This window comes from Mustela erminea, chromosome 5 (assembly GCF_009829155.1).
Source record: "Mustela erminea isolate mMusErm1 chromosome 5, mMusErm1.Pri, whole genome shotgun sequence".
Lineage (NCBI taxonomy): Eukaryota > Metazoa > Chordata > Mammalia > Carnivora > Mustelidae > Mustela > Mustela erminea.
Window position 1 is genome coordinate 105,147,225 of NC_045618.1, and position 64,429 is coordinate 105,211,653.

At 40.8% G+C, this 64,429-nt stretch overlaps 2 long non-coding RNA genes across 2 annotated transcripts; one reads left to right on the forward strand and one right to left on the reverse strand.

Annotated features, from left to right (window-relative positions):
- Positions 1-4,492: 4,492 nt before the first annotated feature.
- Positions 4,493-49,537, reverse strand: LOC116590014. The gene is made up of 3 exons (XR_004285484.1): positions 49,466-49,537; positions 9,496-9,589; positions 4,493-4,764 (listed from the first exon to the last, which is right to left on the reverse strand). It is a non-coding gene; the product is annotated as an uncharacterized LOC116590014 (long non-coding RNA).
- A 6,179-nt stretch (positions 49,538-55,716) lies between these two features.
- On the forward strand, positions 55,717-57,068 carry LOC116590015. The gene is made up of 3 exons (XR_004285485.1): positions 55,717-55,816; positions 56,574-56,668; positions 56,804-57,068. It is a non-coding gene; the product is annotated as an uncharacterized LOC116590015 (long non-coding RNA).
- The last annotated feature ends 7,361 nt before the right edge of the window (positions 57,069-64,429 follow it).

Consider the following 64,429-nt stretch of genomic DNA (forward strand, 5'->3'; position numbering starts at 1 on the left):
GAGAACTTTCCAAGTGAAATTATATTCTCAAGGATATTGTTGTGGGCCAGAGAGGATAACGTAGGGGCCGAGGATAGGAAAGCCCACAGGCAGTGACTCTGACGATAAGGAAGCTGAGTTTAACCATTTTCCATAGCAATGACATAGCCGGGGAAGCCCAACTTTGAAGAGGAGTCTTCGTCCTCCCCAAACACCCTGCCATCCGATCTGCCCCTTATTCTGCAGTCCGTACTCTAAATTCCCCTGACTTTGACCATATCCTTCCCTGGCCAAGCTCCCCCCACTGCCCCGCCCATTATGGCTTCTCACAATGACTCAAAAAACCCAAAAACCAACCAACAAACAAAAAGAATATTGGGGTGCATGGCTTAAGTGTCTGAGCTGTGTGCTTCATTTTGTTCCTGGCAGCGGGATCTCTCAGACCCACACCGTTTGAGGTTTTCAATATGTGATTCTTTCCAGAACTTGTGATTGTATTTTTAAAAAATTAATAAAACAAAATATTGATTTTTATCAATAAAGTGTTGACAAAAAGTAAGCAGCACATCAATAAGGAACTGTCTTTTAAGATCCAAATAAAGAAAAGGAATCTTCTGTGAATGAGATCTCTGCCCCCCAAAAGCAAGTCTTGTTTGCTTTAGGTTTGATGGGTTCATTTCTGGAAACTGTATTAGGAATCTTTTTATTTGTTTTATTTTACTTTTTTATTTTTTATTAACGTATACTGTATTATTTGTTTCAGGGGTACAGGTCTGTGAATGATCAGTCTTATACAATTCGCAGCACTTGCCACTGCCCATACTCTCTCTAATGTCCATCACCCAGCCACCCCATCCCTCCTACCCCCCTCTTTTCCAGTCTATTAGGAATCTTTATCAAAAAAAGAAAGGTCTGTGTTCTTTCTGGAAATGTCATCATGAGAAGGTGAGGAGACAACAAGGGAGACTCCCCTCTCGGCCTCCAAACTCTGACCCACAGTTTATCTAGTCCAGTAGGCAGCTCTGGCACTGGACTCAGCTGATGAAGGAACGCCACCGAAGTAATCCAAACAGGGTGGCAGAAGAGACAGGAAGGTTTGAAATCTCTCCAGTGTTGGTCCCAGTGAAGTTCTGGGATGTTGGCAGGATTAGGTGTCCCAAGAGAAGAGCAGTGCAAAGTTCCACCATTTTGTGAATATATTTGGGTCTGCTGAAATCAGGAGGTTTCATACATTATTGTGAAATTTTTTAATCTTCTTGATAGTTTAGCCATTTCTTACTTATTGGATGGCAGAAGTAATTAGACTATAGACCCTGAATTATATGGGATACATATATATGGGTTATAAGGATAAAGATACTACTCAAGGAAAGAGTAGGAGTCAGAAGCCAGTTTTCTAGTCTCTACTCTAAAAAACAGTTAGCTGTGACCTTGAGCAAGTCACTTAAACCTGGGAACTTCTAGGAGAGAAGGGCTTTGGGCCTCTTACGTTTCTTCCAGTGTAAAGCTTCTGTGTTACGTAACAGCTCACTCCAAAAGATATATCTACAGCTATCTATTTATATCCATCCATCCATCCATCTACACACATATCCATACCCACCCCTGCAAAGTGGCCCAATGTAGTCTCAGTTTCACTATGTTTCCCACTTCAGCCATCAGAGGTTTTTAAAGCAAGCAGTGTTGGAGGAAAAGCAGAAATGTATGAATGGCCAAACGAATGGTAACTGATGGTAGACTTCAAAATAACAGAAGAGGCAGGAAGAGGGAATTAAATTGTGGTATTAGGAACAATTTAAATAGGGTAGAGCTACATTTAATTAGGGCGGTGCCCAGCACTGTACTTGTGGGTGCTCACTTAACATCACCAAATGAACACTCATAAACAAAGACTCCCAGGTAACAAAAAGAACATGTTCCATGTAGGATTAAGTGGCAAGGGGGGCACTATCATAGTTCAAATCTTATCCAGTGACTCCAGAAGTACAGAATCAGACGACCCCAAGGCACATTTTTGTATTCGTACTGGGGGAGTCTAGAGGTGCTCCAACCTGACTTACTTAAGTCAGAAAAGCCAAAGTGTGGCCAGCCAATTGCAGAACCAGCTCTGGGTCTGCTTTATGGAGAACTTTCGCACGGGGTCATGTGGCCAGAATGAAGGGTGGTCAGGCGCAGAGGTGAGCTCTGGAAGAGTGAGCCATCTTGCTCCTTTCTTAGCACAGCAATTGCTCTCTAGGTGTCATCCGCAGGACCCAACGTGGGCACAATGACAGAGAATGGTCAAAGTGTGCTTTTGCAGTCCAGCGACCTCTTTCCGCCATTTCCCCCTGCATTAGACTTGTTGCTGGCAGCTCCTTGATTCAGAGTTCTGGCAGCAGGAGCCCTGGGGAGGAACTCTTTAGAGCTATTTTTAAAGACGGTCATCAGGATAACGGCACATTCAACCAGTCAGGTTTGTCTATATGTCACGCTGTTGGATACACAGTGATGCCACTGCACACCCACAGTGGGTGAAAACATATTGGAAACCAGTGATTTGGCTTCCAAGTCTCGATGCCTCGGATTCTGCAAAATGGGAGGGCTTCTATGACCCTTTTGGCATACAACGTGGTTAATTCCATTTTGAATAGAGACACCAAATCTGCCCCCAAAATTTGGTTCAATTATCACCTGGGTTACAAGGCCCCTGCCTCCATGCTTCTCCATCCGAATGGCATTTTTCCGCTTTATAACCAAGCTTCTTAAGCCAGTCATTGGCCATTTTGTAAGGCAACTGTGGAACAGCAAGCAGTTAAGATGCTCCTCTCCAAATGCATTTCAGCAACCCAAGAACATCATGTCCCCCCAACTTGCTTAGAAGCAAAAGAAAAACTCCCCCAAATATTTGAATCTCCCAAATAAAGGAGCAAGATTGAGGAGGAGGACCAGACTGGAAAACAAAAGAGAGGAGGAACCTCCAGGGAGAAGTGGCAGATGGTCCAGCAGGTGGACCGTGACAGTCCACAGAACTGGCCAAACCGACTGGTGGACCAGGCAATTTTTAGCAATGATTGCAGTGTGAGCCAGAGTGCACCAGCCATGCGGCACGTTGCCAGTCATCGCTCCTAGTGACATTCCAACCAGATAAGCAATACGTTCATTGCTGGAAGGGGGTTGAGGGACACCGGGGAGGAAGTTAAGGAGAAGAGGGAGGCAAGATAGAAGAAGGATGGGATCGAGTGCGCTCCCCACCCACATCTAACAGGTTCCAACATGTCTGAACAGGTAACTAGCAAGGTGGCTTAACCTTTGGTCTTTGCACACCGAGGAACATTGCTCCGTAAGAAAAATTTGATTTACTCAAAGAAGTAATTAAATCTGGTGGCACAGACCTAATCAGAACACCATTCATCAGCACTCAGAGTTGGAAAATTCTTTCTCTCCCCTTTGTAAATGTCCAACCCTGGGCACTTTATTATTCAAGTTTTTAATTAAAAAGGAACATGAACAGTTCAATAACCTGAAGCCATCCATCATGTCCACAGCCTAATAAAAGAACGCAGGGCTGCGAAGACACTCGCCTCTCTACAGGGTAGGGCAAGCTCCGCGGCAAGGAAGGAAGGAGTCACTTGGGTCTCTACCTCTCTGCTGACTGGACTGTCATATTGCATAGTTGCTGCTAAACTGCACGGAAGGTATTTCTAATCTCATGACGGTGACTGGAAGAGGTTGAAGGACACAAATTAAGTCTCAGAGCAGTACAGCTGAGTAAGAATGGAAGGTCAGTCAGTTGACTCTTCCCACAATTCCCCGAACAAGGCAATTATTCATGAAGGAAATTTCAAATTATTTTCATTAGACTTGTGTTTTACCAATCTAACCAAAGTGATTAATTAGGGATTAAAATATTTACTCTGCACATGCTGCCTTGGCTCAGCACTAGCATATTTAAGCATCGTGCTAAAAGGGTCAGCTGTTTCCAGTATTGTTTGGAATTCATTTCCTATTTTCTATGTAAAAGGGCACTGACATGCATGTCTATACCATACTTCGGGTCTCTCCAGGCACAGAACTGGAGAAGAAGAAAGAGGCTTTGTGGGTCGTACCCTTTACCCCCAGATTTCTTCTTCGTTAGAACCACTCTGGGGTGGTGACCATAGTTTTGCTGTATTCATGTCTTTGTAACAAAGTGTCCAGAACACCTGGGTGGCAACAACAACATCCTCATCGTTGTCACCCTAGTCAATGACACATGCTGGAGCAGTGACAATTGCATAGCAGGATACATCATGGCACATGGGCGTGAAGGAGACTACCAGAATGGGGGGACAGGACTCTAGAGGGGTTTCTATATGATGGACCATATGATGACATAAAGCAGATGAGAGTAACTGTTTCCTGTGTGTTGAGAGAGTGGCAGCAGACACAGGATGTCAGAGTCTCGCTTCTACCAGGGGCCCCCAACGGGGCCAGAGCATTTATGAGCTTAAACTGTCACCTTACTGAGGCTCCTGGTGGGACACCAGTGTTGGGAAGTATGCCTTATTTATTCAGAAATCCCTAACAATTTAAGACGTTGCTAAGACATTGCACGGACAGAAGGCTGTGGGAGAGCCATTCACTCATATGGCTACGGGGCACCTGCCCCGAAGGAATGAGACTCATGGGGGTTCCACGATTGCTCCTCTGAAGGTTTGTAAAAAGTAGTTCAGAAGATCCAGATGATGTTTAGGCATCTCCCCTTTTGCTTCCTGCTCGCACAATTCATCCCGTTCCTCTAAGTGTTCTCACCAAGCCTTGAGAGATCTGGAAAAAAAATTATTATAGACATAATTATATATATGTGATGTGGGAATCAATCAATTAATTATTCTAGTTGTGGAGATGGTGAGCACAAGGTGATAAATATGGAGACATAAGTAAAACCATGATCGTTGTAGGGTGCAGACGAAGAAGAGAATGGTAGGTCCAAGCCTTTGCCTGCAGGGAGAGGCAGTGCTCAGATGAGTGGGATGAGGTAAGTGGTGCCATGAGAAGAGGAGGGAGCCACGTCTGAGGAAAATCACCAGGGTGGGGGGGCACTGATGCCAAGACTGCAATGCATCCAGTGGCGAGGGATGAGTCCGCGGTGCCCCAAGCCGGAGAGAGACGCTGGATTGGCCAGAAGAAGGTATTTATTGACAAGGAGAGCCGTAGTTTCAGTGGAATAGCGAGGCCATGAGCCAGGTTGGCTGGAGCCCAAGGAGACAGCTGGTGTGGGGACGTGGCTGTGACAGCAGGTACAGCAGTGTAGCTCTGGAGTTCATCTAGCCATCGTAAGAATAACGAGAATTTGGAGAGTGATTTCCATGCACCAGGTACTACGTAGGCAGTATCTTATGTTCTTTAATCCTCCCAACGAATCTATGCTCACTTCCTACACAGCTACTAAGAGGCAGAACCAGGATTCAAACTCAGGTCTGTGAGGAAGCAACGCTTATGCTCTTCATGAGGGCAGAACGCTGTCTTAATAAAAGATTGATAGGAGGGCACTAAAGGAGCCAAGAGGAGCACAGCTGGGAATGTTAGTGACTGTTATGACACCCTAAGAGAGAAGATATGGTGAATTGGGGTCCGTCTCTCAGCCCAGATCCATGATGTACTCTAGAAAACTCCAGGGAAAACAAGTGTGAGGTTGGAAACCAGTAGGTCTGGATTCTAATTTTGACTCAGGGTCCTAAAAATCTCTTGAATTTAGGAAAGCTACTCAACATTTGCATCTCAGAGTCAAAGGCACCCATGACCCCAAAATAAAGCTGCTTATTTTATCTACTTGGGGGGGCTATCGTGCGGATGCAATATAGTAAATGAGTTCATTAAAATGGTTTACCATTCTTTGGCAAATGTGGTGGGCCAGCACTGTGCTAATCGCCTCACATGCACTCTTTCCTCTGGCTCTCATGATAACCCTGTGTGTGGGTACTATTATTCCCATGAGATAAAAGAGAAAAAAAGAAGAAACATTTCATAAAGTTCAAAGAACCACAAGGATGTAAGGTTTTATGATTACGATTTTGTAGGAAGTAGTATTATCCAGCTTAAAGTGGAGATGTTAAAAAAAAAAATCTCTTCTTCTGAACCTCCTAGAAAGAAAAAAAAAAAGAGAGAGAGAGAGAGAGAGGCTGAGGTAAGGCACGCATAGATATGTAACTGGGAATCACGTAGTGTAACCGAAGGCCCGGCTACAGGGGCCCCTTTACAGAGAAGCCTTGCTGGTTACCTGAAATTCTGAATCACTGAATGTGGGAATCATCTTGGCTGTATTTTGGAGAAAGAATGTATCCGATAGAAAGCAAATTGATCTTGGCCAACAGCTCTGCAACATTATCTGCCCCTCGAAGTTGGACACGTTTCAGGGTATTTTCAGTCTCAAGGGAAGGTATACTTTTCCTTTACCTTCTATCTAACTTTTAGAGCCACCGCAACCTCCCCAAGATGAAAAAAGATGCATAACAGGATTTGCATTCCTTCTCAGAATATGACTGCTGCAAGCAAACAGTCCAGAACTTTCTTGTTAGCAATATTATTAGAAGTCTCTCTCGTTTCCTCACAGGGCACAATGCCCTGAGGGGAAAGAAGTCACCTGCCACTTTCTAATGTTATTTAATCTTTTTAGTCTGAGCTGTAAACTGTCAATCACGGGGAATGTTTAGTCACCTTGAATGCTGTTTAATCAGTAGAATGCTTTGTATATCTATAAATACCTGATGACACAGGAATTAAGTCTTCACAATAATTACCCCACTCCATCATTGGACATCATTACTCACAGGCAAGGCCAAAACCGTTTTTAATCTCTCCTGCTTTCTCACTAAAAAATGTTTCATGACTGCTACAGAAATGGAATTGCTCTTTCCCATGGAGAAAAACGGGTGACTGAAATCCGCACACGGGGCCGGGGTCGTGGATGAGGTCTGAATGGTCCCGTCTGCCATTAAGTGCTGCTGATGACAGGATAATTATGATCACGTGAGCTGATTGTCAAGTGTGTGCCGCGAGGAACGGGAGCAGCCCCGCTTCAGCGTGTGAGAAGTGATTCATGTTATGTGTACTGAGGTTCATGCTCATGGATTCCGTTTACTAAGGTCATTCAAAGATGACTTTTTTTTTTTTTTTTTTTTTTTAATGTTAAGAGAAAAAGGAGCACCTGGCTGGCTCAGTCGGTAGAGCATGTGACTCTTGATCTTGGGGTTGTGAGTTCAAGCCCCACATTGAACAGACAGATAAAATATATATACATATATATTTAAAGATTTTATTTATTTGACAGAGAGGGAAGGAGCACAGCAAGGGGAGTGGCAGGCAGAGACAGGGGGGAAGCCTGATGTGGGGCTCGATCCCAGGACCCTGGGATCATGACCTGGAGCAGAAGGCAGATGCTTAACCAACTGAGCCACCCAGGCACCCCCAGGCAGATCACTTAAAAAAGAAGCACAGAAAAAAGATAGGAGGCCATGCATTAATACATTAACTATATAAGTCTTTGTGACTATGGCTGTTCCTCCCTTTCCAACTTCTTTCTCTGTCACTCTTTTTTCCTTTATTCTTTTCTACATTTTCCAAATTATGCATACCAGATATTTTCACAAAGAGAAATCTAAATGCATTTTAAAATGTGTTAAAATTAGGGGCACCTGGGTGGCTCCATGGGTTAAAATGTGTTAAAATTATAATCACTTGGTCATACTCTGTAAAATAAAAACACACTTGGTTTAGCACATTGTTACGTCAAACCTAACAGTACTAGCCTGGAATGCCTGCCGGCCATGGGTTCTTGGAATGCTGGTCATAAGATCCCAATCTCCTACGGACGGCTCTGTCAGCATGATTATTGGGACGGGTTCAATTTTGACGGCTGAAAAAATGCTGGTTGGTAACGGTGCAGCGTATTTTCTGTTACAGTGTGAAGCCATCCCTATCTTTCTCTTTCCGGCTTTCTTTGTCCTTTCTTTCTTTCATTTATGGTCTGTTTTATAAGAAGCACTTTAAAACTTGGAATTCCTGTGTGGTTTGAAAGGAGTGCAGAAAATTCATTCATTCCCTATTCATTCATTCCACCAGTATTTCTCAAACACTCTTCTGTGTGTCAGGCCCGTTCTAGGTGCTGAAATACAGCCCGAAGCAAAACAAACAAAAATCCCTGCCTGCATTGAGCTAAATCCTGGGGAGGGAAACCCCAAGAAATAGAAACTTTAATCAAATGAATTGGAACATGATGGTGTGCTCACTGTTAATGACAAAGACTGAACCGGAAAGGAGGGAAGTGAGCCTGAGGGGATGGGGTGATTTAGATGGGTGGTCATGGAAACCTCACTGACAAGGGGGCGTCTGAGTCAAGAAGGCAATGGGTGGAGGCCCTGGGACCACCTGGGGAAGGAAACAGGAAGAAAAGAGACTTTGAGGTGGGATTGTGCAAGGGGGCAGTCAGGAGGCCGGCATGGGGGCAATGTGGAGATGGAGACCTATAGGATCTGAAGTCCAAGAAGGAACAGATAGCTCATGCGAGAACTTGCAAGCTGTTGTAAGACTCCTGTGGCTGTGGAGAGGGTGATGGAAAGCCAAAAGATTTTCAGCAGAGGAGTGACATGATCTGACTTTCATTCTAACAGAGTCATTTTTTAAAAAAAGATTTTATTTATTTATTTGCCAGAAAGAGAGAGAGATAGAAAGAGAGAGAGAGCACACACAAGCAGGCAGAGTGGCAGGCAGAGGCAGAGAGAGAAGCAGGCTCCCTGTCAAGCGAGGAGACCGATGCAGGACTCAATCCCAGGACCCTGAGATCATGGCCTGAGCCGAAGGCAGCGGCTTAACCGACTGAACCACCCAGGCATCCCATAACAGAGTAATTTGTTGACTAGGTTCAGGACAGACTGGAAAGGGCAAGGGCGAAAGCAAGGAGACCAGCAAGAGGATCTTATGTCATTCTAGGTGTGGCTAGTAGACCAGCATGATGCCTGTGGAGATGGTGAGAAAGGGACAAACACTAGATTTTTTTTTAAAAAGATTTTATTTATTTATTTATTTAGGGTGTAGGTTGAGGGGTATACGGAGAGGTAGCGATAATCCCAAGCAGACTCCCCATTGGGCATAGAACCCAATGAAGAGCTGGATCTCACAACCCTGAGATCATGACCTGACCCGAAATCATGACTTGGATGCTTAACCGACTGGACCACCCAGATGCCCCTGGGTATATTTTGAACGTAGAGCCAATGAGATTCATTGACTGATCAGATGTGGGGTTCAAGAAGGGTTTTTAGTCTGAACAATGGAAAAGATGAAGCTAATAAAAATATGAATGGTATTTAAATGCATGAGACTGATTGAAATCATAAGGTGGAAGCATAGAAAGAGAAGAGATCCAAGGTCTGAGCCCTGGGCATGGTGTTGAGGAACAATGAGATAAAGAGATTAGTCCAGGTAATACTACGTGCTATAACAAACAAAACCAGAAATTAATAATGGCTCAAACTTAATAGAAGTACACTTCTCACTCACATTAAGTCCAAAATGTATGTTTTGATTGGTGGTGGCTCTCCTTCCATTTTGTGGCTCCTCTTCTTCATATGGTTTCTAAGGTCATCATGAACATCTGCATCATTCAAGGAGAAAGGGAAAGAATGTGGGAGATGGTGCATAATTATTTTAGGATCACACCAAGAATTGGTACCCCTGGCCTTTCCAAATTACAAGGGAGATTCAGAAATGCTGTCTAATGAAGGGCTCTTGAAAAACAGAAAGCACGTTTGGTAAACTGCCATCCAGGCTCTGTCACAAGGAGGAACCAATAAAGGAGACTGAGAAAGACTGGCTAACAAAATCCTAGAAAAGTTGGTAGAATATGATGTCCTGGAAGTCAAGTGAAGAAAAAATTTCAATGAGGAGAGAATGATCAGCTGTATCCAGGGCTACTGAAAGATCAAAAGAGATGAGGGCTGAGAACTGACCCATGGATTATCATTATTACCACAGGTGACTTTGACAAGGGCAATGACTTGTTGGAATGAGCTCAAGAGAAAAGTAAAGGAAGGAAAGTAAACAGAGTAGGCATAGATAACTCTCTGCAGAATTTGTTGAATGTAGATCAACACAAAGGCGTAACAGCTACCTTCCTTGCCATGGTTGTAGCAGGGAACAGTATTCACCCCAACTGGTTCAAAGGAAGGAAATTTAAGAAAGTATTACTTGTGGAGATGTGGGTTGTATTGAGGGAATAAGCAACAGATAGTGAGGTATCCAGGAACTAACCTCAGTGGGAAGATGTTACTTCCTCTAAACTGAAGGGACAAGGAGAAGAGATCGGGTTAGTGGACCACAATGAGAGACAAAAGAGCAAAGAAGAGTCACCCAGTGGAAGCTGTAGTCATGGAGAGACCCAAATGTTGCCTGAAATAAAGCATGGAAGGAAGGAGGGAGCCCGGAAGCACTACTCTAAACCTTTACACTCACCTTCTAATCTCCAAATATTGGCCAAATCTAATCATAATTCCACCAGCAAGGGAGCTCAGGAGACGGGTTCGTCAAGGGCCATCCTCCCATGGCACAAAGCAAGGTCAAGAAGAATAGAGAATGAATCAGCAGGTGGGGAGGGGAAGAACAGAAAATAACAAGACCAGAGGGGTTGCCTGAACTTGTACTACAGAAGTGGAGGGATGTTAGTTGCATCTCATAAAGGCCATGCCTTTTGCTTGATTGAGTGCTCATGGGATAGTTACCGTATCTTTCCTGTTGACTAGCATATGGCATGAAGATAATACGATGATTCCAAAGAACACTAAACAGGCTTTCTACAGGACACCATACTCATGTAGATTAGCACACTATGTTTACTTAAAACGGGAAACCAATATTTGACTAACTCTCCAAAACCTGATTCGGTGATAGCAACCATTCCGTAGGCAGGGCTATATATAATATATAAGTTCCACAATGTTCTAAGGCAGCAAGTTGTATGCACAGCTAAAATAGAGACGGCTTACTTAATAACCAAGGTGATTTGCATTTAACTGAGAGGGAAGTAAATGCGTACCGGCAATCCACATGCAAATATGGTCTGTGATTATAAAGCCAGGTAACAACTTCACACAGTTAAGTCATGTGCGAGCCTATGCGCATGTACCATTCACAGAAGGGAATTAAAGAGGGATTCCAAAGGATACTAAAATCAGCGTAACTACTATGCCCTCCACCCCTGCCCCCAGCTCCTCCTTTTCTGATTTTGTATAATACAAGCCCATCTAGGAATCATCTCCCTTTTGTGGAAGGGAGAACAGCTTTACGCAATATTCATGTTTTCAATAATATCCCATGCAGAGCACACTTGAGGTTTCTTTTATAACTTTCCTAATCATCTTCCACCCAATACAATTAGCATTATCTAAATTAGTTATCAGTTTACCAAATTGTCTCCTCCTTTAAAAAAAAGTCATATTGCAAAATTATAGGTATAGCCATAGACAGAACCAGTATTCTATGCTTGCAGACATTTGGAGAGAGATAATATTCTTAATCCTAATTAGAATTCTTTCCCTTTCCTATATGAACTTCTCAGAATCAGGGGTGACCTTATTTTCATTTGGATAGAGGCCTGGTAAATCAACTGATTTTCATTTGTCTTGCAACACATCACCTCCTATTTAAATGTGTTTATTTAAGCTCTGGGCCTTTTGCTATCTTTCTGCATTACTGCTTCTCCCCAAAATATCCATTTGGAATAGAATGCATTCTATTTCCCTTATTCTGCAATATGATCTTTAGTACAATTTAACCATTGTTTGAGCCCTAAGTCCTGCCTTTTGAAGCTAAGCTTCCAAGCTTAGTATTGTCATGTTTCTATCAGTGTGTCTCACAAAGATCAGGAAACTCCTGATTGTCTGTCAAAGTCTATTCTCCCTCCTTTTCTTAGCACTAAAGTTTAAACTAGGTAATTGGATGCCCAGCTAACGACTACATTTTCAGTCTCACTTGCAACCGAATGTGGCTACATGACCAAGGTCAGGCAGTAGGATGTGTACAACTTCTGGGTCCTTCAACTTTAAAGATAATCCATGTGTCCCAGTGCACCTCTCTCCTCAATTATCATAAGCTGGGGCATGTATGTGATCATGTCCATGCTTTGATTAATCAAAGCCAGCTTTGATTATATAGACTCGGACAGTGCTCTAAGGGATGGCAGACCAACAGGATAAGTTTCTAAAAGGCCATGTGGTATAGAACTTTCCCACCATCTTGGAATATTCTCCTTAGAACTACTTTCACTAGGGATGACTGGGTGGCTCAGTGGGTTAAAGTCTCTGCCTTCGGTTCAGGTCAAAATCCCAGGGTCCTGGGATCTAGCCTCACATTGGGCTCTCTGCTCAGCAGGAAGCCTGCTTCCTCCTCTCTCTCTACCTGTCTTTCTGCCTACTTGTGATCCCTGTCTATCAAATAACACTTGATCTTAGCCAAAAGGCCAAGAAGCAATCTCTATCATATAAATAAATAAAATCTTAAAAAAAAAAACCTATCTTCATTAAGATACTGTATTTAAGGTTCTTTTGTTAAAGCAACTTAACCTCTACCCTAATGAAAACTCTTGTCTAATTGGCTGAACTTCTTAAATATATTAGAAAGGATGAGGTTAGATCAAAGCATAACTACCTTCAAACTGGAATATCACTTTTCCTTAATTGTTCTATTTGAGTAAGCAAAACATGGACTCATCCAGCATAGTTTCCTTGACAAAGCCTAAATCATGACTCTTACTCTCAGCTTGTCAACATTTGATCTTTTTTCAAAGATTTTTCATTCAAACTAGAATCTGAATAAAAAAAATTATTTCTAAATAACATTTTAGCAATTGATTAAGTTAAAATAGGATCAGTTATTCAGGAACAGTAAATCTTTATTTTTTTTTAAGGCACTTTTTTGTTGAGGACTTCTAAATTCAGAGTCAAATGGTATTAGAGTCATCAACAACAGCAAATAATAATAATAATAATAACAACAACAAAATAAAAAATAAACAAACAAAAAAACAGAGAAATTTTGATCTTGGTCTTTTTGATTTTCCAGTGGATGGATCTAGGTATCCATCTGTTTGGTTGCTGAAGTGAACAGTAGTATTTGTTGGTGTAATTCTGAGTTGTCACTCAAAATAAGAAGACATCTTCGCCAAAGAAACATGACTCCTGAAAACACTGTGAGCTGTAGAAATACATAATATTTCTTCGTATCTCTCCAAGAAAGTGTTCGGTATCTTCTAATACTAGAAAGAACTTATGATGGCCCATTTGTTGCAATAATGAGGCATTTTTTAAAAAGAAACAGAAAAAATCAGCATGACAGTTTTCTTGGGCCTTGAGGTTATATGAATAGACCCACTTTTAAAAAAGCCTTATTTATTTATTTTAGACAGAGTGTAAGAGTGGGGGGGTGGGGCAAAGGGCGAGGGAGAGAATCTAAGAAGATTCCCTGCTGAGCACAGAGCCTGATGCACGGCTGATTCCATGACCCAGAGATCATGACCCAAGCCAAAACCAAATGTTGGATGCTGAACCGATTGAGCCACCCAGCTGCCCCACAACCACTCCATTTTTATCTTTCTAAATATTCACGGGATTTGATACAAATATCCCTTAAATTGTCTCTCTACCTCTCTGACTTTGGGGCCAACACAGTGTATAGGTGCAACCCCACACACAAATGGATTCCTGTCCTGGAACTCCTGGAACACTAGAAGGGCTGGTGGATGCTGCTGACCTTGTGTTACCGCTATGAGATCCAGCAGCACACTCTAGTGATGGGACTTCAAAAAAAAAAAAAAAAAAAATTGCATTATTATGGCAAGTAAACCTAAAGCTAAACCCCAGTCATTTGGCTTCTGCCTTGAAGCTTCCTATTTCCAATTTCTGTGTGCTTCTAGGTTTGACTGAAAGGCTGGAACTTCCAGAAGGATCCAGCCATCCACCCAGGTTCAGTCGGAATACAGGCTCCTTGTTTCTGGGGGCACTGCTCCTTCCTAAGCAGCTTCTCTGGAATCAGAATCTTCTACACCTCCCGCCATCTATCCCACTCTCACGTGTTGGTGTTTCTAAGGACTCTGACCTTTAATCTTTTATTAATTTATACACTCACCCTGGGGGGTTATAGTCATGCTTATAACCTACCCACACAGCTGTCAGTTGACTATTTCTAGCTGTACCTCCCACAGAAATTTCAAAGTCAAAATAACCAAAACTCAGCTTCAAAAACTCTCTTCAAAAGGGCTCCTCTTCTCTATTTCCTATTTAGTCAATAGCAGCATTATCTACCCAAGTCAGAAACCTAGGGAGATGCTGTCACTCCTCCTTCTCTGTCAGTCCCTCCCTCTATATCTCCTCCTTCATGAATTCTTGCTTATTCTACCTTTTAGGTGTCAACTCTGTCCCTTCCTCCTTAAGTCTGCTTGTCTACCCTTATCACAAGTATCAAGCCGCTTGTAAGTTTCTGAATTAGTCTCTGGATCCTGGATTGTTAGCATCTCACCTTTAGTTCACTCTCATTGCTCCACCAGGGCAATCTTTCTAATATGAACACTTCTCACTCTGATGGTCTCCTGCTTCGGAAAACCTAGGAGTTCCCCATAAAACAAAGCCCAAAGCTCTCAGCAAGGCGCATGATGCTTCTGGGTGCTTGTGTCTGACCATGACCCTGGAAGCAAGAACAACCATGGGTCCTTCTTGCTTCCAGCCTTGCTCCAGATAAAGTAAGCTGCAGGTTTTTCTATCTCAAGCGTGGATGACATTGCCCATGTAATGGGCATTGCCAAGAATGTCCCTTCCACTTTGTTGGCCCATGAACCAGCTCATGGTCTCTTCCTCTCGACTATCTTGCCTGCCTCTCTCTAGACAGGGTTGCTCACACCCCGCCTCACACCATGTTGGTGCTTTGCACTTCTGTCTTTATAGGGGTGATCTCACCGTAAAACAATTATTTGTTTATATCGTTTTCTGTCTCCCCAAGCAGACTGAAAATTCCTTGAAGATTGGAATAATTTTTCAATCATCTGTATATATCAGGTCTACTTTATAACTTCGCACATAACAGACTTGATGCATGTTCATTGAATGAAGGAACAAATGGACATGCTTGCTGAAGAGGTGATTATTCAAAGCGGCTCTAGTCGAGGCTCCCCAGAGAAAGAGAACCAATGGAATATATACATAGAATTGTGTGTGTGTATGTATGTGTGTAGTATAAAATATGTAGTATAATATAGATATAACCTTGAATTGATTTTTGTGTATAACGTGATATGGGATTTACTCCCATATCACTCCCCCTGACCCTACGCCATTTGTCCAGTTATTCTAGCAGCATTTGTTGAAAAGACTTTCTTTCCCTATTAGACTACTTAGGTACCTTTAGCAAATGATTGTAAACATTGGGCTCTCTATTTTGTTCTATTACCTACTTATCTGTCCATATGTCAATACCATATTGTCTTGATTATTGTAGCTTTACAGTAAGTCACAAAATCAGGTAGCAAAGTTGTCCAAATTTGTACATCTTTATCAAAATCCTGTTAGACTTTGTTGGTTCTTTGCATTTCCAAATCTTAGAATAAAAATTTATTCATACACTCTTAAAAACTTAAGTTTAAAAGGTTTAATGTATCTATGCATCCGACCTTGCATTCATGTATCTGTGTATGTTGAGACACTAACGTCTTGGGATTACATACCTCATCGTGGGAATAAATTTTTATTCCCATTTGTATCCAAACTACTCCCAAATCTTGTGGTGTATTGCTTCTACCAGGGAGTCAATTGTCCTTAGCCAGCAGCTCTGCATTTTAAGGACTGGATTAATTAACCAGGTCCTATCATTGCAAACACAGCTAGCCACAACAGTACAATAGCTCATTACTTTGACTAAAACCAAGTGAGTTCAAATATCAAATTTTTAAAGGGTACATAAAAAAGATTGTGGCTTGGAATGCCCGGGTGGCTCAGGCGGTTGGGCGTCTAGCTCTTCATTTCGGCTCAGGTCATGATCTCAGGGTCCTGAGGTAGATCTCTGCCTCAGACTCCATGCTCAGCACGGAGTATGCTTGAGATTCTATCTCTCTCCCCCATCCTCTCTCATCCTCCACCCCCCAAATAAATAAACCTTTTTAAAAAAAGATTGTGGCTTATTTGTTTGACTCAAATAAATCCTGCTGACCGAGTTCAAACAGAATCGGTAATTTCTAAAATGTTCAGAAATGCCAATTAAACTGCTCTCTAAACTGAACTTGAAGAAATTGCATTCCCATCACTAAACTAAGTTTTAAATAAAGATTTCTATGAAGAACAGCTTACCATGACTTAAATATTCTTTCTGCAGGGTATCTAGAGTGATACTTTCCAAAGCCAAGTTATTTTATCCATCATATGGTAATTAATAACAACAGGGTAGCAGGGCTTCTCTTTTTAAATTCTAGTCAATTCCACGCTTTCCCAAAGATTCTTTCTGTCTAGAGAAAATGGTTTTGAAAAAATGAATAACCAGTGGAAGGGGAAAGGGAAAAAGAATTCTTTCTTATAAAATTAAATCTTCTTTAGCAGACACTGGCATGTACTTAACATATTCACAGAAGTATCCCCTCCAGTGATGTTGAAGCCACGCAAATAATAATTGTGGCTAAGTGCACTACATTGACAGTCAATATTGTATTTTCCAAGCTTGTACTCATTATTCTTTATAGTATTCATGCATTTTTTGAAAGATCAAAAGATTTACATATCATATGGAGTGCTGTAGGGAATAACTTGCTGAGTACTTTAGATGCACAATGTTCCACAGCCTTTTAATACGGATTTCACTTCTCTCTTCTTTGTGATAAAGAAATAACAAGATAGAGCTGGATGTTTTTTCTTAATATAATAAAATGGCTATTTTTAAATATAAGATAAAAGTTTGATATTTTAATCCATAATTCTAAATACAACTTTGTGATACAAAACAATAAATGGTGGTTTTCCTTCTTGATGGGTGTTGAAAAAACATCCATAAAACCCAACCCCGACAGCTTCACCAGAAATCCATGATACAGACATGCCACAACTTTTCTGAAGTTATGAAATAATAGAACCAATTCATCTTCCTGAAGACACTGAAATTATTGACTCTATGGCCTTTATTCCACAAAGCTTTAATAGAAAATAAGGTGGGATGAGCTACAGCCATCCATTTTTTAGTGGGTTTATATATTAAAACAGAAGGGAGGAAGTTCTTAAGAGAAAGAGAATGTGAACTAGAATTTAAATAAAAACTTGAAACATTAAAAAAAAGAAGAAGAAGAAGAAAAGAAAAGGGAATCTGGCTTATTGGCTCCATATTTTCCTGATCTGAGATGAGCCAAATAAGAGTTTGAAAAGTTCACCCTTCCAAGTCTCTCCATAGTTCTATAAGCTCATGGGCATTTCTCCCACTCGTAGGTTATCAACAATAACATGAATAGGTATTTATCAACATGAGCACCATCAGCCAAAAGACACTGCTCTGCAAACAGCTGCTTTTAAGAGAAAACAATAATTTCCCTCAATCATCTACACCAGTGTGAACCACACCAAAAAGACAAGGGCCCCAATACCCTCAAAAATATTAGTGATTAGAAATTTTAGGAATGCCTTTTTCCAGGTTTTATGTTTGTGTTTGATAAATTACACCAGTTTGTTGTACAAATACAACGTATCCAAATCTGTAATTTCAATGTCTAGCATTTTGTTTGTTTGTTTGTTTGTCTGTTTGGTGTTCTTTCTGCTGGTGCTCTCTATAGCATGTATGTTCAAGTGGGGAGTAGGGAGGGGGGCAGCTGAAACAGAAGGGGGTAGGAAAACTCTATAATATCTTAGGATAGGAGTCCTGACACCATACTACTTTAGGATACCCTACAGAGGACACATTTTTATGCTTTCCAATCCAACCACATACCTGAAAGCTTCAGCTGCATAGGAAAACCCACAAGGAGGATGATGTTGAATGGGCCAACGAAAAACACGTGCATCAGCCAGCAGATGGGCAGAAGAATATCAGTGGTATTTAACCAATTTCCATGAAAGAGGGGGCAGATCAACACCCTTCATTTTCTCCATTTCCGTCACAGTGTTTTACCACCACAGACTGAATTCCAGTAAAAGGGCATGAATAGGAGAGACAGGCTTATCCTCATAAAGCTTTTCTTCCTGAGAAGCCCTTGTCTTCCTACTGTGGGGGTTGGGGGAAGGCTGGGGCAAACTGGAGAGTGTATTGATTTGGAGCATTTCACTTTACTCCAGAACAAACTGAAGGAAAACTGTTCTTTAATGAAGCATAACAGTGTAGAGAATTCTGCTTAAATATTTGCTCAGATAATATTTTCTTACTCTGAAGCTATGAATCTGGCAACAGAGACAGATTAATAATAGCAATGAGCCCTGTGGCTGTTTGAAGAGAGACTCTGGGTATCCAGAGGTAGCAATCAAATGAGTTCTGATAGCTTGCACCGCAGAACCATACACAGATTGCCAGGGGGCTGTCCTCTCCAAGCCTGAGTGATTAAAGCTGTGATATTGGGCTTCTACATCCTAGAGTGTCACTGTAGCCAATGAGACATGAAACATGCCACCTGATTCAGTGTTAGCTTTGGAAACCGTAGTTCGGAACACTTGAAGTTTTTATTTTTTAAAAAGTACCCCTGGGGATAAAAACATATGTTTATAAAAAATAAAAAATAAAAATTAAAAAAAAAAGATTTTATTTATTTATTTGACAGAGAGATAGAGAGAGAGCATAAGCAGGGAGACTGAGAGAGGGAGAGACAGGCTCCCTGCTGAGCAGGGAGCCCAATGCGGGACTCGATCCCAGGACCCTGTGATCATGACCTGATGGCAGATGCTTAACCGAGTGAGCCACCCAGGCACCCCACTTGAAGCTTTTAAATGCCTATCTATATTTACCATCACGATAAGAAACATGTCTGAATAATAATTCCAAACTGCAGAAGAGCAGATAATAAAAGAGTGATTATAGTGAGAAGAAAAAAATATATATATACAACTAAAAAATACAGGGTTTAGGGATTTCTCTCCTTTTTTTTTAATGAGAAGAAAAAAGAGAGGATGAAAGCAACAAAATTAAGTGAGATTTGGTTTTCCCCTGTTGGGTGATCAGACCATTTGCACCCAGGGTTGGTGACATGCAAAGTAATAGACACTAGTAGAGCTGCTGGTGACCTTGAAAATTGATAATACATTCTCTATAAAGGGCAATCTGACAATACACATCAATAAACTTTGCAATGGACTTACCTACAAATTTACATTGAAGAAATAGATAGAGAGGAAACGAAAAATGTTAATTTTGGCTTTGTTTGGAACAACTGAAAATTTAAAACAACCTGGATATTCAAAACAAGGAATGGTTTATAAAAATATGTAGAAGATATATACAATCTCTGAGAATTTAATAACAGTGATACAGATTTGATATATGAAAATATGTTCACAAGATATCATGTGAAAAGCATATTAAGAGCAATTTTTTTGTTATGTTCTTGATTTAAAGTTTGTGTGCTATATGTCCAGATACAGAAAAGAATAGAGATTATCTCAGGTAAAGGATTTGTAAATAAACTTTTGTTTTCTTTTTTATTGCTTTCGCTATTATCTAACGTATCTTTTTATGTGCAGTTCATTTATAACCCAAATTAAAGCTATAAAACAATTTCCATTTTGAGCAACGATAAAAGCAAAATATTTTATTTTAAAATAAAAACTTTGGGTGTTCGGTACCAAGTTCTACATTTATTTATTTATTTATTTATTTATTTATTTTTATTTGACAGAGAGTTAGAGAGTACAAGTAGGCAGAGCAGCAGGCAGAGGGAAAGGGAGAAGCAGACTCCCGCTGAGCAGGGAGCCTGAAGCTAGGCTCGATCCCAGGACTCTGGGATTATGACCCATGCCGAAGGCAGCCGCTTAACAGATGGAGCCACCCAGGAGCCCCAAAGTTCTACTTTTAGTACATAAACCCACACCTAAATAATTCATATATTTAAAAAAAAATTAAATCCAGAACTTTGACCAAAGGTGGCAATATTAGTCAGGGTTTAGTTATACATAGAACAGAATCTACTCTGGTTCACTCAGGCAGCCATGAATTTATTACATCGTACAGCATGGTTTATGGAATGAATGTGGTTCAAAGAAACAGATTCTAGGCTGAGTTTCCAGAACAGCCCAAAGCAGCAGACCTGTTAATTCTTCTTAACCCAGTTCTATATTCATGTCTTTGTTAAGTAAGTAAATAAATAGATAAAATTCAAACACATCTGATCGGTAAGACCAAAGTACATCTGAGTACCTAGCGGGAAGGGGCTGTAGGAAATGTAGTTTTCAGCTTTCTAGCTTCTGCAATTCAGAAAACACACAAAACAGGGGAGGGGGTGAATGTAGAGTGGGTCAATCCAAAGCTATGCTTCAGCAGTTGAGCAGAAGAATGTCAGTCAATGGGCTGAGCGATTCCTATTACTATTTTGCAGAGTGATTGTTGTAATCCCTCTCTATGGCATTTCTCTTCATGTATCAAGATTGATGGAGGGAAAGAAGTACGGTGGACTGAACGTGTCTGAAGATCAAACAGGTCAGAAAGACAAGTCGATAAATTCATCAATTAGCCTTCTCTTTATACTTTCCCTTGTTAAAATAATTCTTTATGTTTTACTGAAATATCTTTTTTCTAATGTGAACTTCTTAATATAATTATGTATGTTTCATAAAATTTGCACACACTTTTCAAATCTAAACACAATTTCATTTGTCAGTAGCCTTTAATAAAGCAGAGGCTTTAGTTAAATAATTATCTTTCTAAATTGACTAGTGATAAATGCTTAGTTCATAGATTTTTTTACATGCAGACGTATTTTCAGATAACAGTACACATAATCTCCATGTATTTTTCTGTCTTTCAACATATGGGTGTGAGAATCTATCTTGATCTTTCACTGACAATGATAATGATTTATTATTGCCCTCTCCACCTACTCTGCTAGAAAAATATTATTCAGCCTTCAAGATTTAACCCAAGTATCTCTTCCTCTGAGATTCCTCTTCCAAATTCCTTCTCAGAATTTTATTATTTTTGCCTCTTTCTCTACACTGTCACTACAAGAATACTTAACACTGTGTACTGTAATGGGTATAACATCTGTCTCCAAGCCTGCCCCTGCCCCTCACCCTGAGAGACAGTTAAGAACAAGTTTTGGTCATGTGACCACCCAGGAGATTGGGGTTGTGTGTGTATGTGGGGGGTGTGGGTAAGTGGATTGAGAATGGAGGAAGATCCTCTTAAAGAAAATTTGTGTGCTTTTAGTGGAAGTAGAAGGAGGGAAACCAATGAATGTCCATCACACAATACAGAAAACATCCTATCTGGATCTCAAAGGCTTGATATAGAGCAGAAAAAAGTTAGTCTCAAAGTTCACATACTGTATGATTCCATTTACTTTTTTTTTAAAATATTTTCTTTCTTTTTTCTTTCTTTCTTTCTTTAGAGAGAGCATGCATGTGAAAGTTGGGGGAGGGACGACCATTGTAGTGATCTGGGTTTTCAACAAAAGATGTGGTGCTAGAGAGTTTCTCAACCCTACTGATTTGAAGATACATCTGTGAGTGCTTCAGTTCATATGGTTTTGTTTGATGCCCTGGGAAAGGACTGGACACATCTTTCAGCCAAATGAAAGCATCTCTGTGACTGGGAGAAGAACAAGAGGGCGTGGAACAAGTTGAAAGTATCATGGAGACCTTAGTAGAAAAAAGAAGTGTAGTATTCAGAGCAAGAAAGTGTACTTCAGACACCACCTAGAGGGTAAGCCCATTGGTGTAAAATGCTCTGACTTCTAAGAAAGTTCCATGGCTTGGGACCCAAGCATCACATTGTAACAACCTTCTCTTTAAATGCCATTGGTACTCAAACAAAATCCACTGGAAGATCTATTTTCCCGAAGAAGTCCAACTTTGCAAGTATGTCCTACTTTGACATCGGCTTATATTCCTTTGCTGATTTGTGTTGGGTCTCCCACCTACGTGAAGAGAACAGGAGACTTGACCAAATACGGCCACTATTGCTATGTAGCACACTTTCCATGACCTGTGTCCAGAGAAGTGGCCTGGATTTGGAGAGCAGAGTTGTCCTTTCTGGGAGTCAAATTACAACTTATAGGAGCATCTGGTAATCAGAATAGATGACATTTCTCAAGGACTTAATGTGGACCTGCAACTGTACTAAGTATTGGACATTGATTATCTTATCTAATCTTCATGGTCTCTATTGTCCTTATTTTATAGATGAAGAAATTGAGGATTGAAGAGGTTAAGAAACTTGCACAGGGTGTGTGCTCACTTAGCGGGGTAGCAGGGGATCCAAAGTCAGGTCTGACTGTCCTGAACATTGTATATCCTTGTAGATGCTTGTTACTAAGAAGGAGGATGAGGAAGACTGGTGGTGACCACAAGATGTGATCTACTTCAACCCTGGAGCAGAATTCCTCCTCTTGATTTTAAACCCCAGAACATCTTCCTTTATATTTATGGCCACATGTAACAATACCAAAAACATAAATTGAAAATAACAATGCAGATAATGCCCATTATTTTTTTTAAAAGATTTTATTTATTTGAGAGAGAGGGAGAGAACACTCACTTTTCCCCAGTGGGTGGGGGAAAGGCAGAGGGAGACAGAGAAGCAGACTCCCTGCCAAGCAGAGAGCCCGATGCTGGGCTTGATCTCAGGACCTTAAAAGAATGACCTGAGCAGAAGGCAGACACTTAACTCACTGAGCTACCCAGGTGCCCCCAGATGATGCTTATTCTAAAACCACACCTAGCCACTTAAAGACCCTCTGGATTTACTAGAACACACACACAAAATAATAATTTAATGTACTTTACAGAAAAGCGTAAAGATCTACCAATTTCTCTTATGATGCAAGACCATTGAACATGTCCGAAGTCATGAGTGTTTGGAATTTATTTAGAAATATTGCTTCTTTGTAATGGTTGTAATTTTAATCAGACAATAATGTTTTCTGTTTAAAGACCACAGATGGTGGATAATGCAAAAACCACTTACATTTTGCTCGATGTGTGATTTATTTTATTTTTACACATAATTTTGCTTCTTAGTTAGCTTTGTATTGAATATTCCTTATTCAGACTACAAATCAATTTGTTTTCCTTGAGAGTAAAACAACCACATGTTAAGAAGAAGTAAGAGTGTAGGAAGTGGCAATAAACACACATTTCCTTTATAGATTATCTGGTACAGAAGCCTGAAATTGGTATTCTTTGAGGACAGTGAAGAAGTGTGCCCTCATGAAATTTGTGGTCTAGTTGTAGAGATAAAATGTGCACATGTAAGACACCTTAAATTTTGAAGCAACACATTAACAAAAGCAGAAAAGAGAAGATGTGAAACATAATTAGATATGAAAATAATAAGAATATGAGAAGACCAGAATGATTAGAACCAAGATATAACTAGTAAAAATGAAGATTTTTGAACTAAGCTCCTAGGCTGAAAAGCTTATAAAAGATAATCCCCAACACCTAGTCTATGTTAAATAAAAGTTGCTGCTTGATCTTTTTTTATTCATATTAAATATGCCAAGAGACATACATGGTCTTCTATTCATAGAGTGATAAAGTGAACTCTGTTTTTCCTTTAACAAATGGGAAAGGTTTTCAATATCTCTCTTGGTTTCTCTTTGAGAAATAAATATTTCAAGGCTCTTCCTAGGTATCTGAGGCTAACAATGCCATATGTAAATTGCCTTTCATCCCATACACGTTTGAATTTATTTGAGCAGAGGCGCCTGGCCATCAAAACCTTAATTTAATATACATCCTAGGATAAATAGCTATATCTATTAACTTATGCCAAGGTGAGGGGTTGGAGGACTCATGGCTGGTAAAGGAAATGTCCCTATACAATCACACACAGATAAAAATTGAAATAAACAACACAAAGATTATTTGAGCTACAGGAGAAAGTGAACGTATCATGGTGTTTTTCAATACAGAGTGACTTTCCCTTCATCTCTGTCCATAGAAGTTCAGAAATTAACTTCTTTACCAAACAACCTGCTTTTTTGCCGTGAATATGTCTCTCAACCCAGCCATCGCAAGTTCTCTTATTATATTTCCTGTTATAAGTGTCTTCAAATCCTAAACTGTAATCCTGGCGTGACTCAGATACCATGACCAGATCACTGGGAGAGAAATCCTAGGGGAACCATTTCTGTCCTCTGAACTTCCACTTAGCTCTTTTTGTTCTCTGTGCAAGAAACAGAGGCAAACCTGGATCTGAATCATTGTTATAGGTCAGCGTCAGCATACGGATCCCACATCATGAGAATACTCATTAGATTTCATTGACCACTACTGGAAATTGTCATAACAGAGCATTGGAGAAGGGGCAGTTCAGTAGGTTGGACTCCATAGTCTTAACGCACACACACAGACACATACATATACTCGGGCTCCTTCTCTTTCTCTCTCACTCAGTCACTCTAGCTCCATTTCCCCCCACCCCCACACTTTTTTAACATTCTGGATATCTGTCTACTATTTCTTTTGAACAAAATCTTTTGTCACTTTAATAACATATGTTTGAAAACCATTGTGCTGAAAGATGAGGTATAATGCCTTAAAAGTTGTCTTTCGACTTAACACTGCTACACTTAAAGTTGAATTCTCAATAGAAAATGCTGTATATCAATGAAAAGAAATACAGAGAAAGAATTAGTGTATCAAATAAGATGCATTCAAAACAAGCAAAATTAAAGGGTAGTATTATAGCAGGTCAAAACTCTTGATCTCTTATTTCTGAGAAACAAGAAACATGATCGAGAGACCGCACTTCTATCTTATTCAAAGAGTCTAAATCAAAATTCTTTGCATGAATTTAAGATTATGTAAGCATAAAATTGTCATCTCTTAAAACATATTTGTGTTTTCCAGGATTCTGCTCTTACGCCCACATAAAAGCACAAGAATGGGCTCAGTCTGGTTGTCTGGTTCTTTTTAAGTGTTATCTACTCTAAATGTGTGCTTTGTGTCTCATGTAGCCTCACTTGGATTGGATGCTGCCACCACACCAGTCCTCTTAGGGGAATCTGCCCTAGTCAATGGTAGGTAGCAGATCAACCTGAAGATACTGACATCTTTTATTCTAACCATTGTACAGAAACCAGACTCAGCAAAGAACTTTGAAACGAATCCATTTCATTTTTACCCCAGATGAGTGTGATATCTAACAAAAATAACTAGTTGAGCATTGCAGTTTCCAAGTGCACATTCATTACTTATGAGTTCATTTGCTCTCTTCCGAATATCCCCACACTATAAGCATTATCACATTCATTTTCTATTGTATTGAGACTGGAACAGGCTGGAGGCTAATTGGACAGAAACTCAGATTTTCTGACTCCAAATTCCCCACAGAGAACAAGCCCACTTCTGATTTAAATCTTGACTACACTTAATGTGGTGACCATTGAGCAATGTATGGAATTGTTGAGCCACTATGTTGCATACCTAAAATGAATATAACATTGTATATCAACGATGCTGCAATAATCAATGAATTAATAAAGCTCAATGTGCTTTCATGCAAGGCCAAAATCAAAATTTAGATCGGAGCACCTGGGTGGCTCAGTCAGTTAAGCAATGACTCTTGATTTTGGCTTAGGTCATGATCTCAGTGTCGTGAGATCGAGCCCTTGATAGGCTCTGTGCCAGGCATGGATCTGCTTAAGATTCTCTCTCTCCTTCTCCCTCTGCCTCTTACCCACTCTCTCTAAAAAAGAAAAAATATATAGATCTAATGAGCTCTTTAGGCAAAAATTGCCTCTCTATTTCTTTGACATACCATCTATAGAAGAGAGAGGAAAGACAACATTCTATTGTAAAGGTAGATGAATGTTTCAAGTCTGTTCTTGGATCCATGAAAACTTTTCACCAGTTCCTCCCATTAATTATTATAAATGGAGTCATGTGAATATGTATACACAAGAATAAATGTAAACTGAAAGCACCAAAATGCTTTCAAAATGCAGTATAAGGGTTTGGGGGCTCAAATGTTATTACACAATGATGGCAATTAAGTCATTAAAAGCAGTCTTATTTCATGGTGAGCAACAATTATCCTGAGCTGACTTATGTGACTGAGGAAGAAAAAGAGCCTCATCATTTATAGTTACAATGGATCTTTTAACTACATTGACTCATATATTCTAATTAGGCACTAGGCAGTTACATTTCATTGAGTTATTAATCTGTAATCATGGTCAAAGTAGTTGTGTGTGACATCACTTGCAGCTTAAAAGAACTTAGAAATTAAGTATCTAGTACTCAAGTTGAGAGCTTAGTGAGAAATGTTTATTACTTTATTTGTTATGCTTCTGAAAATGTGGTGTATATACACAATAACAGAAAAAATTTTAAAAGTACAAAATAATACATAATAAAATATGTGTACCAGATCACTTGGCCCTCATTCCCAGAGTTAACCACTGTTAAGTGCTTCTTATTTATCCTTCTAGACGGTGACTGTGTGTAGATAGGCACACATATATGCATATGTGTGTATTTCCTTTCTGTTTATCCAAATGGTAGCATACCACACAGATTATTCTACGTCTTGCCTTTGCCCTTGATGTGTCTTGCAAGTTAGCCTACTGAGCTTCTTAACACTTGAGAGTGTTCTTTTTATAGATGTATTATCAATGAGGTGTGCCCTACAAATGGGTTCTCCCAGCCTTTTGCTGGTATTTAAAAAATGCTGTATTGAGCATCACTGGACCCGTGCCTTTATGCCTTTATGCCTTTATGCCTTTATTTATGGGAAATAAATCCCTAAGTAAAATTTGTGACTCCAAACATGTTGTTTCACTAAGAATTTGTGACCTGATTTATTATTTCAACCAAAAGGTATTCAAGCAAGATTTATCATCATTAAGAGGGAATGGAATCAGGAGTGTTAATGATCTTCCTTCCCCAACACCACACAGAAATGAAGTGAGAGCCTTGATCAGGAAATGAGGTGTGCGCGCACGTGTGCATGCATGCGAGTGTGTGTGTGTGTGTGTGTGTGTGTGTGATGTTAGAAGGTCAGAAGGTCAGGATAATTTCTATCATTTGAGGTCTAGTTACCCATTAAGACCTCTGGGAGAAAAGCTATCAAAAGCAGTAATCCACAAAGCTTCTCTCTTCCTTAAGGCTTTACGGCTCCCACCACCTCCACTGCATGCTGGCATGAAGTGGATGAAATTATGGCATGCTGTAATATAGGAAGAGGTAGATAGTTAGGATAGATCTCTTTTCTAAATCATAAACAGGGATCTGTGCAGAGAAAAAAACTCCCTCATCCAGATTTGAGACTTCATATTTCTCAAGGGTATCCTTCGAGTCTTGAGAAAAGATAACAGGAAATTAGACATATCTGACACTTCTCCATCTTCGGAAGCAATTTTGTAGGCAGAGCCAAACTTTCCTGAAACACCCCACTCCAACTGTGAAACTCTCTCTGCTTAGCCAAGAATCCCCCGAATTTCAAGGTGCAGGAATAAAGGAAGGGTCTGGGTGAGCCTAATGTTTGCATGAGATAAAATGTAAAACCCATCTATTCTTTCTTTTCACATGCACACCAAAAATTAAAATTACCTAGCATATTTTTCTAGCCAACTGCCAAAAACCTGAAATGGAGTTGTTTTTTTTTTTTGTTTTTTTTTTGTCTTGCTCTCGATTGCTGATGCTGGCTTCCTTCAAGGCAATTCAGGACAGCATCTGGCTTACCTCATGTTCCACTGAAATACAGGTTCTGAAAAGCAGCCTGAAGATGACATTCTGGGAAGAGGAACTCTGTTCTGGGCGGCGGGGGAGGGACAGGGGGAGGTGGTGAGCGGTGTTAATGCAAATGTATTCCCTGGGTTTAGTCGCTGGCAAACCCATTCGACACCCAGCCATTTGAATCAGGGCCAGCAAGTTTGGCACGTCTTCCGCTGGCGGAGCACAAACCCAGCACAGCTTCCTGCTGCTGTTGGCATGTGTACAGCTGTCTTTCTTCATCTGACTCTCCACCACTGTGGCAGACTCAACAGGTGTTGCCAGGGACACAGTGTGTTGGGCAGCTGTCAACTTTCCATAATCATCTCTGTAGCATATCCCTTTCTATTCTCCCACCCTGTCTTCTCTCCCCCTCCACTCCCTGAACACCCCCAGACCATGTGGGCCTTTGCAAAGGGCAGAGGTAGGCAAAGATTCTGATCAAGGTCATCTGGAAGGAGAAAGCCTACCTGGGCCTCAGTTCAAGTGCGATAGGATTTTTCCAAGACACAGGCTTTAGGGGTCCACCCAATGATCCTTTCTATTCTAGTTCATCCTCAACTGTTCAGCCTCAGTTTCCTCGTCTGAAAAATGCAGAGACTATTTGCTGTCTATATCAATGAGATAGCATAGACAAAATACATAACGCTAAGCCCAGCTCTCAGTGATTCCTCACCTCCCCCAACTCTTCTTGAGTTTCATCCTAAAAACCCTAGGCTTTCACAACTGCCCTTGAATTCCAAAGATGTGAAGACTTCTCTGTTCTAGGGCTTCCCTCCCACCAAGGTTGGAGCCAGAAAACACACTGGCCCATGAGGTCTAGAGGAGATGTCAAATGGATGTTTCTTAAAAGCCAGGAATATACAGTTATTTATATCATAGCCTTGCTTATAATTCCAAATGTTGGAAATCCCTAAATGTCCATCAGCAACAAAGAGTTAAGTACCTGGACAAAGAAATGATGGCATTCTACGCAGCAGGTAAAATTAGATTAACTAATTAGATTAGACTCACTTCTACCTCATGAAACCCATTATTATCATCGTTACTTGCTGATGAGGAAACAGGGCATGGAGAAGCAGAACCCCTTTATGTGTACCAACACAGATCTTACAAACAAGGCTGCGTGCAAAAAGCAAGTTGGCAGAATAATACATGCATCCAATAATTGATGTGAAGTTCCAACATGCACAAGGAAATGTGTTAGTCACGAAGCCCATGGGTAGAAAATTATAAAGACAAGGACAGGAAGAATACGCACCAAGTTCATGGCATCTTTACTTCAGAGTGGGGGAAGGGGATTGGAAAGCACATACGGGGACCCTACTTGTAGCTCTCAGGTCCCACGTATTTTATTTTTAAAAGGATAGCGTGTTAAAATCAGATAGTTTTAGGTAATGCATACAATGTTCTTAAGTATGTTTGTTTTCCTTTGTACTTCACACCGTGAAACAATGTATATGCAGAAAAGAGCATAAAATACATCAGTAAGGTTTTGCAAATAATTATTAAGCAAATGCCATGTGATTGCCACCCAGGTCAAGAAAAAGAATGTAGGAGCACTTGAGGAGCACCACGGATTTCCTTTCCCAGCTGTGGTGGCTTCCTGTGCCCCTCCCAGCGCTCATCTCTATCCTGAGCGTGTGTTGCTCATGGCCTGATTTCTCCCCCATGATTCCACCCGCCCCGTGTCTGCATCCCCAGCAATGGAGTTCAGTGATCCTGTTGCAGAGCTGTAACAAGCGCGGTCGGTGTTCTTCTGTGGCCTTCTTTCTCGAAACGTTGTATTCATGAGACGCATGTGTGCTGTTCCTTGCTCATTGTCATTGTTGAATACACTTCCACATTTAGTTATCCTTTTCACTCTTGATTGACACAGGGGGTGTCATCTCTATAATTTTTAAGTTCAAATAAAAGGTAGCTACTTTGTCCAGTATATTGTGATACCCAGGAAAGAATATGTCCAGATACTTCCTCAGCTTATCTTTCAGAATGGATGAGAGTAGCTATCCTTGTTTAACCAAGAAAGACGTTTTCCTTTAGACTTATTATTGATTTCTTTTCTTTAGTTTCTGACTCACAAAGTCAACAGGTTGCTTTCCTTTGCTGCTTGATTTGCCTTTACCTTGTGAAGTTCTATAGTCCAGAGGGGACTGGCGAAGCCATAGTCTAACCCAAAGCCATTGTCTTACGCATGAGGAAACACGCGTTGTGCCCTGCAGCTCATTTTAAAATACATTTTAAAATACATTTAGTAGCTCTGAGACTTGTAGATGGTAACTTGGTCCCTGGAATAGAAGTTTTAATTGTTCTATTGTCTCTGGCTGCTGGTAAATCGTATGTTTAAGAATAAAGCTTTGCCAGCATTTCTCTGCAGGGCAAATCTACTCTATATGAGTCCCATACTGAATGCCACAAAGATGTTGCCAAACGTCTAAATGAATTTCCCCCCTCTTCATTATTAATTGCTATACAGCATCACTTTTAGAAAACCACCCCAGGCCCCAGTAGTGGGGAGGGACGAGCCCACGAAACCCACATTATTCTCCCAGTACATTCTAGTAATAGGGCCAACTAGCAAAGGCGTTTCTTTATTGTAAGGACCTCAGCAATGCCGTAAAAGGCATCTTCCTGCTCTCCAATATTGCCATTAATATGTAAAAGCTTAAGCTTGCTAAAGGGATTACTGTACATCCTATCTGATGGTAAACTGGCATTGCAATGATTACATGTATCTTTTTGTCATTTCCTCGTAAAACATCTTAACTCGTGAACAGTATAATTGGCCTCTTACTAATGTTAATGATTAAATCAGCGTAGATGTAACACTCTGCTTTAAATGGAAAGCATGTGTGCCATCTCCAGGGTCTTGAATGTATGCTTTACAGCATGGTCATTATATTCATTATATATGTGCACCTGTGTGCACACACATACGTACCCATATATGTTGTGTGTAGTAGATACAGATTATGGAAACAGGAAGCACAAATCTCACAAATGGGTCATTGAGTATGACAGTCAGTAGGACACCCTTACTTTCAACCTTCACGGACCCATATATTCCAGCTCCTGGAGATAAACTAGCACGTATCAGTCAGTGGTTCAGTGTATCTACTACTCCCCAGAATCCAGCACTCCAACAGTGCAAGAGGTTGCCCTTAGTCAACCAACACCTTAGCTGAGCCTTCAGCAGGCTGTCCTGCTATTGAATTAGGCAGGCTACTGTCGGGGGATAAAGTACATGGTAACACTTTGGTCGTGAGTCTATTGTCACTGTTCTTTCTTTCTTTCTTTTGGTTAAAAAAAAAAAAAAAAAGGCCTCCATAGCCCAAGGTAATTTGTGGGAGCTACAGTGTTGATGGGTCTGAAGGTAATGCTAGCAGAGGCACTGCAAACAGGCAAGGCAAACTCTTACCCAAAGTATACGTTGGCTCCTGTAAGATGAACTGCTGCCCCCTCTCAGGTGTCAGGGGTTAGATGTGCCTGAACGACCACCATGTGGCTTCTCTGAGGAATGATGGTGGGTTAAAGTTTCAGTGTTCAGCTCTGTAGGTGGTGGGGTTGGACTCAGCAGTAGCCGAAGCTAGCTCAGACTTAACGAGAGGGACTCACATGACATTGGGCCATGTACAGCCTCAATCTCTTCTACTATGATCACTAATTCTGGGTCATTTAGCAACCCCTCGGATGGCTAAGGAGAAAGGCTGATTAACATCCACTGGATGGGTCCAATTCTTCACCTGTCTGCAAAAAGCATCTTCTGTGGAGGTCGGTCCCAAAAGACTCAGGGGTGCACACATTTTGTGGCACACCTACAAGCTTTCTACCTACTTCTTCCCCAGACTTCCTTGTCAGCAGTCTTCCAGTTCTCTTCCTTCTAGAGCCCCTCACTAATCAGTCAAACTATTTGCCATGACCAGGAGCCCATGCACATACCACGTATATTCATCAGACCTCTTCTACCTCCACGCAGAGTGGACACAATGTACTTAGGATGCCTTAACTAGTAGTCTTCATTCCCTTCCTCCACTACTGATGTTCAGTTTCTGCTGGTGTAGGTGGTTGGTCCGATGGGATAATCCAGACTCTCATCTTAAGGGACCTGAGTCCCTGGTTATCATGTTCTTCTCAGGCCCTAGTCCTGCACTTGTCCATTGATAGTTAAAATTGGACATGGAAGCACCAGAGATACAGCAGTGGGTATACTGAACACCAACTGTGTTCTTCCCTGCCTGCTCCTGATAATTAACCATCTCATAGTGCCCTGCAAGTCAGACAGACCTCCCTTGGCACCACCCTGAACTTGTCGCTAGTTGCAGTAATTGTATGTACCTTGCTTCTGATGTTTAAGGACAGCTAACTATAATCCCTCTTTGTTCTCAGAGAGCCCATTTCTGTAACACCATCTCCACCAACATCCCTGACCTAAGCTGGGGAAGAGGACAGCCACCACTAAGCTGCTCAATGATGCTGGTGCCCCTTGCCTTCCCGCAGAATGTAGAATATATTGGCTGGTAGCAGTTTTTAGATTTAAGTAGTATATCTATCTTTGCATGCCCACTTCTTTGTGCCTTTTGAAACTTTCCTCTACCACCTGCCAGGCCAGTTCTGATACTTCTCCACTTAGTATGGCCATCCCTTTTCCCAAGCTTCTAGGAGCATTCCCAGCACTATATCAGCGCAGTCTCTGGGGTCCATTCTGGTCTATTAAATCTTATTTTGCAAGAGAGTACTTCCATTTCAAACTCTCCCTTACTTAATTTTAGGTTCTACTCTCTTGAGTCAGCAACTCCAGCAACCAGTCCCAAGCATACTACCCTGGCCATAGGGCCTTCTGTGTTTCGTCTCTCATTCTTACTCAGCCTAGCATATCCTCAATCTATGCTGAGATTATTGGTCTGGTTACCAGGAGGGGAGGTGGCGTGCTGGGAGGGAGGAAAGAGGGAGATTACATGGTCTTTCAAGGCACCTGCATGAGTTGAATCTTCTGCATGTTCTCCAATCAAGGGGTTCCACTACATTCTGACAAGGAGGAAGGCCCCCTTCTATAGGCTTGCTGGCTTCAGGGAATTTGGAAGGTCCATTTTCAAACATATATACCTACATAGCTCTATCTCAAATCACAGGGTCCCACTTGGACCTTGGTGTAAAGTTCCACTACTTTATGATAAAGTCCTGAGCCTGGCCCTCCATCTGTCTACACTTTGGCTGTAAGACGTTAGGGTCCACTGAAATGTTAACAAACAGGCCCTTTGGCTTCTGTGTTTTGCCTCAAATTAGGTATTGATCACTGACTGGAGCCTGATCTTTTCTCCTTTCATCTTATCAGTGGCTCTCAACAAAGCCATACAATTCCATGGTCTTCATAGAATCCTTTCTCACATGCCCCTTACACAATAGAGACATTGCACAAGACAGTACATCCCCCTCAACTGGTCCCCCAACCCAACTTACCACTGGTGAAAGTGCTAACAATTGTACTGTGACTACATGCTAGGAGCTAGTCATACTCTATATACTGCCAATGATGGAGTTATTGCTTGTTGGCTGGTGAGCTCCAGAATCTGTGTATTTTAGAGTCTGGTTCCTAGGACTCTTTGGCACCAAGTATCTTACATTGGGCTCTCTGGAAACCCAGTGAGTGGGCATAAACTTGGGTGAGGTATTTCCCTAAATTAGGCACATCTCTGAGCTGTTAGCCAACAGTATTGCCAATGGCAAGCTGCACTTGCTCTAGACAATGGCCCTAGGAGAGCACCACAGTGTCTGCTACAGATAGTTTAAAGTTTCCACCTGATCTCCACTGTTCCCCAACCCCACTGACCCCATCTGCTGTTGGGGAATCCAGTTCCAAGGCAGTATACCACTCACTGAACTCAGCATGGTTATACAATACAGCCACTACCAAGTTTATCAAAGATATGAGTGTCTCCCTCACCAGTGAATTTCTTATTATTAAAATGACGACAGTGTCCTTTAGACTCTCCCAGGGAATATAATCAGGTGACTGGTTATGAGTTTATGCATCAGAAGTATATCCTCAGATTTGCGCATCCTTGAGCCTTCTGACCCCTTCTTCTATGCCAAGGAACTTCTGCATCTCCACTTTGTTTCAGAAACCAGTTTCAAACTCAGAAGGAACAATCCCAATAAACTTTAGACTAGCTTTACAAGTACTCTAGGGTTTTGAATGTATGCTGAGTCCTGAGTTACAGGTGAAAATACCCATACCAATGAGTTTAGTCTTCTATTCCACCTCCTCGTCTAAAACCCTTGAGATCTTTTCTGCAAGGACTCTCCCCTTTCCTGCCAGTTCTTACTATTCCTTTGCAGATCTTATAGAAACTGAGCTAACAAAATTTATCAAGCCCAGGAATCAGTCATGGAAAACTGAGGCAAGGGTATGGTTGCTGGAATTGAGAACAAAGTGGAAAGTTGGTGACAAGGGAAGGTAAAAGCAGGAGCTGCAGTTAGCCAGATTTTACCATTCAGAGGAGGAAATATCTAAAATATGTCACCACCTTGAGATGACCTTCTTTCAGTGCTCACAAAAACTCACTTTAGCGAATATTCTCATTAGCCTTTCCACCCGCGCTATGTCTTCTCAGCTCTATCACTGAGCAGAAGTCCATTTAGCATAAATCAAGTACAGACTGGAGCTGGTATTGCAGCAAGAGCGACTTCAGATGCTGGCCTAGAGTTCCTTTATCTCCCCCAACTCAGAACTGAATTGGTTTCCGAGTCAACAAATGGACTGAGCCTAGATGGGGGTGCTCCGGGACATAGAGGCATTACATAGAATGCTTATAGTCCTGGGGTGGGAAATAAGATAGAGCCTCCATTTACTTCTCAGCAACTCTACTTAGCACTTAGGTGCTCTCAAAGTTATGGAGCTTGCTAAGTTTCAATTACCCACTCATTTGTAAATCGGGAATGATAACAGCCATCTCAGTGCACTTCGGTGAGGACTTAGTAAAATATTACATGTGGAGTACATGTGGAGTACTTAGAATCATGCCCAGTGATTAACCAGTACTCAGTAAGTGGCAATAGTAATGGCAGTGGTAGCTGTTCTTACTATTAGGGATGAAAATAAAGGAGTTGGAGAGCAGAGGACCAAGCTGTTAATTATAACTACTGCCAAGAGAATGGTAACCTCTGGCCAATGCAACAGAGGAACTCACAGGTCAATGCCAAGGGAAGCTGGGGAGAGCTATAAATTCCCTAGGGACCTAGGCAACTTCAACAGCCCCATAGCAGATGACAGAGCATGGCAGCAGAGTGGTAAGCACCACAGAACCACAGAGCACATGTCAGGAGTCCCAGAAGAAGCAACTCACATGTAATGAGCCTTGCTAAATTTAAATATATATGCAAAATTGGCAGGGAGGCAATAGCCGAGTTAGGTAGTTTCATACATGGTGGGCTTGCAAACCGATATAAATCCATTGGAAAGTGGTTGAGTAATCTATTAACCATCATAAAATGCTCACGACCCAATAACCCACTTCTGAGAATGTAACCTAAGAAAATATTTCCAAATATAGAAAGATCTCTAAGTGTAAAAACTAATTCTGTCATATATCATATTATTTATAGTAACAAAACATCAGAAGGAAACTAAATGTTCAACATAAAGAGATAATGATATAAATACTCATGCCAATTATATGAAATATCATGCATTCATTTAATATATGTATCAAGTATTTATAATAACATTAAAATAAAACCTTCATGTTAAATAAAAAAATAGAATACAACTGTGCACATATATTTTAAGGAGTATATAAAAAAGAAGCAAAAGCTTACTCAGGAAAACTACGGGAAAAAAAATCCACATGTCCTATGAACCTTCTCTGTAAGGTCACGAGATATTTGACTAATGAATGGACGTAAGTGAAGGACTTAATGTCCTAAAATCAGAACAGGAAACAGGTCTCTTCTCTTGTCCCAACACCAAAGGCAGGGTAGCGGCTGCATACAAAACTGTCTTAGAAAGGATTCTAAACCTTGGGTGTGGCTCGACTGGAAAGAGGATCAGGATTGATTGGTAATGTCTGCCATGGGCAAATTTGAGAACAGTGGTAGAAGTTGCTCAGAACATTTGCAATCCTCAGGTATGAGTCCTTTTCCAGAACATTTGCAATCCTCAGGTATGAGTCCTTTTCCAGATAATCACTGTAGCATAAGAAATGTGCGTTACCAAGTGAGGTTGTTGTGAAGGAGATCCCTCCACTGAGAAGAAAATAGAAGTACATGACCATTCAGGGGAGAAGGTTCATTCCAGCCCTGAGAATCATGAGTGAAAATATTTTAGGCCCTCACAGGGTTAGCAAGGGAGAAGTCTTGGGGAAACTGAGAGCAGTAAGAAGGTTTTGGAGCCCCTCAAATATCACAACAGGTTACTTGATAGACTTGGCCCATAGGCCATCCAAACAGAACGCTATGATTATGGATTCTTCACTTGGCCCATCATTCCAAAAGAAAAGTAGATAAAAGCAATTTCATACGACAGTTCTGAAGAAGCAATTTGCTTGTAAAGATCATGCCTGGAGCCTATCAAATTGCAGGTGTATTTGTATATCAGGTTTCACTGCTTCCTGACCAGGCAGTAATCAGTCTGTACACTTGACCCAACCTGAGAGTCTCTGAACGTGAAACAGGGAACCCTCCAGCATCCCTGAAGTTATTCATGTCATTGATATTCTTACCACTCCAGTCAGCATCAAGTTACTCAATTGAGCATAAATTTTTCCCTCTAAGTTCAGTCAAAGGTTAACCTCTTCAAAAGAAACTGTCGAAACCTGACATCATGTTTGGTTTGCATGAAATGTACAAACGTGCTCCCCACATTAAGTCTTCGGGGTCAGGGTGGAATCAACACGCATTTGAGTTCTGAGCAAAAGCTGGCCTGTGGCAGCTTGCTTGGGAAGTGAGGCTCACCGCAGCAGGTAAAACACAACAAACAATGTGACTTAAAATAATTAGTTCCCATGCTGAGCAATCCATACAGTTTTCCTACACCAGGTGCTTGAAGCTTTCTTTTAGATTTAAAAAAAAAAAAAAAAAATGGACTGATGAGCTGGGAGAGGAGGCTTGAGATACAAGTTGAGAAAGGAGGCTGGACTTTTCTGGCATATTATAAAGCAGAGCTGAGAAAAGCAAAAGGCCATATGAAGCCAAAATTTCCTGTGAATAATTAAGTTTTACTCCATCTGGGTGTCTTTCAGTGGTCTAACCATTTCAGCCGGAAATTTTGTTCTGTTTCCCAGTGCTCTCCAGTTGGGAGAGCTTGCTGTGATCTTTGTTACTACAGCCAGTATTTGTTTGGGTACTAAGGACAAATAAAGTTTTGGCAAAAATTTCCCCAGGCCAAAAGCTCTTGGGGAATGTTAGCATTTGCCCATTGAGCTTTATTTGCCAAAAACATTTGGATGAGTGGGACAGCCAAAGCAGCCAGAAGTATTTTTGCCTCATGACTCATTTTAACCAAGAGCTGTCAGGCCCAAACACACTCAGAATTAGAACATGAAGTACAAATACATCTGGAGAATTGTGATGACCCAAATATATCTCAGGTTTCTAGAAGATACTTATTGTAAGGGCAATGATGTAAGTTACATTTCAGGTTCCCCATGAAACAAGGTCTTGCTTTTGCTTTTACTTTTTACAAAATAGGAATCTCTGATGGCAAGTAGTGCTGTTCCTTGACGTGTCGCAACCTACGTCTATTTTATGACTATTCGGAAATTGCTAGCTTCCAAACATAGTTCTTACACAGGAAAAGAATTAATCTAGGTCATCCTTAATTTAATAGAGTTTAGGAGCCCTGATGCCCATTCAGTTAATTAATATTGGAAAAAGAGTCCAAATATCAGCCATTTGTAAAAGCTCCTCAGCCTGATGAACAGAGAAAGATAAGCATTTCATTAGCGCAATGACCACTTGCATCTAATTCTTTGATGTGCCCTAGGTAAGCAACTCCGAATGCCATTACAAGGGCATTCTTGGAATACGGTTCCCAGCTGTCATAAACGGAAATGGCTCTCATGGCTTGTTTTTATTTTAATAACTTAATTCAAATAGATTCTGACTAAATCGACTGCATTTTCATATGAAAATATTGAGCAAAAATTATGCATCAGATAAGTTTTTCATACCACCTTGGTGCTCAGAGGTTAAGGTATTTAGAATTTCAGATACCGAAACTTGCCCTTGGGGAAGTCCTTCTATGATAACAGAAAATCTCAACAAACTTGGAGTAATGGAGCGCGTTTAAGCCTGTTCTCCATTTCAATCCATCTGATGCTTGGCTCTAGCTGATTTTCTCCTGCAACAAGACTTTCTAGTTTTAGAATTCCTCCGCTAGTGAGCGGAGGAATAATAATCTATTCTAAAATAATCCATTCCATGTTGGAGAGTTGTAGCTTTAAACATCTTTTTACATACATTAAGGGCACCTGGGTGTCTTAGTTAAGTGACTGCCTTCGGCCAGGTCATGATCTCAAGGTCTTGGGACTGAGTCCCACATCAGGCTTCCACCTCAGCAGGGTATTTGCTTCTCCCTCCCCCCTGCTCATTCTCTCTCTTGCTCTCTCTCTCTCCCATGCTCTCTTTCTCCAATAAATACATAAAATCTTTAATTTTTTTTTAACATGCATTTGCTCCAAACCTTCTTCCCTGTGATCTCCACCACTTCATCTACGCACTATCTTGTGGAATCACGCTGAAATTCCCCTTTCTCAGGATAATCATCCATAATGTCTTTCCTCAGAGTTTCTCTTTTCAAGACCCCCTATTCCCATACCTCTCTTCTGGTTCAAACCCTACCACCTCCTTAGCTGGCTGACCTTGGTAAGAGAGCTGGTGTCATTTTAAGTAACAGATTGTTTATCAGTTTTTTCTAGTGAGAACCATAAAACCAACAACTTGCAGGACTGTCGTAGGACTACATAAAGTATCAAATGCAGTATATGCCTGATAAATGTTGGCTTTCCCTTCTTATCTTCAAGTGAGACACCCATAACCAAATGAGATGAAATACAGTGTTTGGGACACTCTCCTTCACATCATGGGCCAATACCTTCACCGAAGGCTGGTGTTTTCTGCAGCTGTGTCACACGGATGACTAATGTTTTGTGTTATGGACTGACTGGTGTCCCTCTAAAATTCATATGTTAAAATCCTCACATCTAAAGTGACTATGTTTGTAGAGGTCACTAAGGTTAAATGAGGTCATGGGGGCCCTAATGGGATAGGATTGGTATCTTTATGAGAAGAGGAAAAGAGACTAGCTCCTTCTCTCTCTATGTTCAGAGAAAAGCAGTGTGAGGCTGCAGTGAGAAGGCAGCCATCTGCGAGCCAGCAAGAGAAACCTCACCAGAAACTGAATTGGCAGATACCTTGATGACAGACTTCTAGCCTCTAAAACTGTGAGAAAATAAATGTCTGTCATTCAAGCCACCAACTCTGAGGTATTTTGTGACGGCAGCCTCAGCAGACCAATAGAAGTTATCTGTTGTCAATCATCTGTCATGTCTACATTTTCCCTCCTCATATGTGGCTGTGAAGCCATGTCTACTTAATAAACCTGAAGCATCATGAGAGACAAAGAGATGGGGAGACTTGCTCTTCATGAAGGCAAGTGCTAGACACCACCTTTTAAATGCTTCGTGAAGAACTCTTTCCATCAAATTTGACAGAATCTTACCCAGGGTTCGTGTCAGCTCATCACGTTACAGTTGGTAAAAGGACACAATTATGAAAATTTGGAATCATACTGGCTCATCTCCAGGCTTCTGAAACCTCCTTATCTCTTTTTTTTTTTTTTTTAGTCTCTCAGGAATAATAATAATAATAGCAACCATTGCTAGGCATCATGCTCTGTGCCTCAGTTTTCTCACCTATAAGATGTGGATGATAGTAATAATCCCTGTCTTCTAAAGCTGCATAAAGATTAAGTCATTTAGCTAAAGTCACATAACTAATAAGTGGGAGAGGCCAGATGCCACCTAGTTATAGGACCTTGAGCAAGTTACTTGACCTCCTTATGCCATAGTCTCCTTATCCATAAAATGAAGACAACAACAGTACCTACCACATAGAGCAAATATGAGGATTAAATTATTTAGTATGTGCAAAGTTCTTAAAGTACGCACACTGTCCTATAAATCACGAAATTCAGGCCTGGCCTGAGGCCTCGGCTAGAACCATCAGCTACCTGAGGGCAGGAGACCCTTTGTCTTATTCACTGCTCTATTCCCTACTCCCAGTGTGTTACCTGACATGCAACAGTCATTCCCTGAGTATTTGCTGAATCAGTCAATGGCAGGTACCCAGTAGATAAAAGTTGTGAAAGAAAGGTAAAGAAGAAGAGAACAGAAACTGGGTAGGGGCTTGAAGTTCCTTTTATCTCCACCTACTAGGCTTCCAGTTTTCTCATTTCTTACGTTCTTTCTATGGGCCAAAGGGTGTTTCTGGGAAATCCCTCCCTCACTGGAGAGGGACAGCAAGTGGCCCAGTCATGTACTCTATGCCTTCCCAAACTTCCTCTCAATGTCCAACCCCTCTGTGGTCTTTCCTGTTGAGCTAAAGTGCCGTGAAGACTGGGGTCTTACTCATTCTGCTTTCCCTTGGGTCTCCAGGGCCCTGCCCATAGAAGTTGCTCAATAAATAGTTGTGGGGAAAAAAAAAAAAAAAAAAACAAGAGAAGGCGGGAGAGGCCAGGATGAGGAAGGAACCTAGAGAGAGAAGAAGGGAAGGAGGGAAATAATACAGGGTCTCTGGGAAGTTCTGTCTGGGAGGAAGGGTGCTCTGGTGGAAAAAGCAAGGAAAGGAATGACGTAAGAACAGAGCAGTTGGTATATAATTCATCTAGACTGAGACACCTGAATTTATTCTAATCAGTTATCTCCAATGTTTGAGACACCTGAATTTATTGTAAACAGTTATCTATTCTTTGATATTTACCTCAGTGTCATGGGTTTAAGTTCCTCATCGCCAATGTTTGATCTCCTTTTCGACCTGACGATGATCATGTTCCCTGATTCTGGATTCGACCAAAAATGCACATGTGGCCTGAAGATTAATGATGCAACACATGGCATAAACTCTGCTCCCCATGAGAAATGCCCTAGAGGAGTGCAGAGATGGGGAGGATTATTGTACACCTGGGAGGTCAAGAGAGTCTCCAGGTAGGAGGATGGAAAAGCCAGCCCAAGACAGAGGCAATGGAGGCATTGACCGAGAGCCAACAAAGGTGAGGAAACACGGACCTCAATCCTCATCCCAGAGGATGACACCCAAGGACAAGTTTATGATTGTGAAAATGAGATAAGGATGTGAAGCATGGCTAATACTGGGCATTACTTTGAGCCGAAAATTGTGTTCAATGGTTAATGATATATTAACTTCTATTGATATATAGTATAACTATATATAGGTATGTATGTATGTATATACCATATATAATAAGAAGGGACTGTGTCAGGGTCGCCTGGGTGGCTCAGCGGGTTAAGCCGCTGCCTTCAGCTCAGGTCATGATCTCGGGGTCCTGGGATGAAGTCCCTGCTTGGCAGGGAGCCTGCTTCCCTCTCACTCTCTCTGCCTGCCTCTTTGCCTACTTGTGATCTCTCTCATCAAATAAATAAATAAAATCTTAAAAAAAAAAAAAGAAAGAAAGAAAGAAAGGGACTGTGTGAGAGAGGGGTGAGCTAATTTGCCTGCGATCATTCAGTGTATATGTGGCAGAAGCAGGGTATGAGGATATGAGGATATGGACCAGGAGCAGAGACCCGCCATGGTGGCCACAGCGCCCGTGGGCCAGCATTGGCTGAACTGGGGCCTGAAAACAGACCAGAGCCCCCACATACTCCAGAGCCTCTTTTGGGTGACCTTTCAAACATTTGGAACTGATCATTCAATGGTTCAAAACAATAACCACCACCAAAAAACCCCACAAAAAAACCAAAAAACCCCAAACCCAAGCAAACAAACAAACAAAAAACCTTCCAAAAAAGGCAGTACTATTTGGATATGGATTTTAAGCCTTGTCGGAGTAGAAAGGAGGTTTTTAGCAATCACAGGTCAATCTTTATTTTAGAGGACAGAAATGAGTCGGCCATGTCTTGGTGGCCCACGGCCACATATGGAGTCAGCCGCGTCACATGGAACTCGGGCGCCGGAAGTCTAGCCGGGCATTCTTCCACATCACCACACTCATGCAGGTGCCTCCAACAGCTCTCTGCTCGGTTGCCTTAACTTTTCTAAATTACTAAACAGGATGGCTTATCTATGGATTTCAAATGAGCTATATAGAGGTGAAGTATATCCATCTTAATTTCCACACGGGCTGTGTTTTGGACAGATATTTAAAATTCCGAACGAGGTTGCATCCTGGCGACGTTCAGCTAGATGGAAACAGAAGCAAACAAACAAAAGGAAGGCTTTGGAACTGACCTCACAGCTGCAGGGGGAGAATGGCTTTGAGGCGGTTAGTCCCAGCGAGGAAGGGTGAGGAGAAGCCGCGTGTCTACACCCTCCACATACATATTCAGACGCTTTGTCAAAAAAGCTCAGAGCTGGAGCATTTCAATTAACAAAGTGGGATGGTTTACCTGATAAAATGCTCCCTGTGTGAGTGTAATTACATATTTATACCCCACAGAGATTTTTTAATTTCTGTTTGGTTTGTTTGCCTTGAAAGTGTTTGTCCCTGGAAGTGTTCTTGATGTGCAATTTTAAAGCAGTATTGGCCAACTGTGTGGCTTGTTTTCATTTTAGATTCATTACAGTTTGAAGATGATGCGTTTCCCCCTGTCTACACACAATATCGATACTTGCACAAGAAGACAATGCATCAAGGAACAGGAAAAGCATTAAAGGAATACTGTCAAGTACCTGTCTTCTGGTTCTCCCCTAGTACTGCTCTCTTTTTCACCCACCCGAGGCTGCTAATTGAATCTAAATGCTTGACAATATGTTTTCTTTCTTTGCAAGTTTCCTTGTTTCTGTCTTCTGTTCGGAAAGCCTTTCCTTCATCCCTCTCCACCCTCCCCATCCGCAGAGCAAAGAAAGCTGAAAGCATGGAGTTCCTTTCTGTGGCTCTCCTCCCCTCCCTTTCCTGATGAGTACACAAACACACACATACGGACTGCCAGTTAATTGGGGTTGCTTTCATTCCACCACCAAGCGGCAGAGCCCCCGCTATGTCCTGGGTACCACTGATAGGCTTTGGGTATACAGAGATAAGTCTTAGTCCCTGATGTCACCGATCTGTGCGCTAGCAGAGAAGCCAGGTGTGGAGAGAAGCAATTACAGCCTCGCAGAGCAAGTGCTGTAACCAGGCTATGCAAGAAGTACAGTGGTGGCATCATGGACGTGGAAATTAATTCTGCCCAAGGCAGGCTTCATGGTGGAAGAGGTGGTCCCCCCACAAACTTGAGAGCTTACCAATTGCTCAGACCACTGATAAAGCCCTGAAGAAGACAACACGGTCCTTGAATTCATTCTCCTAGGAGGAAGCAGACATTAAGGAAGAGAATAAAGAAGATAATTGCAGATTGTGGTAAGTGGTGTGAAGGGAATAATGATAGAGACGTAGGCAAGGCCTCTTTGAGGTAATGTTTAAGTTATGACCTAAAAAAGGAAGAATGACAAGGAGCTATTCACATGCAAAGCTAAGGGAAGAGCAAGTACCAGGCCCAGAAAGAGGCTGGAAGAGGCAAGAAGCATTGGGGAGGTAGGTCTTGCCGGGTACAGCAAGGTGGACAAAGCAAGGGACTTAGCTGGAACCAGGTCCCAGAGAGCCATCGAGCCCATGGTAAGTGTTAGGTAAATTTTTTTCTCAGAAATAGAGATCAGGGTGCCTGGGTGGCTCAGTGGGCTAAATCATCTGCCTTTGGCTTAGGTCATGATCCCAGGGTCCTGGGATCAAGTCCCTGCATCAGGCTCTCTGCTCAGCAGGGAGCCTGCTTCCTCCTCTCTCTCTGCCTGCCTCTCTGCCCACTTGTGATCTTTCTCTGTCAAATAAATAAATAAAATCCTTAAAAAAAAAAAAAAAAGAAATAGAGATCAAAACCATGATGAGATATCACCTCACACTTAATCAAGAACGGCTATCACCAAAAAGACAAGGGATAACAAGTGCTGGCGAGCGTGTGGAGGAAAGGGAACCCTTGTGCAGGGTGGGCGGGAATGCAAAATGGTGCAGCCACTGTGGAAAACAGTATGGAGGTTCCTCAAAAAAATTAAAAATAGAACTGCCATATGATCCAGCAATCCCTCCTCGAAGTAGATATCCAAAGAGATATCTCGAAGAGATATCTGCCCTCCCATATTCATTGCAGCACTATTCACAACTGCCAAGATATGGAAATTACTTAAATGTCCAACATCAGACAAATGGTTGAAGAAGGTGTAATCTATATAAATATACAGCCATGAGACAGAAAGACATCCTGCCATTTTCAACAACGTGGACGGGCCTTGAGAACATAATGCCAAGTGAAATAAGTCCCACAAAGAAAAACAAATACTGTATGATCTCACTTACATGTGGAATCTAAAAAGTTGAACCCATAAAAACAGAGGACAGTGGTGGTTATCAGGGGCCAGGGAGTGGGAGAAATGGCGAGATGCTGGTCAAAGTAAAAACTTCCAGGAATAAAATGAGTAAGTTCTGGGGTTATACTGTACAGCATGGTGATTATGGTTAATAATACTGCGTTATATACTTGAAAGTTGCTAAGAGAATAGATTTCTTTTTTAAGATTTTCTTTACTTATTTGACAGAGAGATGAGAGAGCACAAGCATGGGGAGGAGCAGTGGGAGAGGGAGAAGCAGGCTCCCCGCTGAGCAGGGAACCCAATGCAGGCTCCATCCCAGGACCCTGGGATCATGACCTGAGCCGAATGCCTGAGCAGATGCCTAACTGACTGAGCCACCCAGGCGCCCCAAGAGAAAACAGACCTTAAATGTTCTCACCACAAAACGAAATGGTAATTATGTCATGTAAAGAGTATTAGTCGACACCATGGTGATAAACATTTTGCAATGCCTAATGTATCAAAGCAACAAATTGTCCTCCTTAAACTTGCACAATGTTATTTGTCAGTTATATGGCAATAAAGCTGGAAAAAATTTTAAATTACAAAGGTTTTATTCCCAGAAAAAAAAAAAGTCATTGAAGAATTTCAAACAAAAGAATGACATGATTTAGGTTGTTAAAAGATCAGTTTGGTCATTTTACAGAGAATGGGTAAAGGAACAATAGTTGAAATGATAACAAAATTGAGAAGGTAACTTGGTTAATTCATTGGTTAACGTCTATCCTCTCTAATAGACTGTAAGCTCCAGGAGGACAAGAGCAATGTAGCAACATACGTGGTAATGTCCAAAACACAGTAGCAACTCAAGAAATAATTAATGAATGAACAACTGGCACTCTGAGTCAAAACCAGCCTATGCAAAGGCAAGGGAGCTGACTGACTTTACTGCTCGTCACGGACCAGAATACCATCATTCTGAGAGATGGAATTTGTGCAATGAATTCAGCCAATGGCATTCCCATACTTGCCTAGGAGGAAACAACCCTGCCCTGGGCTTCGCTCGTGCAGCTCACCCCATTCACTCACGTTTAGCAGGATGCTCAGGGGAGGATGCTGTCTGCAGGAAAGAAACAATCCACCCATGAAGTTGTGTTGGCCAAGGAAAGACAGTAATTGGTCCCACTGAATGCCCAGCACTGGGCAGTGGGAAAGAATGAGACCAAAACACGAAAAGAAGAAATACACTGTTAAGAGATGTAGAGAGACCAGAGCAGGCTTCACCATTGAGGTCCTGGATCCAGCGATGTCTGCCTTCCAGGTAACACGAGCAGATTTTTGGGGATAATCTAATTGAAGTTGGAATTCTTTTTATTACAACCAAAGAGTTATGATCGGCTACTATCCCTGACTTCATCCAATTCTCCTGCTCTGGGAATCTAGAACAGAAGCAGTTTGCTGGTAGGCAGAGAGCATCAGTGGAACATTTGGAGGTCAGGTTTCAACTCTAGCTGCAAGCCAGGGAGACAAACATCACACAAAATTATGTGGATTCAGTCTTTGTATTAGGTCTCTGAATTTCTGGCATTCTATACTCACAGGCTGGCCTCTTTCATCACAGCCAGGAGAGCCACATACAACAGCACATCCATGGAGGCCCTTTGCTGATTACTCAGAATATTTGGGCTCTGAGTCATTTCTTAGGGTATCACCATTAAGTGCAAGAGTATAACCGCTGTTTTGAAATAATTGTGACAGCTCACGGTCAAGGCCCGTCCTCTGGGAGCCACCATATTGAGATTCTGCCCCTGACTGTCATCGCGATCTCGAACAAATTACCCTCTGCTGTGTGCCCCTTCTTCCCATAATTTTCCTAAACTGTTTTTTTTTTTTTTTACCTTTTAATTTCCCTTCAAATGCAGTGAACATGCCATTTGATGTTCCAATAAGCTCCCACTGCGTATTACGGAGTCAAGCTGAAGGTTTCCTCACTATCCATTGTTTACAGACATAAAAATAATCAGCAAAATAAAAACATATGCCAAAGAGGAGAGAGCTTTGCTTTGGGTTGTATTGTGAACCAGACAAGGGGCTCCTCCTCATCACATCTTTATACAATGGGCCTCAGGATTTAGTTTGAATTTAGATGCTGAGGACTCATAGAGGATAAGGCACATTCATATATGGACATTGAAACACCATCTTCTACTTTCCTCTTGGTATCCAGGCTATGATGTCATTTTAAATAGTGGTGTGTGAAGTTCAAATGCTTGAGATGTTTGCTGTATAAGTCAATCAATAATAATAATAATAATAATTGCATATTTATCCACTAGGCTACCTGGAATATAGTCGTGTTATTTTACTCAGCATTCAGGGAAATGCAGGGTTTTCATTTTCTCTCTCTTTTTGGAAGGAAGCATACTGCTGAGACTATTAAGGAAAATGCAAATCTCCTGGCTGTTTGGGAAGGCTCCAAAAGAGTGAAAGTGAGCAGTTGTTACCAGCAGTGTTTGGATGAAAATGTAAAATCTTTGTCTTTAAAAATGTTTGTTTAACTGAGGAGAGTTTACACAGCTTGTAGAGAATTATAGTGGAAGAAATTACATTTCGATTGTACCGTCATCAGTTTTCTCCACCTGCCAGTTGTCCCCATTGTAGTCTGCTGGGGCATTAGTGATGCTTAAAATGATCAAAGAAATGATCAGAGAGAAATAAACACACACACACACACACACACACAGAACCGTTCTTAAAGATGGTAAAGAATAGATTTAGTTCAAAATGGGAATTTGCATCCCTCCTGGGCCACACACATTCAGAATAATTTCTTCTAAAATGAATTTGTCAATCAGATGAACATTCTACTTTCCCCCTGCCCATGGCTAATGAACAAGGCAGAGAACATTTAGAAAGTTCCTCAAACACTGGCTCTTTGGCAAGCACAGAACTCTGGACCTTGTACATGCTCAGTAAATATTCTTTGACTAAATTTTTATTTTTATTTTTATTTATTTATTTTTTTAAAAAAGATTTTATTTACTTATTTGACAAAGAGAGATCACAAGGAGGCAGAGAGGCAGGCAGAACGAGAAGGGGGAAGCAGGCTCGCTGCCAAGCAGAGAGCCCAATGTGGGGCTCCATCCCAGGACCCCGGGATCACGACCCAGGCCAAAGGCAGAGGCCTTAATCCACTGAGCCACCCAGGCGCTCCAAAGTTGACTAAATTTTTAAAAGGAATGTTTACTTAAAATAGTGATCAATTAGTGACTAATGATCAGTTAATGGATTTGTTTAAGTTCTTTTTGGGAAAAAACTCTACTTGAAGCAGAGGTAAGGTAATGCACATCTAGGTTTCTTTGTAACATTTTCCCCCAGACGCTTACCTTCAGCCAACCCTGGATACGGACACCACAGGTAAACACCAACGAATAATGGGTGAGCCAGAATGGAACAGAACGGCCCCTCTGTTCCAAGTTTCTAGAATCTAGTCATGATACTCTCGTTAACACTCTCTTCCTTTCATATTAACATAGAAGCCATAAATCCCGGAAAGTGTATCTACTCCTTATCATACTGAGATGATAATATGACCAAAGGAAGGATACAAGAATACCACAGCAGTCTGTCAAATTACAATTTATGAGGCCTCTGTTGGTTCCTAAACCAAACCGTTGGGTTCATGTGGGGAAGCTTTTCTTTAAAAAGTTCAATATTCTTGGGCCCACCCTAAAAAAAGAAAGAAAAAAAAAAAAAACCCTGAATATTGGTGACACCGGAGATTTATTTTTTTTAAAACTTTCTTTCTTGAGATTGGCCACATCGGGGATCTATTTCTTCACATTGTGACAGTGGGGTCCCTAAGAAGCATCTCGGCACAGGGAACATTTAGATGGGAAACAAGAAGACAGGGTTGTCTTCCAAGAAGACCTTTGGTTTCCTGCTAAGCAGATGCTTAGCCGACTGAGAGCCAGATGACGAGATTCTAGATTCACTCACTTGACATTGCTGGCTCTGCAATGGCCGGGGAAACAACTGAGTTGTTTTGAAATAAGCACCTTTCTACTCTATCAAGGTCAGACCTTTTACTTGATGTACTTAACTAACCATGTAAAATATTACATCAGCAAGCCTACGAGGCACTTAGAGATATATTCACATTTGCATAATGTCCTCTGTAAGTTAGTCTTTGGTCCTTAAGGGTGTTTAGAATAACTGCATGCAAGAATATATTTAATCCAATCTCATTTTAGCTTTTGCTCTTTTAAGATTTCAAAATTAATAAATCCTCCTGATACTCCAAATTACCATGAGCTTTTATAAGCATAACTTTGTAACTTTAACCCATTTATGAACATACCCCACAGGCAAATGTACTAATGAATAAGAAATAACATTAGAAGTTTAAAAGATGGTCTCTTTATGAAGTAATGTAAGAAAATCCTGTTAGCTGGATCAAGTACAAAAGTGCGATTTCTTAAAAAATAGAAAAGCCGTCACAAAATTACATGTAATTACAATAACCAAAGGATAGAAAGTAAGAATAGTTGAAGTACCATGCATTATTTAACTTAGTACATGTTATCGCTTGCTTGCATATGGATGAAAGCGGGAAGAAGGGGACTGACAAACTCTCTGCCTGTGGCTGCAGAAATTGTGGTATTTGTGCCTGACTTCCCGGTATGTGAATTCTTGGCCAAACCTATCAACACACCTGACAGGTAGACTGTGCTTCCAGCAGCTTCGGTCATGACCTGCCAGCCCCCTCTCTGCCTTCACACCGTTCTCCCTGCCTGTCTCCTTAGAAGAGGCCTTTACTACAGAGTAAAGGCCAGGCCAGCTGTCTCCTTCCGAGCCAAAAGAAATGCAAAAATCCAGCTTGATCAACAAAGTAGACTTCTCCATTGACCGGGCAACAAAATGACGAGCCACAGATAGTCATTATGGCATGCTTACAAGGGAACTGTCAGCTTTCAAACCATTCTGCAGTGATTTTGCTCACTACAAAAATATCATAACTATCATATTGCCAAAAGGCCTATGACACATACCTCTACTTCACTGATTAGGACACCCGGACACCGGGGGGATAAATCACTTCCCGATGTCACACAGTCGGTCCCTGCCTGCGCAGAAAATAGAATTTAGATTTGCCAAGATTCCAATCTCCTATTGTTTCCTGCAATGATATCCAAAAAGAGGATGGAATGTCACCATAAAGAATTTGAAAGGAATTTTGTGAAGAACAAGAAATTATATTATTAGATAAGCTAAATACAGAGCAGGTACCCAGCCTGTGGACTGTCAAGGGTCTTGAGTATTACCTGTGGCTGAGATCACCAGGAGTAGTTGGCACCAGGGAAGGTGGAGAAGGTGGGATCCAGGGGATGGGTCCAGATGGGAAAAGTGGAGGCTGATTCTGCAGGCCATTCCTGGAAGAGACACTCTTACATTGCCGACAACCTCTCTAGAAAGAACTTTGGCAATCAAAAGTTTTTTTAAAAAAATCTTTTTTTAAAAAAAGATTTTATTTATTTATTTGACAAGAGAAAGTGAGATTGCAAGTAGGCAGAGAGAGAGGAGGAAGCAGGCTCCCTGCTGAGCAGAGAGCCCGACACAGGCCTTGATCCCAAGACCATGAGATCATGACCTGAGCCAAAGGCAGAAGCTTAACCCATTGAGACACCCGGGTGCCCCAAAAGTTTGTATCCTTTATGTTTAAGTAAAACAGAAACATGGATAAAAATATATGTTGAAAAGCTAACTGCAGACTTGTGTATATGGTGAAAAATTAGGAATAGTTTAAATATCCAGCAATAGGAAAATAGTAAAGTAAATGATGGTAATTTCCTGGGATAAAACATTTAATGTCATGGGCAAGGGCTTTCTCTATAAAATTGAATGAAAAAAAAATCAATTTAATGAGATGATCTCCAATGAATTACATTAAAATGTTAATAGTGATTTTATCTCTGAATGGTAGGGCTATGATGGGGTTTATTTTCTTGCCATTTTTGATAATTTCAAAATTCTCTAGAATAAGCATGTATTACTTTTATAATCAGAAACACAATGAACTTTTAAAAATTGACACACTGTGTTCTTTTACTCTGTTGATGGAAAGGTGGATTAGCATGATTTAGAGTGTAGGAGTATTTGTAAGGATAGTTCACTGTAGCATTATTTGTAGAAGTAAGAATTTAAGAACACATAAATGTCTACCAGCAGGAAATAGGCAAATAAATTAATAATTATTATTGCTATTATAATCTCTGTTTTTATTGGTAGGTAAAATTTACTGGTTCTTACATGTGCTACATGCCGTTCTTAGCACTTCAAATGATTTTTAGGGCTTTTTAAAAAATATTGTATTTATTTATTTGAGAGAGAGACAGAGAGAGTATGAGCATGGGGAGGGGCAGAGGGGGAGGGACAAGCAGACTCCCCGTTGACCAAATAGAGTCTAAGGTGAGGTTCCATCCTAGGACCCCAAGATCACAACCTGAGTCAAAGTCAGATGCTTAATCGACTGAACCACCCAGGCACCCCCCTTAACCTCTCAAATCTCCAGCGTAACTCTCTGAAGTACACGCTATTATTCTACCTGTTTACAGTTGAGATACCGCATTCATGTAATGTTCATCACAGCCAGCTTCGAAGTAATAATGCAGTCTGATGTGCTGACATGGACAGATGTCCATAATTATTGTTATGCAAGTAGAGAAAATAAAATATTTAGGATGATCACCTTTTTGTTTTTTTAAAAAAGTATACATGGGGTTGCCTAGTTAGCTCAGTCAGAGGAGCCTGTGACTCTTGATCTCGGGGTTGTGTGTTTCAGCCCCACATTGGGTGTAGAGATGACTTAAATACAATTTTTTAAAACTTTAAAAAAATTAAAAAGGGTACACAAAAATGTTTGCAAACATTTGTAGATAGAAAAAGGTCTGGAACTGGAAACTAAATTATTGATAGGACTTTCTCCTGGGGAATGAGAGTTGAAAGTGAGGGAGAGAGAGAGTTTCACATTATAGTTCATATACTTCTAAATTTTTATTTAAAAAAAATAAATATTCACAAAATTAAAATAGGATTACAGTTTTAAAAGAACAAAGAAGAATAAATTACCCTACTTTTACTAATATTTGGGAGACATAATAAAACCCAGCTGGAAAAACATCCACAAACCATCCAATAGAATTTAACATGGGTAAGTGAAGATGCTTGGTATTGTCTTAGCCAAGATGTCATGGATAAACAAGTGGGATGCATGTAAGCAAATTTGCTCAGAGAAGAATGATAACTACAAGTCTGGAAGATACAAAGAGAGCAGCTTGGTTAAACAAAGGGTACTTATTTGTAAACAAAGAAAATTAATTTGATGACGTGAGATAGTCTGTTAATACTTGGGATTTGATCCAGTAAGCAACAGGTAACTACTGTAAGTTCTAAGACAAAGAAATGACATGATAGGCCCTAGAATAGTAGGGAAATTCATCTTATAGATGATTCAGATGGCTTGGAAGGAGAAGATCCCATAAGTGGTTGGAACTTTTCAAATATGAAGGCATTAGATAATTAGAACCGGGCTAAAAAATGGAGAGGAAGAGACATAATAGGAGAGTCCCACCTTCAGACCCAGGCAAAAGGACTGGAATCCCAAGCTATAGAGGGCTCCATATATCACAAAGTTAAAAAAAAAAAAAATTAAATTTCGTAAAGAACACATGGGCGTATCTTTCTGAATTCAATGTTCTGTGATGGTACAGCTCAACCCTTAAGTCTAAATGTCTGCTCTGCTGACTAACACCTCTTAGGTCCCAGGGAAATGCTATTCCACCTTTCTTGCCCTAAGCTCTTGAAACAAACTGGAGTGGTGTTCCGCTACCTGTGTCCAATTCCATGAAAGTTGTCAGTTGTGCTAGTGCTTACATGGAGGCAAACTATGGAGTACAGGAGGGTTTGAGCAGCAGGCATATGTTCAAGAAAAGACAATAACTTATAAAAAGCCTTCTTCTTAGCATGACTGCACCAGATTCTTGCTTAAAACAAATCCTTTCCGAGTAGTGTGGAGTATCCATTTTCTTGCTTCTCTTTGTGCCTCAGTTTGTGGTTTCAGAGTTTTTGTGAGTTAATGTATATTAAAAACAATTGCATTGGGAGCTGAAGGACATTTTGCAGTATTAAACAATTCATATCACCCTTCAACTTGAGGATCTAGATATAACATGCATGTAATAAGGACTACTCACTAATGCTAATAATTTCATTTTGATAAGAATAGTTAGCTCCTTCTGCCCATGGGTCCTGTCCCTGTGTTTTAATCAAATCACCTTTTTTGCACCAAAAAAGAAAAAAAGAATAGTTAATAAAACTGAATTCATCTTAAAAATTAAATATAAAGGTTAGCTTTACCTAAAAATTTTGCTTTAAAGCATTGAAATTCACTCTTTGTATTTTGCCTTTAATAGATAAATTTAAATATTTTAGAAGAAAATAATTCTTCTGAAAATGTGTTGAGAAGTAATTTTAATTTTTCAAATTAATTTTAATTTTTCAATGTTTACTTTTATTTTAATTCATATTTTTGCTAAAAATATATTCAAATTTCATACACTTAAATACAATTACACTTTATTTTCTAATTCGTTAGGTCACCTCTGTTAGTAGAATACAAATTGAGTGAAAAATCTTGATTATAGCAACATATTTGGTGATTTTGCTTAAGTAAAGGCAAGACAATAAATTTTATTGAGTATATATAAAGCAACTTATGAAATATGTATCTTTATTTTGTCACTCACCTAAACATTGCCAGCCCATCAACGAAAGACCCAGCCATGGGCAATTATAATTAAATTCAGTTGTCTTTGACATTTTGCCAACCTTCAGTCACATATACACCAAAGCTTTACTCATATTATTATGAGTAATAATAATTCTCATATTATTATGAGTAAAGCTTTGGTGTATTATTTGGTGTATTAAATTATGAAGGTATTATTTATTCACCCAAAAGGGATCATATCTTATTCAATAGTTTGTGGGCTCAAAATTTCATAACTTCTAAGTGTTAGACACAAGGTATATGAACCACTATTATTTGACTCTTGCTCTGGGTCCCTCGAATGACAGGGGCAGTCCTGGATTCCAAGCACATTAAAAAGGAAGATCTAAAATCAGATGAGGGGAATAAAGGAAATGGAGATGTTAAGGACAACAAAGATAGGAATCTGTGGTCACACCAACAAAAAGAAGGACGTTGAAGAGGGAAACCTGAACCCATCTGTCCTGTGATAAAGCCTTGTGAGCATGAGTAGTTGTAATTAGTTATAAACCTGCAGACACAAGCTGAGGAACTGCAAGTTCAGAATCAGTACTATCAGTCAGGAATAATGGGAGGATGACCTTGGCATCATCCCTGGGAGGACATCATTTGTACAACCGTCTCTGATGGGCCATGACGCTATGACTAGAGTGAACAGATGCTCTGTTGGTTGGAATCAAATTCAGGTATGTCTACTATGGACAATCCCGGAGTGGTTCTTTAACTGAGATTTCAAAAACATTGGCATGGTTTCAGAATTCCTAAATCATACCATGGGGTTGCTTAGAAGCAAGTTTTATTAAACGAACTCTTTAGATTCTTTTTGTTACTGTTCTCTGAAAATCACTTCTTTTGTTCTTATGCAGCCTATACATCTGGGCATTGTCTTACATTATGGGGACTCAGTTGCCCTCATCTTCATATTCCTTAGATTTTGTATGAAGGCTACATTTTTCTCTTAGGCTGCCTGACACTTTAGACAAAGGAAGTAACCGCTGTCTACCTGGACTCAGCTCTATGACTTGACAGGTCACTTCTTCTTTCTCATCACATTCCCCACACAGGTGGTCACAGCCGAACAGTAATGGCTGCACACGGACTCTTTGAGCCGCCTCAGTCCTGCTTGTCTGACTGACCTCTGTTGCCTTTGGCTTTGTCCTGCATGAGGCAGGTTTTGACCATATCCATATGGTCCCTGCAGATTTGAGTGGAGAAAGGAGAGAATTTCAGCAAAAAACCAGGAGGAAGACAACCATCATCCAGAGAGCTAACTTAGGTTTGTTCCTTCCTTTCAGGCCCTTTTCTCCCCATCTTACCCTCAACCACCGCCACACAGGATCTTCAGAAATCTCCCAGGGACAAAGTCCTTCTTTCTGGGACAGGGAGGTCTCTCAATACTTTTTAACCTTTTAATATACTGTCCTTTCTTATTACATGAGGTTAAGATATAATAGCCCCAACCTTCATTCACATTCAATTTATATTGTTTTTAAAATCCAGTTCAAGCCAATGAGTCATTTCTGGGATAATGTTTATTAATGTGAGCATTTTCAGTCTCCAACCCCACTCCAACCCCACCCATCCACACATACATACCATACCCTTAGCAGCTAGAAGATTGCTGTCCACTTCTTCCCACTTTTGCAGCCTCTAAAGCACATTTTTGGACTTTGCCAAACCAGTCTGGGCTCTTTGCAACACAGAATTTGAGGAATGAGTAAACAAAACAACAACAACAACAACAAAAGAAAGAAGAGAGTGGGAAAGAATCTTTCTAGCAGGGCTGCTTCCGTTGCTCTCCTGTGTTATTCTAGGGGATGGGAAAAGCTTTGAAAGAATTTTAAAAATTTTTTTAACATTTTTTTAAATTAAAATTAAATTAAATTTTAAAAATTTAATTCTTTGAAAGAATTTTTTTTTTTTAAAGGAGCATGAAGGGTCTAACTGGTCCACACAATAAAGAACAGAGAAAACACTGTAGTATGAGGTGTCTAGAAATTATTTCTGGGGTGGAGGTGGTACTCTGGAACTGTAGCAAATATGGAAGGAGTGAGAAGCAGCAAGGGGATGTTTGTCAGAAGGACATATGAAATATACCTCCTCAACTGTTCTTTAAGTAACTGAAATAAGAATTAGAGTTCCTTTAATTTCTTGTGATTGCTGGGCTTCTTGAGAGTAGAGCTCCTCACAGACAGGCTACTTCAGCTTTCGCTAATACCAAAGTCACATAATTATATAAGCCTCTGGTTGGAAAGGCGTATCAACTCCTTTTTACATTCCACAGGGTTATGGCTCTCTAAATGGAAAGAAGAGCAGGGGCAGAGGCACAGAAATATGTTTAGGCAACAGGGAACATCCCAGTTGTTGTAGAGATGATTCTTCAACGCCTCAGATGAACTTAACATTTCCCACTGACATGCTTTCTTTCTTTCTCCCTCTTAGGAATCTTTCAAAACCAGCTTCCGATGTTTATGTTCCTACTTTTCCAGGAAGAAAGACAGGATGTCAAAATGATGGCCTTTTTCTACCTGAAAAATTGACTACACGAGGACTTGCTATATTCCTTGGACTGCTAGTAGGTCTACAAATGTTATTTGTGGTAGATCATTAGAGCTAAACATTACATAACCTAGCAATTTTCTGATGTGTGTGTGTATGTTTCACAACAAAAAGGTTAAAATTTATTAAAAGCATTTCTTTCTGCTGTGTTGGTCAGTGATAACTGAAACTCAAAATGCTGGGGAAAAAAATGAGAGTGTCTTTACTCCCTTTTATAATCTGAGAGTTGAGAAACCTCTCCTAAAATTGGAAACATCTACGTTTTCACATTTTCTTTCTTACCAGTTGAGAATATCAGAAAGAGATTGACTCACTTTAAAACTATTCATCACATGTTTAAAATTTAGGAAAAGCTTGGAAACATTTTATCAAATATTACCCAGCCCCATTTTTGTCAATTTACTATTGAAATGTATATATATATTTAAACTTAATTAGGTGATCTAGATATTTTCTATAACTCTGCCATGTTTATTTTCAAGAAGTGTGGATTTCCATCTGTCAGAGTTTGAAATCAAATTCCAAAACAGGGAGCCTGACTCTGAATAAGAACCCATGGAAATTGTTAAGACCCATTTTCATGAGGATATAATCCAACTCTAGAGGCAGCCACAGTTTATGCCAGATTTGGGGATAAAATCCCTTTTGGTCTTTGAGAAGAGTTGAAATTTTAATCAACTATTTTCTAGCTCATAGAATCCCATATGGTGTTGGGTCATTTTGAACATGGGAATACTTTGACATTGTGTATCACTTTTGTTTCTTCCCTTAAGGAAAGCCACAACACCCTCTATCTGAAGGGCTGGGTGGAAGCTACTCCCAAGAGCCCGTTGATATCTGCTGGCAAAGCCACCCGAGCAAGTCACGCGTGAGTAGTTTCCTTGCTAATGTTTTGGCATGTCATGATTATGCACTGCTAAGTCTTTGTCAGGAATAGACCTGTTGCCAATGTTTGTTGTTCATGCCTGTTGTTATTAATTTTCCGTCTTCCCCTCCCCTACAGCAATCATGCTCTGTTGTAAACGGTAAGGAGAACAAGCAAGAAAGCTGAATGTTGCTGTCCTTCCCATTGGCTTGCAAGAGCAAGAGGAGATGAGATGTGAGAGAAGGAGAAAGGAGTGTATCGGTGTCAAACAAGGAGGTTTATTGGTACGAATTCCTGAGTCTAAAGAGCTGAACTCTATCTTGGCCATTGAAATCACTGGGGATGATTTGAAAAGACTGATATCCGGACCCCTCCCCCATAACTTAATGTGTGTGGAGATAGACCTAATTGTTAGGGTTGCTTATTTATAAGTTCATGAAATGATGCTGATGTAAAGTCAAGGTTGAGAACATTTGCTTTAGACTCAATGAGCCATCACCATGAAGATCAGCTCTTTACTCGTTTCTTATCTGCCCTTCAGACTTGTTGAATTGTACCCTCTCAGTCATCATGGGAGCATGTTACACTGGAGCCATCCAGGACCTGCAAGATCAGCTGGCTCCTGAGGTAGCAATAATGTGACAGAAAGAGCACTAGACCTATGTCCCAGGACTAGACTGTTCTGTTTATAGTTCAATGAACTATGACAAACCATGAACAAGTCATGGCATCTCTCTGGGTTTCCTTTTACTTTACTTTTCTTTGCTTTTTTTTTTTTTTTTTTTTTAAGGATTTTATTTACTTGACAGACAGAGATCACAAGTAGGCAGAGAAGCAGACAGAGAGAGAGGGGGAAGCAAACTCCCTGCCAAGCAAAGAGCCCGATGCGGGGCTTGATCCCAGGACTCTGAGATCATGACCTGAGCCGAAGGCAGCGGCTTAACCCACTGAACCACCCAGGCGCCCCGGGTTTCCTTTTTCTAAGCTACTGTACTTTGGGAAATTCAGTGACCATTATGAATACACCTAATTTGGTATCAGGCCTATGTGGTAATGCATAATTGCTCAGTAAGTTCTTCTTTCTTTGTTTTGTTTTTATAGATAATAAGAGCACTGAACCTCAAAAGGATAAAGTAATTGCCCAGAGCTCTATTATATCTGAAGCCATTGGCAGTTTTCTTGTTTGTGGTGTAGGTTTTTTACAATTGGCTCAGTTGAAAACATATGATTTAACTCTATCCATTGGTCACCTCTCATCCTTTTCCCCTAGCAACATATAGACACATATATTCATAAATGCAGTTCAAGAGGAGCCAAAATCCAAGAGAAAACAGATCTGTTAGTGCTGCCTCAGGATTTCTGGGGCTTGGATTGCTTACCAAATCCCAGCTCTGAAAACATTCCACTTTGGAGTTCCAGACAATCTATCCACATCTCCTCTGCTATCTCCTCCATAAATAAAATGGAAAAATGCCACCAGAGATTAAATCTTGCTGCATGGCACTTTAAGGATTAAAATGCACTACATTAAAAAAAAAAAAAAATCAAAGCATTAACCATAGGGAGGAATAGGAAAATCACCAAAGGAAGGTAATAACAAGTGAATCAAGCAGAAGGGAAGCCTTCAATAAAAATGAGCTACACGACTGATACAAACTTAAATTTCCTGCTTCGATCCCTGAAGTATCTGTAGTTTGCCTGATTGAGACTTAACTAAAATCAAATTTCCAGGCAAAGGGGCTGTGTTTATATACTGGGCAGTCCATTTTTAAAATTAAAAACATTCAAGGTAACTTAATTCTTAGGTGAGTATTGGGGCACATTTTATCTCTCTCTCTCCCTGACTGTCTCTGTCTCCCTCTCTCCTTCTCTCTCTGTCGTGTGTTGATCCTCACATCAAACTTGTAACAATTGATGGTGTTTTAATTTGTGCAATAGGAGAGCTAAATATCTACCTGTGAAAAGAAGCTTTTTCCTTACTGACAAAAGTACTTAGAGGCCTTCAAATATTTTGAAAACAGAGAAGAGCATACACTTTTGTCCCTTACTACCACTCAAACAGAGTTTGATGTATCTTATTTGGTCAAATACATGCTAAATCAGGTAAATGTTTTCTAGGAAGCTGCAAAATCAGATAGGAGATATATTTTTTACTTGATATGATGAAGCTTTTCTTTCCTGAAATGTCTCCACGATCACCTGGGACAACGACATTTCACATTTTCATTAAGGTGTCAGCCTAACTTTCAAGAAATCCTTGCTGCTACACTGGAATAACTCCTCTTCACGTCTGTAAAGTAAAAGAATAACATTTTTTTTAAACATTAAAAGGCAAATTTGAATATGATAAAAGTAACAATTGGCTGCTGTTGCCTGCCCAGCATTGTCTTCAAAGATGCTGGTGGCTGGGGAGATAGGCTGCTAGGAAGGGAAAGAGGAACCTATGTAGGTACCCCCATCAGGAAACAGGGAGGCCAAGGGTTGTCTCCAAGTCCCCAGTTTCCCTGGATTGAGCTAATGAGATGGGAGCCAACTATCTGGGGGACTCCTGGAATCACTACCTCTTTTCTCCAAGTCCCGTCAACCACAAGGCCCAGAATCATTCCACGTCTATTCAAGCTGGAGTGGACAACTGCCACCAGGTGGCACCAAACTGGGGCCAGGACCAGGATGGATTTAGATGGCACAGACCCCTGGAAGTCCCAGATGGCTAGTTGGGCAACCTTACTCTGGTCATTTCATTAATTTAGCAATATGATGCCAGGTTTTAAGCAAGTGAATTTTTTGGATCCTACATCTCATCTTTTGGACCACACGTGGCTAGAGTTTTGCTCTACTTACTATTACACTCAATTTTAGTTAGTGTAACTATTGAGCTTTTATGTTCAACTCCCAGCCAAATTCCAAGTTCACTAAGAAGAGAAATCATGTTTCCCATAGTTCTTATATACCTCACAGTGCCTCGTGTGGTATGGATGAAGGGTAAAGATTCAACAACTACGTTTTATTGCACTACTGAATATTTAGTACAGTGTGAATTGTCTCAATATAGATTTCTTTAACTGCTTGGATAGAAAACTGTCTCCCATAGACACTCCAACCCCTAATACATCCCCACATGCCCAGGGGGCTCTGGCATTTAACTCTACAATTGGCCAGCCTTCCAGAACACAAGCCGTTCATTCCTTTATCAGAGAGGTAAACAAAGAAGCAAAGCATCTTTCTTCAGAATATCTTGTGATTCCATGGCTCAGTTATTAGTACAACTTACTACTTTTTCTGATTTTCTGGTTTTGTATATAGCTACTTAGATAACCTCTATTTTTTTCTATCTGTGCTAAGTGATTGAGAAAAATAAAACACAGCACACCCACACTCACACACAGTGTGTCCCTCTCAGGAGGAGTCACCAGCACAAAAGTCTGGAATGTGCTTGGCTTTGCACCCATCACAGCAAGGCATTAGAAATATTGGATTTAGTGTTGTGCATCCACAGATACAAAATTAGGCCGACAGAAGTCTGGATCTGGGCCTCGCTCCATACTGCTAACTTGTAGAGTCCCGGTAGCCAAAAGGGTTTGGAACGGTTGTCTCTCTACAGATGCTGCCATTCATTTCTGTGGGAACAGGACCACTTACATCTAATTACAGTTTCTGCTTAAATTAACAGGACAGACATGACAGCAAAAACTTCTTCAGACTAACTGGTGGGGAGACCTTTAGCTGACACAGTTTATGAAGTAGTTGGCTTACAGCAAAGTAACGTCACATTTTAAAAACAATTTGGGATTCGTATGATTCCACCCAGCAATTGGTGGCAGCCAGAGAGAAGTATGTGGGGGGCGGGGGTGGGGGAAGCAGAGGAGGCTGGCAGGAGCATATGCTATCTTACAAAGAAGAAAAGATCATCTTAAATCATCCACCATTTTAGAAAGATTAGGTTATTTGACACACTACCACTACAGAGCTAATGAGCAGTGGAGCTGATGGCTGAACCCTGACAGCTGAATTTCAGAACCTTGTTTTTAACCTTGACTGCCTCCAAGGATAGCTAAAGCCCTAAGTCATGCTGAAAATGCTACTAACAAACAATTAAAGGAGATTTGGTGGTGGATTGATGACAGTTTTACTGGCTTTCATTTTGGCCAGTCAACTTTATGCTGTGAGGTCCAAGGGGAATTGTTCCTTTAGGACCCTCCAGATCCCTAGAATGGGTGGCTAAGTAACCCACTAGGCTCGTTCCCTGTAATAATTGGCCTCTAGCCAGCAAAGGACCAGGCTGCCCTTGAGAGGGATGTCCCAGCAGATGCCCAGGGTTCATAGAATTTGCCTCCAAACTGTCCTCTTGACTATTCTTCACCACCTTTTAGTGTGTTAAACCTCTCCTATCCATCTACCTAACCTGCCAGTTCCAGCCTTTGTCTTCGTGACCTGGAGTGTGATTACCAATCCCTTTACCATCCCTTTGATCAAACAACTTGGCAAAGAATCACTTTGGCAGGGGGCGGCCTTCGAGCCACAGATATCTGTGCCGGGCCCCCACAGACAGCTCTCATCTGGAATAGACCAACCTCGGAATCGCTAACAGACATTTGGTGGATCTGGGATGATTATTTCTCTTGGAGTCCAGAGAAGGACCAAGGAGGGATCTAGTCTTATTCTTTGTGAAAGTAGCTACTAAAAATAAAGTTTGAAGACGTTGTTGTAGGGTTTCACAGCATACTAGACATGCATGACTATATTAGATACTTAGATACAATATATATGAGTATATATATATGCAAACATGTACATATATATTTTCCTGAGAGATATACCTCACTTAAAAGTTGTATTTTAAAATGAAGTACTTAAATTAAGTTTTCTTAATTCCTGATGAGAGGACAAAAAGTCCCTCTTTAAAAAAAAAAAGATTTTATGTATTATTCGACAGAAAGAGGGAGAGCGAGAAAGGAAACATAAGCAGGGGGAGTCAGAGAGGGAGAAGCAGGCTTCCCGCTGTGCAGGGAGACCAACATCAGGCTCCATCCCAGGACCCTGGGATCATAACCTGAGCTGAAGGCAGATGCATAACCACTGAGCCACCCAGGCGCCCTGAAAAAAAGTCCCTCTTTCAAAGGTAAAGTTTTGGAGCCTAAATCATAAGCGTTAGAACCATAAAGCTGCTTGCTTACAATTGGCTGACTTTTTAACATTTATCTGATATAATTTCCTAAAGTTCAGAATAACACATATATTCAAAGAAGTTCCTAGATCAGAGGTCATTACACCACAGCCCCTGGGCCAAAATCTAGCCTACTGTCTGTGTTTGTAAATAAACTTTTATTGGGACATAGCTACACTCCCACTACAATGGCTGAACTGTGTACTTGCAACAGAGATTGTATGACTCACCAGAGGAAAAAGTTGATTTCCTTTTCTGCTCATAACACTCTGACACCAAATGTGTGGGTACTTTTCCCCACACCAACCAATTCTCCAACTCTCCAGATCCCACCTGGGTGTCCCACAATTCAATTCTGATACTGACTACCCAGATTAGTACAGACCTCCAAGTTAGGGGCTTAGCCCCTCAAGACTTCTCCCACTTAAGATGCCCATCACAAGTCCCAGATTGTAACCTGTGCCTTTGACCAATGGGATGTAACCTCCTTAGGCTCAATAATTTGCTATAATGGCTCACAGAACTCAGAGAAACACTTAGGTTTTGCCAATTTACTATAAAGGATACAGGTGAACAGCCAGATGAAAAGGTATATAGAGCAAGGTCTGGAAGTGTCCCCAAGCAAAGGAGCATCTATCCTGATGGAACTGGGGTGCACAGTCCTCTCAGTATGTGGATGTGTTCACCAACCCAGAAGCTCCCCAAACCCTGTCATTTAGAGATTTTTGTGGAGGTTTCATCCTGCAGGCATCATGGATTATTAACTCAGTCTCCATCGATGGAGAATGGGGTGGGGGAGTCACTGAAAGGTCCAAGCTTCTAAACATGGGTTTGTCTTTCTGGTGGTCAGCACCCATCCTGAAGCTATCTGGGGGGCCCCAGCACCAGTTGTCTCATTAACATACAAAAAGACCCTCTTACAACTCCAGAATTCCAAAGTTTCTAGAAGCTGTTGTGTCAGGAACCCGAGTCAAAGATCAAATATTAGAACTGGAGATGTTCTTAGCATCCCATCATTCAGGAAACAACAAAGGTTTTAGGAGCTTTGTGCTAGAAACCTGGACAAAGATCAAATATAGTATTATACCCCCCATGCAAGACCTGAGAAATTGATGAACTGGCCTTTTACAGGAAGTTTGCTGACCCCTGACCTCGATGAATAATATGGGGGAGCTTATTTAAATAGCTTGCAACATAGATTTTACCGTCAAAAAGAAGCCTTTTGGTATGTCCACACTAAGACTAATAAAAACACCATATTTGATGTCCAGAATTCAGGACAGACTGTTCCAAATAGCTGATTTTTTAAATTCATGTATTTCACAGTCAAATCATTGAAAAATTCAACCTTGAACTTAAACACCAAGACATTTTTGCCAGTTACTTTCTCGAGGGGGTATGCAAGTTATAAAATAAAATCATCATTCTTTTTTTTTTTTTTAAGATTTTATTTATTTTTTGACAAAGATCACAGGTAGGCAGAGAGGCAGGCAGAGAGAGAAGCGGGGGCGGGGGGGAAGCAGGCTCCCCGCTGAGCAGAGAGCCCGATGTGGGGCTGAGCCTGATGTGGGGCTTGATCCCAGGACCCCAAGATCATGACCTGAGCCGAAGGCAGAGACTTAACCCACTGAGCCACCCAGGTGTCCCCAAATTATCATTCTTTATTCACGTAGTCTTAGACTAGCAAGAGTATATATTTGCCTGGTTGATTTAAATAATGAAGAATAACTGGAAAAGAGCAACTCAGAGGGTTAATATAAAATGTAGAGGTAAAGAGAAAGGAGATGGGGAAAGAAATAGTGATAAAATTTTATTTCTTCTTAAAGAAAAAAAAATACTGCTTCCAACTAATTTAAATAATTATTCACTTAGGAGTGCCTGGGTGGCTTAGTGGGTTAAGCCTCTGCCTCTGGCTCAGGTCATGATCCCAGGGTCCTGGGACTGAGCCCGGCATCAGGCTCTCTGCTCAGCAGGGAGCCTGTTTCCTCCCCCACTCTCTCTACCTGCCTCTCTGCCTACTTATGACCTCTCTGTCAAATAAATAAATAGAATATTTTTAAAAAATTATTCATTTAAATAACATATGACTAAGAATGAGATAGGTCTGTTAATTAGTGGTTTCTGCCCCTCTAAAATCTCTTCTAGCCACAGAAGGTAATTCTAAAAGATTCATAATGAACAAAGTGAAACATGATTTTACCTGCTAACTTAAGAAGGATGAAAAAGGGGACTCCCCGAGACCATACGGTACTGCTGTTGAAGAAAGCAAAGCTTGGGAAATGAATGAAGCATGTGCTGGGCTCATGACTATGAATAAAACTGTCTCCAAACCCTTGGGCACATGCATAAAAATTTGTCCTCTTTGAGTCCAGTTCTTATTTTGTTCATTCCACTGCCGTCTCCAAAGGTGCTTCTGTTTTGCTGATGCGAGACCATTGTCTGGATTACTCTTTTGGTTGAGGGAAAAGAGAATACGATTTGAAGCATTTCTGCTATAAAACCGATGTTGCTTTAAGTAGAGGTGGAAAAGAATTCGGGCTGGAAATTGCAAGTAGTGATTTCGGTCCCATCTCCCGCAGCTCTCTAGTCATGTGATCTCA